At 49.5% G+C, this 71,525-nt stretch overlaps 1 protein-coding gene and 1 long non-coding RNA gene across 2 annotated transcripts; one reads left to right on the plus strand and one right to left on the minus strand.

The window, feature by feature from the left end:
* Positions 1-5,879: 5,879 nt before the first annotated feature.
* Positions 5,880-43,627, plus strand: Ube2ql1 (ubiquitin conjugating enzyme E2 QL1). The gene is made up of 2 exons (XM_050144733.1): positions 5,880-6,673; positions 42,238-43,627. Exons 1-2 carry the CDS (start codon positions 5,882-5,884, stop codon positions 42,367-42,369), a joined length of 924 nt encoding a protein of 307 aa, XP_050000690.1. The 5' UTR covers positions 5,880-5,881; the 3' UTR covers positions 42,370-43,627.
* On the minus strand, positions 42,343-54,835 carry LOC126503199 (uncharacterized). Its single transcript, XR_007592217.1, has 3 exons — positions 54,699-54,835; positions 51,446-51,572; positions 42,343-42,478 (listed from the first exon to the last, which is right to left on the minus strand). It is a non-coding gene; the product is annotated as an uncharacterized lncRNA (long non-coding RNA).
* Between the last annotated feature and the right edge of the window lie 16,690 nt (positions 54,836-71,525).

A 71,525-nucleotide genomic window follows, 5' to 3' on the forward strand; every position in this document is an offset into this window, starting at 1 on the left:
GAAGCTGGGAAATGATAGAGATGCCCCTCATGGGAAAGTAGCTCCAGAACAGCAGGATTTTCCTCCAACAGCCCCACAGTGATAGTATGCAGGGGGCCTAATGGAGCTGTGGGTGTGAGCATCACCCTGAACTAAATAGAGCTGGGGACTTAAATCCTGGCTCCCCTGGGACAGCTTGACGTCTTAGCATTTCAGTTCACCTGACTATAAAACCAGGGTGGACTCAGTGCCTACCAAGAATCATTCTTGTGGGAATTAAACAGGATCTGTACACAGTGCTTCGGGTGCTTAAGACACAGTGTAATGGTAACTAAATGCAGACTTTGCTGATGAAGTCATGAAGGAGGATTGGTCCTGTGACCTTGTAATACCACAGATCCATACAAAGAAGCATTTATGTCGGTGTTCACAGTGACCTTAATACATGTCCATGAGAACAAACGCGATGTGCAAATTTAGGGCAGGTATTTCTTGACGTGATTATTGTTAATGTCTTACTGACCTTGAGACTGGAGTTTGCATAACCAGAAGCACAAGAAGGCAGTCCTTTTTATTCTCTATTTATCCGCTCACTCACTGAGATAGGGTTAGCTTGTAGCTCAGGCTGATCAGGAACTCAAAATTCACCTGCCTCGGCTTCTCAAATCCTAGGATTACAGACACGCACCACCACACCTAGTTCTTGGAGGCCATCCTTGTAGGCAAAGAATAAACGCGCAAACCCTGCTCTGTCTCTTGTAAAAGCTTCCGCCAGAGAGATGACATCTGGGACCACTGATTAAAGGCTCACGAGACAAGCACTGGGCAGGTGCAGCTCAATTCTCAGATGCTCGGCCTGTAGGGAACCGTCTCGGTTCCCTCCCACGAACGTTTTCACCCTCAATTCTTCTGTGCTCTGGCTGTAGACTCCCTAGCCACCCTTTCTCTAGCTACCACTGGAGGGGAACAGTTCCCCTTTCATGTTATTATGTTCAACTAGATGCATTCCACTCAGCTCTTCTAAAGTCATAAGCTTAATCATTAACAGGATGGGTTTTAAGCTTCTATTTGTTTTCATTGTGAGTATGGAACGTCCTTTCTGAACGGCTGGAAATCAAGTAAACGGGGGCAATTTTAGCAAAATGAGTCTCGTCGCACATTTGGATGGAGTTTGAGCTCTTCATTCCTCCTATAAGGTAGAGCTTTCTAGAATCTACTAGATTAGGAGGAAGGCAATGATGAGCCCTGCAGGCTCCCCTTTGCCCCCCTTGACCAGCCTCCTGCAGCTCACATCCATTGGCTGGAGGAAACAAAGAAGCAATATCCACCCTCTAACATAGTAACTTCTGCTCAAGGGCCCTTTCTTTCTGGGCCTTTCTTCTCAGTATGTCATAGTGTGTCCCTGTAGCTACTGTGCAACACTACAGACCCAGATCTTCACTCTACTTGCCGCTTTAAGGTTCTGTGTGAGCAGAAAACACTTCCATCCCCTATATAATCCCTGTGACTATCATGACCCTGCTCTATGGAAAGTCCTCAAATACAATGTGTGTGTGACTCTCTTAAACATCTCCCCTTGCAAATTTTGGTTATTTCTATACTTTAACTAACATTTTAAATAACATTTGGCTTTAGAGATTTTGTTTAAGATTTTGTTTTCTTTTACAGTGTGTGCATGTGTGCATGCCTGTGGAGGCCAGAAGAGGGCGTCAGAATCTCTGTATCTGGAGTCACGGGTGGTTGTGAGTCCCCTGACCTGGATACTGGGAATCAAACTCAGGTCCTCTAGAAGAGCAGCATGTGCTCTTAATGGCTGAGCTGTCTCTCCAGCCCTGGCTTTAGACTTTTATACAGTTGATGGTCCTGGATTCTGCAAGTGAGGCAGATGACCCATGAGTTAAGTCTGTGAGTGTGCCAGTCCTGATTGGGCCTCTTGTCTCAGCATCAGCATTAGTCCTGATCATTTCTCTCTCTGACAGTGTCCACAACCAGACACCTTGTGCAAATGCTGTATCACTCTGCCTCCTGCTGCTAGAAGGAAACTCCTGGGCCATTTGCAAAGAAAAGAAGCTGTTTGGCGTACCACTGAGCAAGCTGAAAATCCAAACAGCAAGGCACAGCTCTTTCATTCAGCCAGACTTCCTCATCTTCTCTGCTGGCGCTAAGGCACAGCAGATCAGTGTCGGGCCAGCTGGTCAGCAGCAAGCCTGGGCACTGTGGATTCTTGTTATTTATCATTGGTAATTTTTTTTTAAAAAAAAAAAAGCTGATTGGATAATAGTTGGACAAGAAGAGTTTGAGCAGGAGAGAGAGCTAGAGGAGAATTCTGGGAAGAAGGGCAGAGTCAGAGAGTTGCTGGCAGGCACACAGAGAGCAAGATGGGCACACTGTACTGAGAAAAGGTGCCAAGCCATGTGGCAAAGCATAATAGAAATATGGACTAATTTACGTGTAACTTAAGTAAGCTAGTAATAAGCCTGAGCTATTGGCCAAGCATTTTCAATTTATATTAAGCCTCTGAATCAATTATTTGGGACACAACTGCCAGATAATTGGTAACAGGCAAATGGGAGAGAAACATCCAATTATACCTGAAGGTCTCAGGGCCTGGGGATCTGGGGGACTCAGGTAGAGGGCCACCATGATATGGGTCTCAGCTAGACCATCCCTCTTAGCATATGGCAGTGTGGAGCCAGCAACTAGAAGTATTTAGAATTCAGTTTTTTTGCCAATAAAATGTGTCTTTAAAAAAAAAACTTGGGAGGTCTTCCACAGCAGTTAAATCATGCAAAATCATGAGGCATAGACCTGTGGTAATTAATATTGATTATCAGCTTGATGTGATTTAAAATCACCATGGAAACATACTTCTGGGAATGTCAATAAGGGCATTTCCAGAAAACATTTACCTGAGCAAGGAAGAGCTACCCTGAATGTGGGCGGCATCATGCCATTAACCGAGTACATACGGGGGACAGCAGAAAGCAAGCTAAATTCGATCAGCATCCATTTCTGCTTCCCGACTGTGGATGCACTGTGACCACCTGCCTCTGGCTCCCATCCCCATGCCTTCCCCACCATGACTGACTGTGCCCTCAAACTACTAAAACAAACTTCTCCGTCTTTCTCAGTCAGGGTTACTGTTACTGTGATGAAGCACCATGACCAAAATCAAGTTAGGGAGGAAACGGTTGATTTCACTCACAGCTCCATGTAACAGTTCATCATCAAAGAGCAGTGAGTGCAAGGTCTCCCACAGGGCAGGAGCTGATGCAGAGGCCATGGAGGGGTGCTTCTTATCGACTTGCTCATCATGGCTTGCTCAGCCTACTTTTTTTTAGAGAACCCTGGACCACCAGCCCAGGGATGGCGCCACCCACCATGGGCTGGGCCCTCCCCATCAATCCCTAAAAAAATCACTCTAGGTCTTGCCTGCAGCCATATCTTACAAAGACATTTTCCTTAATCAACACTCCCTCTTTTTGGTGACTCTAGCTTGTGTCAAGTTGCCATAAACTAGCCAGCACACCTTTCCCGAGTTGCCTTACCAGACATTTTGTCAGAACAAGGAGGAAAGCAGTTGGTACTGATGCCTGCCCAGGCTCTTTCTGTGTCAGCTTTTCCGATTTGATGCAGTCTGCATGCTTGAAGGACTCTCGGGAAGTTGCAGGCAGATACTTCTACTCTCTTGCCCTTCCTTAGTGATGAGGATGACGACGACCACGATGATGATAGCGGTGGCGGTGCTGCTCCTGAAGAAGTTAAAAATCAAAGAATGGTATAGAATAAAGTCATAAACAAAAGCATCAGGAGACCAGGACAAACAGACCTTGGGTCGGCTTCGCTTTGATTTCACCAATAGTCGGAATTGTTCTTAGTACAAAACACTGTGTAAAAGCTGCTGAATCAAGACTCCCAGGGCCTCCCGGGAATCCTCCCTCTCCTAGTGCAATGCCAGGCGGGCATGAACCTTCTGCTCCTCTGTACCAGTTAGGCTGGCTCCCCCATTGCACATCTATCCCCAAATCTGACTCCCTTCGAGTCTGTGTCTTCACAGTGACCTCACCAGTTATTTTCCACGTTGAAAATTCAAAATTTGGTAAAAGATGTCAGAAGTAGATAGGCGGGGTGCTGGCATCCAGAAGGAACAAGAACTGAGCGGCCCCAGCTCCTCAGCATCCACAAACCGGCAACGGCAGTATAACCTAACGCCGGTTAGGACGGCATAGGGATATATTCTGCACTTGAGAGATTGGTTTCGCCTTCGCAACTGGGCCACGCTCGCAGCACACAGGAACCTTCACAGTTCAGACTAATCTGAAATATCTTTTAGTTGAAATTTTCACCGGATTTCAAGTGTGAGTTTCCAAGGCTGAAGGAAGGGCTGGGAATCTGCTGGTGGAAGGCTGATCCCTCCTTAATTCAAGCATTGGGAAGGTTCCTCACGGAGAAGAACTGTCATGGGGACGAGGGTGGTGCTGCTCAGAAGATCCTTTCCCGCCCTCGGCGCCGGTCAGCACCAGAGAAGGCATTTGATATGCTTCTCCGTAGCATTTTTTTCTTTTTTTTTTAATTTATTTATTAAAGATTTCTGTCTCTTCCCCACCGCCGCCTCCCCTTTCCCTCCCCCTCCCCCAATCAAGTCCCCCTCCCTCGTCAGCCCAAAGAGCAATCTGAAAAAGCCTGGGTTAAAACCGGTCTCTGTAGCATTTTGAAAAGCTTCCACTGCGCACAGCCTGGCCAGGGAGAGCGGAGAGTCTGTTGCCAGCAGGCAGGAGGGGAGTGGCCCAGTGAGGGCTGGGTGGGTTGGCTAAAAGGTTTGCTCCAAGTCGTGACTTGGAGGCTGTGCTTTTAGGTTTGGGGCTGGCCTGGCCTCTCATTCCGCTCTCGGATAGGACTCTGATCAGTCCTTAAGAAAGTGTCCCACCTGCCATCCTCCGCTCCCACCCGCCCCAGAACTGTTGCGTAGAAACATTGGGCTCGTCCGTCTGATTGGAAGCACTAATAAAGAGGTAGATTTCCGCCGTTCCCCTCTACGTTGTTCTAAGGAGGTTAAATGGGCTATGAGACCGGGACCCCAGACATAGCATCCAGAATTTGGGACAGAGAACAAACGCAGTGATTCTGAGACCCTATTCGCGTGCTCAGGACAACCCATCTCCGGCTCCCCAGCTCAGGCAGCTCGCGCGCAGCCCAGAGCCAACGGTGCGGGCACGCACCGCTGTCTCCCCCCAGCGGCCGCGCGTGTGTCGCCACAGGAACCCGGCGGCGGGGGTGGCACGGCGCAGTCAAACCCGCGGCTCCGCCCCGTGCCTCCCCCCTCCCGGACGGCAGTGCCGCCCCCTCCGCGCCGCGCTCGGCTCAGACGGAGCAGCCGCCTCTGCAATGTCAGCAGCCGCAGCGGCGGCGGCGACGAGAGCGGCAGTGGCCCGGGCCCCGCGGTAGCCGCCAGCGCCGCACGGCCCGGCACGCGCACAGCGCGACTCCGCGGCCACCTCGCGGCCTCCGGGGCGCCGCGGGCGATTCTGCGTTCCTCGGTACTGCTCTTGGACACCGGGCCAGCCGGACTGCGGCCACGCACAAAGGACCACGGACACCGGGCGTCCGAGAACTGCGCCCTGGGACCTGCCAGGGAAAGCGGCGGCTCCGCGTCTCCACGCCTTCCCTCCTTGAGCGGCCGGAGCCCTCGCCGGAGCGGGCCCGTCATATGACAGCGGCGACACAGCGGCCAGCGAGCGCCGGTGTTACCAGCTCCGCTGCGCCACGGCCGACCGCTCCTGGGGTGGCCCTCGCCGCGCCCCGCTGAGCGGTCGCCTGCCGCCGCCCCAAACCCCGCGCGTCCCACCTATCCAGCTCCGGTGTCAGGAGACCCGGGGAGCCCCCCGCCAGAACCGAGCCTAAGATGGCCACGCTGCTCCGTAAAATCGGGCTCATTCGCCTGCACAACCGGGACACGGAGGACCCCAAGCACCACCATAACCACCGCGGCGGAGGCGGAGGCCAGCAGAGCGTTTCGCTGCGCGGCAAAGGCGGCGGCAAGAGCGGCGGCCACAAGCAGCAACAGCAGCAGCAGCAGCAGCAACACCCCGGGGGCGCGGGCGACGCCAGCCCCGGGCCGGGCAAGGGCAAGAGCAAGCGCGCGGCGGAGCTGGCCGCGCGCGACAAGCAGCCGCAGCCGGCCGCGGGGGCGGCGGGGGCGGCGGGCGCCGGGGGGCCCCGGGAGCGGGCGGCGGGCGCCAGGGCGGGGCCGGGCCCCGCGGTGGCCGCGGCGGCGGCGGGCGGCAGCCTGGTGCCCGCGGCGCGCCAGCAGCACTGCACACAGGTGCGCAGCCGGCGGCTCATGAAGGAGCTACAGGACATCGCGCGCCTCAGCGACCGCTTCATCTCGGTGGAGCTGGTGAACGAGAGCCTCTTCGACTGGAACGTGAAGCTGCACCAGGTGGACAAGGACTCGGTGCTGTGGCAGGACATGAAGGAGACCAACACCGAGTTCATCCTGCTGAACCTCACCTTCCCGGATAACTTCCCCTTCTCGCCGCCCTTCATGCGGGTGCTCAGCCCGCGACTGGAGAACGGCTACGTGCTGGACGGCGGCGCCATCTGCATGGAGCTGCTCACGCCGCGCGGCTGGTCCAGCGCTTACACCGTGGAGGCCGTCATGCGCCAATTCGCTGCCAGCCTGGTCAAGGGCCAGGTAAGGTTGCGGAGCCAGGGGCCAGGGGCCAGGGGTAGGTGTGGGTGGGGGTTCGAGGCTAGGCCGGAGATGGGAAGCAATGTCTGACCCCTCCAGGGACAAGTAAGAGCTGGTCCATCTCATTCTGACCAAGTCTACATGGGGTCCCACCGCCTCTGCTTCTTTTCCCTAAGGGATTTATTTCTTCCTGTCCATTTCTGCAGCCCTGATCTCCGGCGCTTGTTGGTTCTCTTTCTTGCTTTCCATTTTCTGCTTACGTCTTGCTGCAGGATCCTCTCTCCTTTTCTCTACTTCTTCCCCTGGCTACACTTCACTCCCTCTTTCCCTTTCCCTTCTGATGGTCCTCCTTCCCTCCCCTCTTCCGTTTCCACAAATCCCTTTTCTGTTTTTTGCCCTCCTGAGTTTCCCACACTCTCCGCCCTTCTCCAGTTTTCCTCCTCTCCACTCTCTAAGTCTTTGGTCAGCGCGATTACCACAAAGGTGCGAACTTTTCCTGAAGCCTAGGATCTAAGCGTCCAGCCCAGCACATCATACACAGGCACGTGCGCGCGCACGCAGGCACGCAGGCACACACACACACACACATAGAGGTGTACACACATAAAAGCACACGTATACATTCACTCTCACACATGTACGTGAGCATACACACACATACATATACACGCCCTCGCACACACTGCACGAGCATACACACACACACACACACACATTTCTTCTTCAAACCTCTCAGGTGGACTCTATTCAGACCAGGCCAGCTGCCTGCTGATAAGCCCTCTCCCCTACTCCCTCCCTCCCTCCCAGCAGCCCACCCTTGTAAAGGTGAAAGTTCTCTGGGAAGCCTCTCTTCACACAGAAGTGTGGTCTTTCCTGGTGTTAGATCAGGCCGGACTCCATCCAAGAAAAGCCTCCCTGCCCAGCCCCCATCTCAGCCTGGTACTTGCCCCTTGGAGGAACACCTCTGGAGTATATGCTGGGCCCCAGTCTCTTTCAGACCTTGTCTCTTCTCTTTGTTTACTTGTGCTCCCCTCTACCCCCCCCCCCCGTGGGTGTCAAAGCTAAAGATTCAACCAAGCACAGAAAGGACTGCTAGGCAGATCTGAGCCTCTCACATATTTCATCATGGGGCCACTTTACAGAGAAACAACCCCTAAACTTACAGAGATGAATGGCTTTTCCAAGATAAGCCTCCCACCCAACTGCAGGAAGGACCTGCTGGGTCTGTTTTCTTACGTTCTGTGTTCTTGGCCACACTCAAATCCACGGTGGGCATTTTCTAACGTCGTATTGTCAAATCACATTTCCATCTGGCTTGGATATCTTCAGAATGTACAGAGAATTCTCATTTCCTTTAAAAGACCCCCGACGAACTCCACATGGTCCTTGTACAGCCAGCTTATCATAGTCAATCATTTCTTCCTCGGTGCCTGTCGTTGCCGTTTCGCTGCGGGTACACACACTAATCAAACACTAATCAAATGGGGCTTATTCTACCCATTTCCCTCAAGGCGGAACGCCTGGGGGTTAGAAAAGAAAAAGAAAGGCATCCCAAGGCCAGCGAAAAGGTCACTGCATCCTGAGCCATCCTGCCAGTCCACCTTTTCCAGGGGTCACAGTCCTGGTAGGAGTAGGCTGGGCATGAGGACCCCAGAGCAGGCGCTGTAGCAGAGCAGGCCAATGCTTTGACAGCCTGCTTCCTTCCCCTCACCATGAGACACTGGCCAGAATACAGTGTGTATGAGATTGAGCGCCTGCCCCTGGGAGATGAGGGCTAGCTCTGTTTCCCACTGAGGCTTTGAATGCGATGGGAGGGTGGTCCCCAGAAATGCCATGGTCATTTGTTTATCAGTCGCTTCTCCTCGGGGAAGATGATGTGGAAGGTCAGAGAAGAGGAATGAAATTTGCTTCATAGACTCAAGTCTGTGGCATTATGGACTTGGGGGTATTTAAGCTCCAATCTGCATTCTGAGGTTCAAAGAAATAATGATTTTGAATGAGGAAGTGCGATTTGTAAACAGAAATGTCTTGATAAATAGTTTTTACTTAATGCCGCAAACAATAGCAGCTCCTTCAGTGTCTGTCCACTTCCAGGGCTCTATGTGTATGTTCTGTTTCTTTATAGATAAACCGAGCGGCATTGCAGATGAGAGGGTTTCTCGCCGAAAACAAAGTTAGCCGCATTTTCTTCCTTAGTTTGATAAGCAATCAGACCCTGTTCCGTCCACCTAGCAGGTTGCCTCGTATTATCTGATGAGACATGGTATTTTTGAAGTGGTGGCCAAGACTTGCTGCTTTTTAAAATAGCCATTTACTCTCCCTGTATTTCCTATCCCCTGGTTTCAACACACAGTCCTCCAAAAGGGGCTGACAACGTGGTACACATGAAATATTCAAAGGCAATGAAAGAACTGAAGAGATGAATAGCCATTAAAGTTTTAAGGGCCTGGGTATGACGGGACAGCAGCATCTCTGGTAACCTGAGGACTGTGACATCTTGGTCCCTTTACAGAGCCGTGGCCAAGGGCTGCTCGCCGCACATGTGGTAGACGCCAACTATCTCCATAGTTACAGGGAACCTGCTTTGGACCCATCCAAAGACCTGATTATCTGTTCCCAGGAAACAGGACCGCTGTTGGCCCATAATCACCTAAAAGGACTGTTGCCCCTAGTGGCGCTGCGCCTCTCTTTGCATTTCAAATTTTTAGGGCTTGTGTCCTTAAGCTGCAGTTAGAAAAGGCTTGTTTGTCCCTTTCCTAGAGGGAAGTGCTCAGTGCTCACTTAACTTTCTGAATTGAGGAAACACCCTTCCAGTGTCTGCAGAAGCATCTCAAGACAGCTTTAAGAGTTTAACGTGTAACATTCAAAAGTATCTGGTTAATAATGTTGTCTACAAAGTCAAAACTCAGGTTTGTTCTGTGTGTGAAGAATTTAGGAACTTCATGAGGCTTTTCCTGTACCAAATGTGCGTCTTGTGTTTCCAACGTGACCTTCACGTTGCACTGTGCATGACTCTGAATTAAATGAACACATTTGTTTCTTATATGCTATACTCTGTGTATAGAGAGACGTAAGCCTCTTACCTGTTTATGGCTAAATCAAGGAATTCTCAACAGGGACTTTAAAAAAAAAAAAAAAAAAGATAATACTGGACCTCCAGGCAATCCTCCTGCATCAACCTCCCGAATGCTGGGGTTACAGGTGTGACCCTTCACACTCAGCAGGAGAGATTCTTGGCTAATGCTTAGTCCTCTGCAGTTGATGAACAATTTCTGAGCCTCTGAAATAATCCATGCAAACGTCAAAAGCTTTTAGAACAGCGTCTGTCTCCTCTGCTGTGCACAGAGCCATAGGAACACAGTTCGCAGCTCCACGGTTGGCAGTGTTAGCTTTGGATCGCTTTCAGAGTTTCGCTTGAAACTGAAGGAAGCTGCAGTGCCAGCACAGGGCTTGCACTAGCAGGCATCACCAACAGTTTGCACTAGCAGGCATCACCAATAGCTTTCACTAGCAGGCATCACAAACAGCTTGCACTAGCAGGCATCACCAACAGCTTGCACTAGCAGGCATCACAAACAGCTTGCACTAACAGGCATCACAAACAGTTTGCAGAAACAGGCATCACCTGTTTCTGTTCTGAGATCACTGGGAGCAGAACCTGCAAGCCTAGGCCCACTGGTTCCCCGAGTGAAGAGGAAAGCCTGGTCACAGCGTGCCTCCAAGCTCACCAGCATCTCCAGGTAAAGCACATTTCGTGGTCGCACGTGTGGCAGACAGCCCACCCATGGCTGCAGATAAAAGGCACTTGATTACGCCCTAACTCAGGGCTCTCTTCCGACACTTGCACACCTCCTGAGTGTCCCCGTTTTAATTAATTAGCTATGATTGTCCTCAGAGAACCAGATGGCCCTGAATGACTGTTCCTCTCCCTTCTCCTGTCCCCCTCAGAACTGAGAGTCTGCCTTACAAACAGTGGTGACAGCAACAGCTAACATTTCCTGTTTTCAGTGCCACAGTCTGACCAAGCTGAGCACAACAGCAGCCACCAAACCTTTCCGGGGCTACAGGTGTGGAAACCACAGCTCTTCAAAGTCAGGATGACTTAAGTCTCCATTTCAGCTTCTCCTAGCATCTCACCAGAGGTCAGACCCCTGAGTCAAAGGTGTAAGAAAACGCTGCTTGCAGGTGGCCATTTATTCATTGTCGCCCACGGAGAAACAGCAGTAGCCAGCTACCTGCAAAAGGTCCACAAACCCTCAGGACCCAACCATACTCCAGTCTAGTGTTTGGATAACAACTGATCAGCAGCTGAAAGAGTGCCACGTTTCTAAGACTGTATTGATGAGGGAACCCAGCAGAATCGTTGCTTGTCCGAATGTGATGCCTGAGGGAGGGCTGTGCATCCCAGCTGGCCCATCTGCAGCCCTGGAAGAGGTATAGCCCAGGAGCCACATTAGAGCTTGCAGTCTGCGGCCAGGCCTGTGCAACCTTCTTAGAAATTATATTTTATTAACTTTTTGAGTTAATGCATGCACCCAGTGTAACTCCTTCCAGATCCCTGCCCCATACCCCCATCTCTCCCAGCTTCATATAACTGGCTTTCTAGTTTGTGTCCTATATACTCAGGGATGTAAACCCATCCGTGGTGCCTGGATGACTTACCAGAGGTCTAAAATCAACTCTCCCTCCCACAGAAACTATCAGGTGCCAGTGGCTTCCCAGATAGATGTGCGAGCTCACAAACCTCCACCCCCACCGCCATTGCTGGGTTATTTACTGGTTAGCTCTGGTAACCAAAGTCACTGCAAGTTTATGAGACCAGGAGCCCTGTCATGTTTTGATCCAGACATCCCTGACCTCTGCACGCCCCCCCCCTCTCTCTCTCTCACACACACACCCTCTTTGATGGTCTCTGAGGATAGGGACCTCCTACCTTGTGGGGGTCATACAGGTGTCCCGTCTATAGCCGAACCCTCCACAGTCACTGACTCTCTGCTCTGACCAGTTGGAAATTTCCATTCTAAACGCCCTCTGTCCAATATTTTGACATTGTAAATACCATATTGTCATCTGCAATACTCACACTCAAGAATGGCACACTCGATCAAGTTACAAAAGCAGGTGGGCAGATTCGATGTTGTGTTGGGTCGTGCTCATAGCTGTCCTGGAACATGTATGACCTGTATGTAGACTTCAGGTTGGACTATGACACTGTGGCAGAGAGTCTAAGTTCAGGTGCACATGCAGGGTCAGAGGCAAGACCCTTGCTGAGACCTCTGTCCCGAGCAGCAGGCCAACCAACAGCATTTGCTTATGACCGCACAAATCCACACCATCATAATGAGCGACCCAGGCCACCAGCCACTGAGTTCCTCAGTATACAATACTGCAATATACAGTGTGTATCCAAGCTTTGTTATTTGCAAGAGTTGTCTCCCGGAAGTACCGTGGACCTGGTGGTTCGCATGACAGACCTTCATTGTCTTTCCCACGACTCTGAAGGTTAGACATCAAAAGTCAAGGTGTGACAGAGCCTGCTTCCCCTGAGGCCTCTGTCCTTGACTTATACATGGCGTCATCCCTTCTGATTCTCACCCCATTCTCCCTCCACGTGTGCCTCTCTTCTGGCCTCTTGGGATGACATAGTCTTAGTGAATTAGGGCCTATTGAGGACCTCAACTTAACCTGATAACCTCTTAAAGACCCTGTCTGCAGATCAGGTCATGTTCCCAGGGTCTGAGGACTGTGGGCTCGACATTTAAACTGGGATGAGGGAGACATACCCAAAGCCAGCCCCTATGTGGATTTATTAACTAGTTGGACAACTTGGTTCCAGAGAGCCTGTGGCTGGTTTGTAAGGCATCATGAGTGAAGCCATGCTGTGAGGGCACAGGATGGTGAAACTTGACTGCAGTGCTAAGCCGAGAAGTGCCAGCATGCTCCAAGGAAAGCCAGGAAGTCTACATCCTGCATAGTGTCAACTAGGGTTGGGGTAGCAAGTATGTCTGATTCACCCAGAGAGACAAGGGTTTTATTCTTATGAGTCACCGTGCCGTTTGGTCCTGTGCTGCAGGGAAGGGACAGAGATAATTACCAACGACAATGACTCTGCAGCTTGGAGTATCGATATGCCTGACTATTTGGAGAAAAAAATAGCTACTTGTTCTCCTATCAAGTAGGGCAGGAGGAGGACACAGACAGGACTCTGCATCCTAAAAATAGCCCAGCCCCACACCAACCCCAGTGCTCCGTCGAGAGCTCCCGCCCCCAGTACCTAGCACAGTTAATAATAGGAGCTACCAATCTCCTGCCTTGGGAGTCCAGAGAGTCAGAGTTTGCTAGGACAGGATGCTGGGATGAGTTTGCTCGCCTCTCTGATTTAACTGATGAGGGAGAGGCCTCTGTTTGAAGAGACACGCACGCACAGTTACTACTGTGTCATGAGATACTACATAGAAATTCTGACAGTAACACAGCCCGAAGACTCCATTGTCTCCTCTACATCTCTTCTTTTATGCCCAGGAGTGATTCCTCTAGATCATCGTTTAGAGGGAGAATGACCACCCTGCTACCCCAACCATATTGGGGACAGATAAGGAACCAGCCATAGTGGCTCTCACATGAAAATAGTCAAGATAATTTTTAATAACAATAGAATAAATGAGCCACTTATATGGATCCTCTGTGCCACATTTTAACTATCCCTATGGTAGATATCCCCAAGATATGCTGTTTGGTTGATAAGGAAAAAGAAGGGAGGCCATGTGACTGTGTTTTCTGTCTGCCCGCAGTTCTCACATGTGGGAACACGTATGTGCCTGACGATCTTGGCTCTTCCAGTGTCGAGGCCCAGTCCTCAGAGCTTAATGTCATGGTCTAGGTGCAGACCCTGACAGAGGCTGCTGGTAAGCCTCTCTCTGGCCACTGTGAAAGCAAACCTTTCCTTCCCTCTGACCGCTTACACAGCCCAAGGAGGAGAAGGCTGGAGAAGAGACAGTGTGCTCAGGTCAATCCACCCAGCATCCCCAGGCCCAGCTGGGCAGAGCTGGTATGGGGAGGGAACACCATCTGTGCACAATCCATTTGTGAGAGCATCCTCAAGGCTCTGTTGCTGGAGAAGTCACTCCTGACATTCCTATGGTGTCTTTTTCTACTCTGTGTAAGTCCCTGGCCCTCTCCTGGTTTGTTAATCCTGTGAGTCTAAGGAACTTCTGTGAGCAGGGGCACAAGGATACCAGACTGGGGAAGCCGGGGGGGAGTGGAGCAGATTTGGAACCACCCAGGATGTCAAGAGTATCAGACTAAGGAAGCCAAAGGGAACAGATTTAGGAACATCCAGGAGAAAAGGCTGACAAGTGGAAGGTGGGTGTGGCTATGAGAGCAGGGAAGGAGTTAGTGGGGTGTGCCCTTCTCCAAGTAGCAAGGCAGCTGTCTTCAGGGGACACACACAGGAAGGGACCGCCACGTGTGTTCTCCCAGTCTCCCAAGAGCTTCCCTCTACCCCACCTCTTACATGGTGTCTCGAAAGGCGGACCTCTTTTGTTCAGACTTCGCATTATGAACTTTCTAGAACACAGCCGAAGGTCACCAGTATCACTCAGCACAGTGGCAATCCTCCATGCTCCATGGCCCCATTGGGATCTCACCAGCCCCTCCTTCTGGAATGCCTTCTGGCCCTTTTCCCTGGAAAGGGCCCCTGTCCATCCTTCAGAGTTCTGCCAGCACGCCCTGCCTGGCTCCTGGGGTCCCAGCGGTGACTTCCTCCTCTGTTCCCGTCTGCGGTGACTATAAAACACTCCCTTCCTGCATGCCCGGTGAGGCACTGAGTTGGCGGTCATACTCTCCTTCTCTCTGTGGCGTCCCGCTCCTTGAGCAGGCGTCCACACCTTCACAGCCCCCTTTCTGCAGCATAACCTAAGAAGGAGAATATGCACCAGGTGTTTCTGCTGTCAGTGAAGGAGGACTGTGGGTAGGCAAAAGGAAGCTCAACCTTGGCCATCCTGGACTTTTCTGTTTCGAGGGTCCGGAGACTTACAGCTCCAGTCCCTGAGAGCTGAGGGCCTATGACTCCAAGCTTTGGAAGCCGGAGACTTACTGCTCTCTCCTCTCAGATCGGAGGCTCTCTCGCCATGCCTGGCAGTTTCCTGGTACTGGCCATGAACCTCACTCTCTAGCAGCAGGAGGCGGTGGCCACAGTCAGTGGTGAGCAGGGGCAGGCAGGGCATGCTTTCTCTTGTCCCAGCACAGTGGAGGCCTCAGATGCTGGGCCCCTCAGTGTTACGGTGACCAGCATTACAGCTCTGAGATCTAGGGTGTCAGGATGCTCAACCCTTGAGAGAGACTAGTATCGCAGCTCTCAGGCCCGAGGTGCCTGAGGCCTTTGGTCCTTGCGTGGCTTCACAGAGTTCTTCCCGAAACCGAGTCCTAGTTTCTTATCTTCACCTCTCCCCAGTCCTCTGCCATTTCTGTTCCCTTATTTCTACCCCGAGAAAAGCCACTCATTTGTGCCAGCTGGTCTCATCACTACACTGATGCGGCCAGCTCTGCGACCACCTTCCTTTCTGCTTGGTACCAGCTCAGCCCGCTGGACTAATGATAAAGATCACATGTAGGCAAGGGAAGGCTGCTGATAAATGCCTTTTATTGTCTAAGTGTTGCAACACCAGAGGAGGGCACAGGAGGCTTCTCCTTGCTAGTTCCAAGTGTGAGGAAGCAGCCTGCATTAATAACTACAAAGGGAGTCCGGTAAGGGCACCGCCCATGGTCCTGGATGCAAATGAAAGATTACGTTTGCACCAGTTCTTGTGGTCTCATGCAAATCAGCGACTGTGTGTACCAGCTACCAGCCTTCCACTGGGCCCCTTGAGAAGCGCTTAGCCTCTCGCCTAAGCAAAAATGGACTGCCGGGTCATCTAGAGGTCCCCACAGCTCGCAATAGCAAGAGGTCTGGCGCGAGCTGTTTGGAGACAGTCTTTGGCAGCAAGCAGCTGCGATTGCCATGTCGCTTCCTCAAGGTATCGCGGTGTGTTCAAAGCAGCCCGTGCTGGCATGAGGAGAGTCCAGCTGGCTGCTTGACTGATAATCCTTGGCTTCAGACACCTGCATCTGGGGCACAGATAAGTGTCTAACAGCTGTCAGTGGGAAATGAAACTGTCCCAGCATTTTAATTTATTTAAAGGAAAAATAAACATTAAGAGGCGTGCTTACAGTAAAGATGTCTCATCAACATTAGTGGTGTTTTGAGAGTGTTTGACGGTGCTCTGGCAATACCTACATAATTATCGTAGGGAGAGTGGGGTCCCTCTAACTGGTCCCCCTTCCTAGGAGCCAGCTGCTTGCACGGAGCTTCCACGGACCATTTCATCAAATCCTGGCAGCAGCCCGTGAGCTAGGTGTTGTTTCTATTCTCACACCACAGAGGAGGAAACTGAGAACGTGCAGGCGAGGACTCGTGTGCCAGAAGCCAAGGGAGATAAAGGGACGGGGCTGAGGCACCAGCAAATGCCCCAGGACCAGAGCCATCTGGATATTCTAGCATCAACCGAGTCAGCAGCCACCACCCAAGTGCCATACAGAGCTGGTTTGTTCACCGTGGGTGACTGTGGATGGTATAATGGCCTTCACACTCAGAGTGCCCATGTGGCTTCAGCTGTCAGGACTGAACCAGGCGAGGGACAGTGTGTCCATCAAATTAGGACCATGGCTCTGAAGTGTCAGCAAAACCCAGATTCCATGGAGCCTTGTTGAATCTATTGTGAGAACGGAAAGCATGCCTCAATTCTTTGAAACTGTAAGAGAAAGATAATTATCACCGTTTTATTTCTTCTCTATACAAAAGAGAAAGGAATTTTAAAGATTCTGAAAATAACTCAAGAATGAAGTGCTTTTTAAAGATAATTATCACATTGGCAAAATCAGTAAGATTGAAGAAATTACTACTTTAAATATAATTTCTGTAAAATAAATACCAATTTCCCGTCACAATATTTGGCAAGCATTCCCCTCCCCCTCAGAAAAATTGTTAGATTTTTGATGAGGGAGATAAGGAAAAGCTATCTCTATATTGATAAGATCAAACCTCAAGTTAAAATGTGCTCAGCCCATTCAGGGATTGCAGAGAAAACTCTCCAGATAAATGCCATTAAGGGTACTTTCTGCTTTTAATCTTAAAAGTCAGACTTCTCCAAAATTCAGAATCTGGAGTTACAGATTTTCCTTTATCATGGCAGTGGTAAACAACAGCTTTGGGGGGGGGGGGCGGGGACTCATATTGGACCTGATGGGAACAGTTCTGACAGCCCTTGTGACTTCTAAGAGTCAGGAGCGGCATGAGGTGACTTCACAGGAAGTGGGGTTTTGATGGGATTGCATCAAATACATAGCAATTGCTGCAAGCGTTCATTTGTTCAGGGATCCCTGGGGGTTAATGGCACACGTTATGCAATGTGCCTTCTTGGCAAGGGGACGTGGAGATGCTACAGGAGAAACCTACCAAGAATGGAGTTTGTTGCTAGTTTAACGAGTTGTATTTGGCTGGGTATCGCAGGCCTATGAAACCTAGCTTTTTGCCAGGCATCGGCATATCCCTTTTTAATACTGTGTGCTATTTCCCCTTCCTTGGAAGACAGCAGAACAGAGTATGAATCATAGTTGTGTTGTTGTTGGCTTCTGTTTTGTGTTTTGTGGGGGGGGGGCACATGCATTAGGCATTGGGGCACATTCCATCTAATAGGAGAGACATAGGACTGATTTCCAGTGTCCCCTTCACTGTCCACGTTTAGAAAGAAAACAAAACAGCCTCTCTTCTATGCCTGGAACACCAAATAGGCTAGACTGTCTGGCAAATGAGCCCCGGAGAACGGCCTGTCTCTTGCCGGGGTCTAGGGTTACAATGCAAGTCCTCAGGCTTGCAAGGCAAGGATGGTTCCAGCTTCTGTACCTGCTCACAGTCAGAAGCTCCTCCTGTGGCTCTTGCCTGCAGGGGTCTGAGGACTTGTCATGGAGCAAGGGTCTGCCACCCTGTCTTTTTGTCTTTGTTCCCTTCCTTCCAGGTTGGCCTGGAGAAGGGAGGGGGCCGAAAGGAGGTTTGTTGCCCACAGTAGCAAGGCTGAGTTCTCCAAGGACAGCCCCTGCATCCCACATGCAGGCAGGCCAGGCAGGCAGGCAAGCACAACACTAAGGGTTTTCTAGCCCAGCCCTGTGCTTGGTGCCCTTTGCTTGGCTTGATGATGGATGTTAAAAAACATGGCAATCTGAGAGAGCTTGGATAAGAGTTTTTGTTGACTGCATCAATCTATAAAACTACATAAAACTTTAAGGACATTATCTTAATTTATAAATAGGACTAACCTGATAAAAAAGTGAGCTTGAACTCTACTGAATTGAATTAGGCTGATGATTTTATTAGCAATTCTGTTTTAAAAGGATCCTGGCATCTGCCTTTTCATTAGCAGGAGTGATGGAGGCCTTGTGGTTCTTCCTGAGGAACTCACAAGGAGAAATAGATTCCTGGAGCCTCTCCCCCAAGCACGTGGCCCCCACAAGGTCACCTCCACAGAATGATGCTTTAGAAGCACGAAATAAAATGCATTAGAAGACTGTCATGGTTGGCCACAGTTGCTACATTTGTAATATGATGAGCTGAGCTGTAAGGTTAAATGACACTCTGCTAACACACTATCAGGACCAAGAGGCACCGGCAGTGACCCCCACATCCGCCAGTCATGAGCCTCTGCCGTGTTTACAAATGTGCACAGTTATGGTGTGACATGTTTTAATGCGGAATTCCTTTTGTGTTTGTTCTATTATTTGGGCCAGTGTCTCACTCTCAGCCCAAGCTAGCCTGGACCTCACTGTGTAACCCAAGCTGGCATGAAGCTCATGGCTATCTTCCGGCCTCAGCCTGACGAGTGCTGGGATTCCAGTGATGAAGTTGTGGGTTGTTATTGCGATTTAATTCAGAACAAGTTAGAGAAGGTAAAAAAAAAAAGCTTTGCCACTCAGTGTCCCAGCCCCGGGGAGCACTCGGGTCCCAGCCCCGGGGAGCACTCGGGTCACTGCCCTGGGGAGCACTCGGGTCTCAGCCCCAGGGAACACTCGGGTCCCAGCCCCTGGGAGCACTCAGGTCTCAGCCCCAGGGAGCACTCGGGTCACTGCCCCTGGGAGCACTTGAGTCACAGTCCCTGTGAGCATTTGGGGAAGGTAAGAAGCTTCAGGTGGCATCTACTTTGAGATAATGGCAGTCTTGGGAATGTCCCAAAACAAAGTTTATTCTACAGCCAGAACCCCTGGGAGAGAGGGTTACAACCCTCGTTTTGGTTCTGCCGTATTACTGTTGGGTCGGGTTAAGATAAAATCCTGGACCTGGAGGTAGACAGGGGTTCTAATCTCATTATTCTTCCTGACCACACTTCACTGCTAAGCTTAAGGTGCCTCCCCTAAAGATGAAAAGCACTCATCTCACCACACAGGGGAACCCACACTGAGGAAATGATGCGCATGGCGATTCCCAGAGAAGAGGCGATGAGGAGACCACCCTTCGTTGAAGGACTAGAACTTGCTAAAATACAACAAATGGTAACCACAGGCCCAGCCGTGAGTTTGCACGCAACGCCCACTACACAGAGTGGTCTGCCGTCGTACCAGAGTCTCCTGCCCACGCTGACAGCCAGTTGGCTGAAATTTCCCACACTAAGCCCCAGTTCAATGTGAGGAAGCTCAGGGTAGCCTTCTTTCTTGTTCTCTCACCCCTGCAGACTCTCAGGATGAGCCCTTGCCGTGGCTTCTGTGGACTTCATCTATCTCACTACTCATCAAAGCATTTCACACCATCATAAGTCATTGACTTCTGACAGTGGCCACCCGTGATGGACAGCTGAGGCCAGCAGTGCCCAGCTACCTCCCCTTGTACCATAGTGATTACACTTTGCTTTCTATTGGAAGCTGGGAGTTTTTGCCTGTATAAGTCTATTCAACTGTGCTCTCCTAAGAGTCCCGTCCAATGACTGGGAGATGGCCTAGTGGCTGAGAGGGCTTGTTGAACAAGCGTGAACCTGAATTCAGATCCAAATACCCATGTAAAAATCCAGGCACGGCCACTCATGCTGTAGTGGCAGAGGGCAGGGGGCAGGGGGAGTTGCAGGCTGCAGACATAGAAAGATCCCTGGGGTTTGCTGAATTCCAGGCTAGCCCTACAAAATGATTTCATCTTTTCACAGTAGAGGAGCCTACAGGAATAGCTTAGCCAATCTGGGGCCTAAGTGTGTGTTGTCATAACTACCGATATAGGCATGACGCGGTTTGAGTATCATGGTTGGCAAACGGAAACGGTTCTGCCCGGCAGCTCAGGCTGAGTCCTTGTATTCTTCACATTTATCCGTGTTTATCATTTCTTTCGCTAAACCTAATCTCACTTGAAAGTGGTTCAGTCGTCCTATCCTACATGAAATCTTGAGAGTCTTCCATTTCCACCTTTGCGCCGATCACGTCTGCAGCTCTGGGAGCATGCTCAAGTCTTAGCATCATGATGGGCTTTCCCAGCATCGTCAGATGTCCCTGAAGTCAGCCAGAGCCCTCCCCAGCCCTAAGGATCCACACTTGGCTCGAAGGGCAAACCCGGCAGGTTCTGCAGTAGCTTTGAGTCAATGCTGATGTTCTGTCCCTGGTGGGAGTCAGTGGCTTGGTGGACGTAAGCAAGGGTGACTGTCAAGTGACCCCTCTCAGGACTGTTGAAAGACCCCCTGCCATCTCTGTGATCAGAAGAAACGCAGAGCCTTCAGAACTAAATGCTTATTGCTGTAGTAGTTTGTGTGAGATTGGCCACCATAGGCTCATAGGTTTGAATGTTTGGTCCTTAGTTTGCAGAAGTGTTGTGGGAAGGATTGAGATGTGCAGATGTGCAGCCTTGTTGGAGGAGGTGTGTCACTTGAGTGTGGGCTTGAAAGCTTCAAAAGCCCGAGTCATTCCAGTTTGAGCTCGCTCCTCTCTCTCTCTCTCTCTCTCTCTCTCTCTCTCTCTCTCCCTCCCTCCCTCCCTCCCTCATCTCTAACTCGGGATAAGATCTAAGCTCTCGGCTATATCATACCCCAGCAACTGTACCTGTCTGCTGCCATGCTAACCCAAATGTGGGAGGAATTGCATGAAGGATACCAAACAAGTTGCCCTCGGAGGGGTCAGGAAAGGAGTGCGGGCTTTACTTACCCACAGGTGCTGGAGTTGTTAATTGAAGTGCTCAAGCCCAAGCCTCTGATTTGGGTTCAGCTTTAGAATAAACAGAACAACTGGGGGTTTCTGGAAGGGTTTGGCATAAGAAACAAGGAGCCGGCATTCTTGAGAGGCAAGACGAGCTCATTGATTTCATAGGCTCCTAAGGGTGACAGGAATGAACCACGATATACCAGGCTCTCAGTAATCACTGGGAACCCTGGCTCACTCTCCTCTCTGTGGAGCACAAAGCCAGGGTAATCTTCCCTCCATGTGGTCTCTTGTTGGAACATCATCTGACTGAACCAGTGAGCCCCTCAGAGGATTTGGGAACTACAAGACCACCCAACCCTCACTCCACTGCACCCAAAGCAGAACAAGTTCCTCCACAATTACGGACCCATGGATCTGAATCTGATGGGAATTCCTATACTTCACCATCAAGTTGGGATTCCCAGCAAGGCTCAGGGAAATGTTAAAGTTGCTTCTGTGGAGACGTGGCTGATATTTCCAGCTATGAAATCCACTGAAATGCTACTTTGTAAACATTGGGTGGATCTCAATAAAAATAACACATTGGTATCAACTGGTCCTCTAAAGTCAAGCCCAGTGGAATAATACGAAGAACACATAAGCCATCGTGTCTTCCAGAAGCATGCGTCTGCATACCATGCAATGGCATTTGCCTTAGCATGTTATTCTTTCTATACACTTATATATGAATGAGAATTGGTACAATCCTAATTTTGTACTCACTCTTAATTTTCTTCACTTTCCTTCAGTTTCTTTTATTTTTCTGCCTCCTGCTGTTCTTTAAATCAATAAGTCATAATATTCAGGTATGAATAGTGTTGTAGAAAACACTATTCAAGAAGGTTTAACTTTGAATCTGGTGAGTAAATCCTTCACACATAACTTTTGCACACCGCCTCTTAAGTGTGGCACATATGTAGGGGAAGATTATGAGTTTGGGGAGCAGAAACTACTGGAAGAAAATGAGCCACATGAGTAGATATAGGGGTGCATAATGTGTTCTCAGAACAGATGTGGAGGGAGAGCACAAAACATGTGACATCCCCCCCATTGGCCAATGGTACAGTGATACAGATTTGTGATCTCTACGAGAGTTTCGTTCTAGAATATTCTTAGGACTTTTAAAAACAAATGCCTTAAGTCTCACACTAAGCAAAGTTAGAAAAGTAGGTTTGTGTAAAGCTGAGAGGAGTTTGGCACCATCTCTTCATTCTGTGAAGATTCTCATCTTGTTCAGTGTTGAGTATTGCATGAATGACAAGTTCCACCTATCTCACCCAAGGTGATGAGATGCTGTCTCTAGACAAAGAGCTCAGAAGCAGTGCCTGTCGCTTCCCTCGGACGACCACGCACACCTCCTGGGTGTTTCTCCGCTTGTCTGTTTTGTATTCCCAAGCCTCATCAGAAGTGACTGCTTCCCTGATGTGACAGGCTGCTCACCCACTCCTGGCTGCATTGCCCAGCTAGAGAAGGCCTTGGGCAGAATATGGAGGTCACCTATAGGAGGACAAGATAACTCTGGGATCTGAGCTGCTGACAGTTGGCAGCAGGTGATTGGATTCTGGAAGGCACAGCAGGAGAGGCTGCCATGACCCTGGAGACTTCATTGGTTGTATGAAAAACGTCCCAGAGAACTCCAGTGTCAAGCTAAACACACTAATGGCCTTTTGAGAATGGATTCACCCTGACTCACTGCGGGCGGGGGCGGATCTTTTGCCCTCTGGGTGTTTTAATTCTTCAGAGATGAGCATTTAGGACTCTTAGGGGTCAGTGTCTTGCTGCCCAGAGAGTAGTTACAGCTTTGAGTGATAGCTAACATCACCCTTACAAAGGACTTTTGAATCCTCGTCACCAGAATCAGGACACTTCTTAAATATAACAACCAGTTTTCATCTTGTAGATTTTCCAGATTTGAGAGCTGAGGGGAGTGTCTGACGTCTCTCTATAAGAGGGAGTATTTTAATTTCATTACAGGAAGTCAGGAGGGAAGGGAAAGTTGGTTGTCACCAAGTCACTTGTGCCAGGCTCCCTTTGGTTAGTTTGGTTAGTGCCTTCTAGTCCCTAGGGATCTCTGCATGTCAGGACGGGCTCCTTTCCAGCATGCCTCTTTTGCTTGCCTACACTGAGACTTTTTGCAGAGACCCAAATTCAAACAACACATACAGCTGGCTTGGTGTTAAGTCTTAGTGAATCTTCACCTTCCTGCTTCCGTTTTGAAAATCAGAGCAAGGTCTACCTCCAGCCTTCCTTAGGCCCCAGTCATCTGTTATGGGAAGTTTTTTGCATGTTGCTCAGTGTATATGACTAGGTCACGGTCCTCTCTCAGAGGACCTGTAATGTCCCACCCATCCACCCAGGCTACCTCACTGTTCCGTTCTCCAAGAAGCCTCATCCCTCCTCCTTCCAGGCTCCCGTGAAGTGGGTGCTTGCCTTCCATCCCCAGAGCGTTCCCTTGCAGCCTCCTTGAATAGCCGAGACGTGTGTCCCCACACCCAGGAGGAAGCAAGCCCTTAATGCGTCTGCATGAGACTCACGAGTTGCTGCGAGCTGTGTCTGTGAAAGCGCTGTCGCTCTGCCATCTGTGTTTGGGTTCCGTTCTCATGCGTCAAATGTGGAGAAATGCATGAAAATACTCCCCAGGGGGGAAAGACTGGCAGGATCATGGGACTCCTTGGGCAAACCCAGAAGACAGCCAGGCAATGTCACCAAATGAAGCAGAGCAGGTGTCCGTGGGGGTACAGCGAGGTATGAGTCACTAGAGAAAGCCGGAGGGTAATGGCAGTGTGGGAAGAGTGGGCATTTTTAGCAACGCAGCCACACTCCGTGCAAGGACACTCTGTGGTTGACACCAAGGACAACCGTTTCACTCCTAGCACCGTGAGCATTCCAAGCGATCTGAAGTTCCTGCTTCTCCCCAGGCATCGCACCTGCCAGCCACAGTGTTTTTGTGAGTGTGAAGTGGCTCTGCGGGGTTTTGTTGGTGTCTGGTAGCGTTGGAAGTGTTCTGCTTTACTGTTTGCCTGGACATCAGCCGATGGCCACTGGAGAAGTGAATGAGGACTCACTGTCCTCACCTTGCCAGGCAGCGTGTTCAGTGTGAAATTTAGTCGTGTTTGAAGATCTTTCTAATCGTCCTTTGTTTCTTCTTTAAATGATCTGATTTTTCTTACCTGGTTATAGTCACATCCGAGAACAATCAGGAACTGGTAGCTTTAACAGTATGGTTGAGGAAGACACCTAACTGCCCCGAGGGAGACCCCAGACCAATGCAAGGAGCATCAGGAAGGACACCTTTGTTTATTGGTGTGCTCCTGTGTCTGTTCTGACTTTACTAAAAAGTAGAGATGTTTGCTAGAATAATCCCCAAATGTCAACACCAGTCTGCCCCCAAGGCCCATGAACAGCCTACGATCACCCTTCCTTCTTGCTCCCAGCAGACACCATTAAGAGTTCATTAAGAGTCGGAATTCATTCAGCTGATGCTTTTGAAGTCTTGACTCTTTGGGCGTGGTCTGAGGTGCTACATGTGCACCAAGAGCAGAGAAGAAGTGTGCTTGCTTTCTTGGGAGGTCGGAGCAGAAGCAAGCTGGTTCACACCTCCCCGGAGCTGCGGGACACTGCTGTTTCCACCCTGTCTGGTTTTCAGTGAGTCTGTGTGTTCCCTTTGGATCCCTACAATAAAGACAGATTTGTAACTCTCACATTATCTGGTAACCAACGTGGGGCACGAACCCACGACCCTGAGATTAAGAGTCTCCTGCTTTAGTTCATGCCTCCAGCCACCCCACACTGCCTCTGCCTCCTGAATGCCGGGATTAAAGGTGTGGGCCACCACCACCCAACTGGTATGTGCCTATTCTTATTGTGGAGTAATATGTCATGTTTGGTTAATATTTCTATTTCCTTGGGAGGCCTATCAAAAAAATAAAAGGATAGCTAAGATTTGGTTCTCTGTATGGGCATGCATGCATATTTGTATGTAAGTGTAGATATTTGTAAAGTTAAAATGGATATTTAAAATGCATAAATTTTTATTCAAATAGGATGCATATATTTACATCTTAACTTCAGAGAAATATCCCCAATGTTTGCAATATGACAATGAGAATTATCTTTAAATTTTTTCTTCTTCTAAATGTACCTTCCTCTAAAAGGCAATTAAATGACAAGTGACAGGTATGGATTTTGTCTTTTGCTGCTGACTTCAGCCATCTGCCCTCAGGATGGTAACTGTTTAACAGAGAAATAGATGGCTCTCCAATTCCATCTTCCAGAGATGCTTCATGAGTAAGCTGGAGTCAAACCCCACCTCCGTCTAGCAAGTCAGGCGTGGTAGCCCATACCTTTAATCCTCCCATTTGGGAGGAAGATGCAAGCAGATTTCTGTGAGTTCCAGGCCAGTCAGGGATGCATAGCAAAGCACTGTATTTTTTATTTTTTTATTGAGCTATATATTTTTCCCACTTCCTTCCTCCTTCTCTCTTTCCACCCTCTCCCTTACTCCCCCACCACCACCACCACCACACACACTCCCAATTCTCTGGAGCTGTGGACTGATATCTGGTTATCCTTTGTTTTGCTTTATCCACTTATCTTTTATCCACTTATCAGTGAGTACATACCGTGTTTGTCTTTCTGAGTCTGGGTTACTGCACTCAGGATGTTTTTTTTTTTTTTTTTTTCCTAGTTCCATCTATTTGCCTGCAAATGCCATGATGTCATTATTTTTTACAGCTAGATAATACTCCATTGTGTAAATTAGCACATTTTCTTTATCCATTCCTCAGTTGAGGGGCATCTAGGTTGTTTCCAGGTTCTGGCTATTACAAATAATGCTGCTATTAACATATTTGATTGAGCAAGTATCCTTGTGATGTGATTGAGCATCCTTTGGGCGTATGCCCACGAATGATATCGCTGGGTCTTGAGGTAGATTGATTCCCAGTTTTCTGAGAAACTGCCATACTGATTTCCAGAATGACTGTACAAGATTGAACTCCCACCAGCAGTGGAGGAGTGTTCCCCCGACTCCACATCCTCTCCAACATAAGCTGTCATCGGTATTTTTGATCTTGGCCATTGTGACTCATAAGATGGTATCTCAGAGTTATTTTGATTTGTATTTCTCTAATGATTAAGGATGCTGAGCAATTCCTTAAATGTCTTTTGGCCATTTGAGCCTCTTTTGCTGAGAATTCTCTGTTTAGCTCTGCAGCCCCTTTTTTAATGTCATTATTTGGTATTTTGTTGCCTATTTTCTTGAGTTCTTTATATATTTTGGAGACCAGCCCTCTGTCAGATGCTGTAGAGGTGGATGTTCTCAGATTCCGCTTCTCAGGGATCGTGCACTTTCTCAGCATTCCCATGTGCTCACATGACTTACACGGGACCCGGAGCCACGCCTGCGCAGTGGTCTGAAGCTCACACATTGCTCTGCCCATATCCACCAGGCTTCTTTCTGGTAAGTTACCTCTGTAGAAACTGCTGGCCCCACCACATCCCACTGGAAGAAGGCCAGGCAGACAGTCAGGGTCCCGTAGCCCTCCCCTGTTGTCAGCAGTACATACAGTCCATAGATTCCTCCTGTGCTCTCGCTACCATAAACAAAGTCTCCCAAGTGGGGTGCCGGATGGGGTATATTGAAAAGTGGCGATGTGTGTACCAACAGTAATGTGAGGGTTACAGTTCAGGTAATAGGGGGCGATTCTACAACAGTCAACATGTGTTGCGCCACAAACTTGCCTAAGCACCGGCCAGATGCTGGGCATAGAGCTGTGCAGGGCATGCAGAACTCAGTGTCTGAGCAATGCATGCAGATGTCAGGGTCAGAGCCTTTGCTGCAACAGAGAGGAAGACATGAAGAGAACCATAAACTACAACTCAGTGTTGCACAGTCTATAGATGGCTGTGTGACTCTGTGCTCCTTAAACCTTGCCTCAGTTTCCCCCTTCCCAGGAGAAACTATGGAGTTCTCACCTGGACGAAGACTGGGAAGTGTACATACGTCCTCAGAGCAGCGTCTGGCATAAGCTTTACCTATGCCAGATTAGAGTAGGCCTTGTTTGAAGGTTTCCAGGGATGCTCATAAAGCAGGTGGGATTCTTTCCATTAGTATAATTCTTGCTCAGAAAGCAAAGGCTACATTGCCAGAAATTCATACAAAACAAGGAACCATCAGGACATACCCTCAGAGAGGACTGGGAAATACAACCATCCCAGTTACTTATAGAAAATGCCTTTTCTCATTTTATTTAGTCAGAGAAAAATCAGCTCCTCAGTTTTCTAAGCTTTTCAAAAGAGACTGGAAACTGGAATTTAGAACTAGCTTCCTCCCTTGATGGCAATCTTTAGTCTGTTTTATTGTAATAGAACACTATGTTTTAGACTGAGGTCCCCAACTTGTTTTGGTAACACACACTAAGCTGTTTCCTGCCATATCTCTGTCCTATTTCACTGGCAACATTAAAAAAAAAAAGTGTCAGAACTCATTTGCTCTGGAGCCAGCCCCAGCTGCTCGGAGCACCTGTATAATGCCAGCAGGCTTGAAAGAGTTCTGAAGGACTTAGTGCTCCCTCAAGTCATATGGCAGCTTCTCCTCCTCCAGCTGGTCACAGCACACTGTGGGGTTGGTATTTTCTTTGTCCTCAGGGCTCTGAATTTGAACAAGACATCATGTTAGTAGACAGTGGGGAGTAGGAAGACAATGTGGGTGGCAGTGGAGGTAGAAATGAAGGAATCATTTGAGGAGGCTGGGGATGGAGGGAGCTTTACTCAGGCCGTAAAATAGAATGTTCTGGTCATTGCCAGCTGGGACCTGGAACCCCCAGCCTTACAGGAGATACTTGCCCTGAAGGTGTGGAGAGAGCAGGTGGAATAATCTAGAATCACTGAGGTTCCAACAGGAAGGTACTCAAGCCTCCGGGGACTAGCCTCTGCTGGTGGCTGCCGGCTTGCTCAGCCAGACCTGCCGTGGAGCAGGCTTTTGGAAATAGAGTGCTTCTGTAAAGTGTATTGGGATGACCTGTGTGAAGGGTCCTGCACCCACTTAAATGACTCCAAACAACACTTTGTGGCTTTTGAAATCAGGGTGGCAAGAAGTCTGCAGAAGCACCTGGGATCCTAGGGATGGGAGACTCTGGGCTCCCCTCCCCCTTGCAGCCCTGAGTCCCAGCAGGGAGGGGAGGAGTCCTCATGCTTGATAAGAGGATGCTTGCTCCTGCACCTCCAGCCTGCCACCTCATTAGCGCCTCATTAGCAGACACCGCACAAAACAATCCAGAGGCTGTTCTCAGGGCAAAGTGTATCCAGTGGTTACAGCTTCTTATAGGGAGTTTGGTCATTAAAAGTTTTTCAGGGCCTGAAGGTCCAATTTTCCACAGGCAGAGGCATCCGTTTTTAAGACGGTGTTTGGAGCTTGCCCGCTGGGTCACAGAGCACCTGCCCCAGATAGGACACCCACTGCTGTCGCTGAGCTTGCTCGTTAGGGAAATGGGCTGAGGAACAGGGTGTTCTAAGGGCGAGGTTCAAGGCCAAGGGCAAAGGCCTCGGACAAGTGTGCTCCTGAGCTCAGCTTGTACCTGTGAAGGCACAACGTGTTTGTAGCAACATTCATCAGTCCCTTTGGGGTATGTACGGCCTTCAACCTACTTGCTATGACAGTTTCCTCAGCAGGAAGGCATAGCTGGGCTTGGTAATAGTTACCTTCCTTGTCCTTGATCCCCACCAACTCCAAGAATTACAAACCCCCACCTCCACCAGAGTCCACCTAAGGTAGCCACACAGGTAAGCACTTAGACCAGTGGGCAGCACTGACACTTGAGCTTCTAGGTCCTTGACGACTTAGGCCTTTCTGGGGCATCGGAGCACTGAGATGGACAGACATGGCATGCCCACACATCCCTCTAGAGAGGCAGTTACAACCACCATGCTGCCCGAGACTGTCCACCTTCCCGTACCTGCTTAGACTCACTAAACCCCACTGCCTGACTCAGCTCCGACCACGATGTCCTCTGGGTCATACTGATGTAGAAGCTGACCCTGCAAATTCAGCCACAGCAAGAATTCCCAACACTCGCCCTGAAGCCCAGCGGTTCTTGTTAAAGTCGACCCGGAGCAACAGGCTATCCTTGCGAGGGACAGAAGTGAATGCGGATGGAAGTCACCTGTGTCCCTCACCCAGGATAGCTATGGCTGCACGGGGTGTGTCCTCTTGCCCAGAAGGTGGGCATCTTGGTGATGCTGCAGACTTCAGAGAGACAGCTCCCTGGGAGTTGCTTGAGCTTTCTTCACAATGAGGCATTAAAAGGGGACACTTAGGGAAGATGGCTGATCATTTGGATCTTTAAGACGTCCACTCTGAGACAGGGAGTGTCACCGGGCAACATGGTCTGGAAGGAGTGAAAGCGGCAGTTGGTGATGACTGAGCTGTAAGTGTCCCTGATGTAGGGTAAATGACGGGGACTCTGGGTAGAGTGGGCAGCTCTGGAGAGACCTTCACATTCACTGTTCTTCCCGGAGGCTCAGCCCTTCCCCCCAGCATAACTTTGGTCGTCACCTGACACTGTATGAGAAAGTCACACCAGGGGCACTGTGCTCTGTCCCCAGAAACTCTGCCACAGAACCTGGTGGGCGTCTGCCCAGCAAGTGTGTGGATATGTGTAGCAGCTGAAATCCAACTTCCTGTCCTCATGGACACATTTGGTAAAACAGATGAAGGAAATGGCCATATAGTCTTGTTGCTGTGCTTTTATACTAAGAGCAAACTATTCTAAAAAGAAGTGTGTATTTTATGTAGTGTGTGCCCAAACCATAACGTTTTTCTTACTTGAATTGTCCACAAAACATGTCTGAAGTTAGCTCTATTTGTTTAATGCCATCATGCTCTCCCCATCTGCAAATGCTGGGGCTGTCATATGCAAGGTGAACTTTCTCTGCCGTTACAAGTTCTGCTGCGTAAAGAACAGACTGCAGCCATGAAATGTCTCAGCAAGTGCATAGGCAGACCTGCACCTCAAGGTTAAAAACCATCTGCAGAGTGAATGCCAGGCTCGCCGCCCTGGCTGCCTGAGAAATCCTGTTTGCCTTCCTGATGCATTTTTTCCGGAACAAACAGTTTTCTCCCAAATCATGACGTTCTGCATGCAGGGGCAGACATCAGTGTGGCTGCCCTCTCTTCTGGCACACCAATCCCCTGGCACTCTCCGCTGTCACGTTATCTAGTGCTGTCTTGGCCCCCTCATTTGGGAGGGGTTTCTCTTCAAAGGCATTGCTTATTATCTGTGCCAAGGGAACTGAATAACAGGAGGGAGCTCTGAAATAAAGAAAAGTTCTGATTGCTCCATGGTGGACAGTGATGAAGCCAATGGCATCTGACAGGGGAGGGTTTCGGGTCACAGACAAACGTGATCATACGTGGGGGAGAGTGGGCCATGTCAGTGTCAGACTTTCAATAGGGAGAGGGTAGAAGGCAGGAAGTGTGAAGGGTGTGTAACTTTTGTCACATCATGTCTCCCTGGAAACCATCTGCTCGGCTGTGTATTTCACTCAGGGGTGTGTCCTCCCTGGCGACAAAGACAGTGCAGCCTCTTCCACAGTGTAGCTACCCATGGGCCTATCCATTTTTATAGGACACACTAGGAAAGCCCCTGGGTGAGACAAGGATTGCAAGAACAGATAAAGACATCCATGACATCGTGGGCTTGTAGCGGGTAGGTGGCCACAGCCTGGAATGAGCAGAGTTGTCCCCAAACAGGAGAACAGGAGTGAGAACAGATGGGAACAGACCTGTGTAGTTCTGGGCAATGGGAACGTGCTTCCATTTTCTCGGTGTGTCCCAAGGAGATGGAAAATGCTGATAACCTAAGAAAAACCCCAAGGAAAATCTACAGGTAGGGAAGAAAGTGGGCCAAGATGTGAAACAAGGGGCCATACTGGCTGGGAGAATATCATTGTTCCTTGAAAGTCACTCTCAGAGTATGCAATCACACCGAGTCATCTTTGACAAGGGGGCCAGAAGCACTGCTGAGGGCGGTGACAACATGGATGTACACTCCTGGAGCTAAGACCTAGCGTAAGATGTTTCAGCAAATGCAGAAATACAAATGTAGCGTAAACTATAGGTCTGCCCATGAAAATGAGCTGGGCATAGATATTCCCATAACTTCTCATGCAGACTCTAGAACTATAAAAGAGGAAGCACAGCAGTGACTGTGCATCCCAGCTTGGCCCATGTAAAGCAGTCTCTAAAGAATGAAGAGAGGGGGGACTGGGAATGTTGCCCAGTTGGTGGAGTGCTTGCCTGTCATACACAAGGTCCTGGGTCTAATCTCCAGAATCCATAAACCAGGGTTGGTAGTGCATGCCTGTAGTCCCAGCACTTGGGAGGTGGGGGCAGGAAGGTCACTATGGGGCTAGATTAAGATACATGGAGCCCAATCAATCAACCCATGGATAGGGACACAGCTCAGTAGTAGAGTGCTTGCCCGGCATGCATGAGGCCCTAGTTTCAATTCCTTGCATAGCACAAAAATAAAGATCCAAAACTCTGCCAGTCACTCCTTATCTTGGAGTAAGACTGCCCTAGCCCAGTGTTAACTGTCAACTCGGTGCAGCCAGCCGCGAGTCACCTGAAAAGTCCTCTGCCAGGCTTGTCAGTGGGCGTGTCTGTGGAGACACAGCTTGTGAGGTGACACAGCAGAGTCCCGCCCACTGTGGCACCATCCTTGCTGGGTGAGCAGTACTGGCCTGTATGAAAGAGCTGGCTAAGCGTGAGCCTGAGAGCAGCTCCTCGTGATTTCTGCTTCAGATTCTTGCCTGTGTTCCTGCCCTCAGTCCCTCAGTGATGGAGTGTGACCTGGAAGTGTGAGCCAGATAGGCCATTTCCTCCCCTAAACTGCTTTTGAACAGTGTTCCATCACAGCGGCAGGAAAAAAGCTAGAGCAGGTACCATAAATTGACCAGATCTCTGGGAAGATGGGAAGCAGTAGCAATAAAGACAGGGCCGATGCCCGGGCAAACTGGCAAAATGCATAGTGGTCATAATGAGGTTCAAGCTCCAGAACAAAAAGGAAGTAACCAATGACGAGAGAGCGCTCCCTGGGGATGAAGTCACAGAGAGGCCAAAAAAGGAAGTATTTGGAGAGCAGGTGTCAGTGCCTTGATTGTCCTCTGTTCTCTGGATCACCCTAGCTGCACAGTCAAAGATCCATTGTGAGGATCTGGCCGGGGTGTTCTGAGTTTAAACACCTCACTGATCTTTCTGTGTCTCAGTTACTTCACATGTACAGAAGGTCCCTGAGCCCAATTGCTAGGGTGCCCTGGCATAGCTCATGTGAGGACTGTTCCTTCCTGGAGACGGTGTCTGGCACATGGTGACCCGTGTCTACCTTCGCCAAAGTCTTGCTGCCTCTCCACCGTGCTGAGACAAACACTGCTGGACCCCACCCCACCCTGAGGACCTGACTGCTCAATCAGAAGCTTGCTAGTGAGGCTCACAGTGGCACCTTTAAAATGATCATCTCATAGCACGCACTTTTTTTTTTTTAGCAGAAATGTTGCTTTTTCTATGCTTGATTCTTCCAACAAAATACCATCTGTTCCAATGCAGACTCAACAATCGCTAGAACTTTCTTCAGGCTGGAGAGGAAAATGATGTTCTGGATGTTCTGTGTTTGTGAGAATTCGTGAAGTATGCCTTTGGCATTGCCAGTGGCTGGGGAAATTTTATGGCATTGTTAAATAAAAGACTTTCACTTTGAAAGATTCCCAGTGAACACCATCAAAATGTACACAAAACCAATGGTGTGTTTGCCCTTCCAAGAAGCTTCACAAAGCTGAGCGTCTACCTGAATCCATACTCTGCTGAAGAACCGGGAGAGTATTTGGGACTGGGTTAGACAATGTGTCAGCACATAAGATTTCTCCATGGGGTTATAATAAGGAAACATTTCCTGTTGAGTGATGTGACTTTGCATTGAGATCCCAAAATGCTCAGAACATGAACTGCTTCAGATTTCAAACCGTCTGGAGCATCATGCCAGAGAGGGGTTTAAGTGAATCTGTTACGGGGTGTCTGAACCATGAAAGGGATCCTGAGCCACACTTGGCAGAGACCATTTGATATAATCCCATCTGAGAACACAGGAACCTGAAGCCCAGGTGCTGGAGACTGGAGCTGGGCAGATGGGCTGATGAGGATCAGGGCTCACTGGAACACTCTGGGTCCCTGAAGGTGGCCCATCACGCTCAGTAAATCTCCCTCCAGCCTTCCCAAGAAGCCCTTCTTCCTGGTGTGTCCTGGGCCTCTTCAGAGGGCCCGACCAGCATGTTCTTCCCCAGGTCTTGCCATGGTCTCCTGGAGCACGGGGCCTCCAGTCTCAGCAGCCCTGGCTCCTCTGTAACCTTTAGTGAGCCGAGGAATAGCATATCTGGCTCCATACACGTCCTGGGGGTTAAGATGAAGTTGCTGAGACAGCCCGTGTGAAAACAGCCAGACAGCAGCTGTTATCCAGTGACTGTGTGTCTGTGACCACCCCTACAAAGGCATGAGGCAAGTTAGCAACCTGGGATTTTCACTTCAGACAACCCCCGCTGGCATTCCCAAGCAGAGCATCTGCACCAAGAACATGTTCCCATGGTCTTAGGTCTCTCGGTCTTTGTCTTCCTGGCCCGCAGTGTTGCAGGTGGAAAGAGCGACTTAGCCTCTGCCTGGGCACGGAACTGACTGGCATCCTGGCTGATCCATACGGCCTAGGGCTATTGATGGAAGTTTTTGTCCCTCCCAGTCCCACAGCCATTCAGTCCTAAATAAGCACACAGAGGTTTGTATTAATTATAAACTGTTTGGCCTGTTGCTCAGCCTTATTATTAACTAGCTCTTACAACTTAAACTAACCCATAATAGTTGTCTATGTTTAACCATATGATTTGGTACCTTTTCTCAGTAAGGCATTCTCTTCTTGCTTCCTCTGTATCTGGCTGGTGACTGCATCTCTGCCTTTCCTCTTCCCAGAATTATCCTACTCTGGTTGCTCCACCTATACTTCCTGCCTGGCTACTGGACGATCAGTGTTTTGTTAAACCAATATGAGTGGCAGATCTTTACAGTGTCCAAGAGTGTTATCCCACCACATGGGGCTCACTTTGGACAGCACAACGCTGGCCTTGAGGTCACTGTGGAATTCTCTCTGGTTGGTTGTTGCGAGCAGTGAGACCCCAGATTTTTGAGCAGGCTGTAGGCAAGTGCTGCACCTTTGAGCCAACTTCCTGTCAAGAGGGTACACCAACAACTAGATAGTCATATGCAAGCAGATAATGCTTTGTGATACAGATACTCCTATGGGTACAATATCTCCTAGGAAAGAGCAGAAGGTGATCAAGAGGGGATGGACTTTTTAAATCGGTCTAAGATGTCTTTAACAGCTTTTAGCTACATCAAAACCCAAATTTGTCTTATTAAACGTATCAAATCTAAGGACTTTCCATGTCAAATTTCTCTCAGACAAGTTATAATCTTTTTCTAATCAGTGACGTCATCGTAGTTAACTAAAGCAGCTGTGAGCATTGACAGCTCAGTACCATAATTCTAGTACGGAAATTAACAATAAACACACAATTTGTCAAATCACATTCCTCTAAAATCCAGTCTAATCAAAAGACAAAAGGAGGTGTCTGTGATGAGTGAGCTATGAGTCTTTTTCTCTCTGCTATAGTTCAGCGGCATTGCTGCTCTGACCTTTCAGAGGTAAGTTCAAACTATCCCCGTCTCTGAGGAGCAGCAAAGATTTTCACGCCACTCCTCCTCACCTCTGGAGAGGGCTTCGGTCACTCTTCGCTTCCATAATGGAGTTCCATTGCTTTCACAAGTCTCTTTCCCCTGGATGGGAAATTTTCTGAGGTCTCAGCTCTTAGTCCTTTTATTTCAACAGCAGATTGAACACCAAACTGGCAAAAATGAGTTCTGTGTCCCAAGATACAGTATGGATAAGCTGACAAATATTCAGTCAGCATTCTTGGGCCTATTTGCAGTGAGATGTAACAAGTTCTCTGAGGAAGCTATGTCATCAAAATTTACAGTATCTGTTTCTTTGGAATTTCTGACTATGAAAGCATCAAAGTCTACTGATTTTGACCTGACTGGCATACACACAAACAGAGAGACAGAGACAACCGCCACTCTGCCCCCACCTCACCTCCACCTTCCAGCTCCATGGGGAGGTGGAGCCTCCGCCTCTCCCCATTGCCATGACCCGCGTCCGAGTCCGTCCGAGTGTAACTTGAAAATGGCGGTAAATTGCAGTAAATACACCTAAGAATGCAGCGTCCCCGCTCAGCAGGAAGCAGCCAGATTGACAATGCCCAAATTCCCTAAAAGATAATTTAAGTGGGGCCCCTTCAGTGGTTCCAGAACAGCAAGCCTGTTTTCCTGAGTTCTGCTCTACCCTTCAGTAGTTGCAAAGCAGCAAGCCTGCTTTCCTGAGTTCCGCTCTACTCCATGCGCCAGTTTGGACCCAGAACGAATGCAGCTGGGGCTAGAAGGCAGCTGGAGCAGAGCTTTGCTAGGTGGCTGTGGTGGAAGGCACACTGCCTCAGCCCAGTCGGTGCCTAGCCTGGCGGATGCCACAGCAGTGCCAAGAGTATCAGCAAACGCAACAACAAGTGCTGGAGCTGAGACAAGCTGGAGCACAGACCCCACTGGGCTGCCTGAGAACGTAGCAGTGGGACAAGGAGAAGGCAGTGGCAGTTTCAGGCTCTGCACACGGGAAGAATCTGCAGCAGAGTGAATTTAAATCAAGAGACTTCCCTATTGTAGGACTTATGGCTAGTACAACAAATGTCTTGTTCATTATTTCATTTGTATGACATCTGTTAATATTGCTAATGCCTCCTATGTGATGAAACAACTCAATGTTACTTGAATAACCCTTGAAATGTTACAATTAGCACACCAGATTGTAACTGTTTTAGCCAAAGGGTTCCTTAGCAAAAAGCAGGATCAGCTGGGCTGCTAGGGAAGCCAAAGAGGTGCACGAGCAAGAAGGTGTCTTCCATACACTCAGCTGACAAGAATGAACGTGCCACGGGGGTATGGCAGCTGGGGTATGTTATTTAGGGCACTGCTGAAGGAGCAGTGGTTTCTGACTGCTCCTGGGGTCATGGCAAAGCCACTCCTAAAAGTCCTGAGTCTGATAAGGTCACACACCTCTGTTCACTTGAGGGGAAGAGGGTGTGTGGGAAATAGTAGTATGAGGAACCAAGCCTCTGGGATACTTGAATCTGCCTGTCTTACAGGCTTAAGTTGCTCTCTTGTGTTCCCTAAAAGCCAGTATTCTCCTGAGGAGATGTGGTCACTCTCTCCTGAGTACAGGTTCAGTAGAGTGCTGGCCAAAATGAATCTAGGTGCAGTAGAGACCAAAAGGCTGTATGGACAGAGGGTCTTCTGTTTTATAAAAAATTTTGGGGGGAGATGTTGGGAGCAGTGAAACCCCAGATCCTGAATTTCTTGTAAACAACTTGTTTTCCCCTGATCTGAGTGCCTACAGCTGCTCTGAGCACGAGACCTTCAGGAGTTCCTGATGGCAGGAGAGTGGTTTCTGGTGGGTTTGGCTGCGGCGTGGCTATCTCTATATGATCTATCCCTGAACACAATGAAGGGGGCATTCTTTGGGAATTCAAGGATGACCTGTGTCGCTGTCTCTGTGTGTGTGTCTGTGTATTTTAACCTCCAGCCCCCTTGCCCGAAGCTCGCGAACTGGGTGCCAGCGCACAGAGCGCAGACACAGGGTGCGGTGCGTGGCAGTCGGTAGTCACATTCCTTCAAGAAACTTATTTGTCCCCACAGTTTGAATGCCACCACTGTGGGGGTCACACTTGCTCAGGCTCACATTATGACAATCTATGTGGCTGTGCACATTGACACTTGTGTGCATTTACAGGTACATACTCACGTATATGAATTACATGCGCTCACACACACATGCACACATACTCAGGTCATGCTAAAGACTGTGGTGCTCCAGGCCCTTTCATCTGATGCCATTATCCAGAAAGAGACCTTTCTTTCCTAAGGCTTAAATGTCCTTGGCTGTGACGGGGCAGCTGGTTTCTTTGCAGCCATCTTGTCCCGGTTGTGTCTTACCTGTCCTCTCGGAAATGTACAAATGGATTTTGCTTAGGCCTTGTTTGAATTTCCAACCTTAGAAGAAAGTGTACCAGTCAGGGGTGGGGGCGCCCTTTCAAGTTTCCAGGCGCCGGATGTCTGTTTCCTTCAAGCACGGAGCCTCTGGGGTTTGGGTGTCTCCCCAGGGAGTCGTGTGACAGAAAGCAAGGCTGGGGAACCTGCGCTGCAGGACAAGGTTTCAGGGTGCCTTAAATCAGCAATTACACTTCCATAAGTTTTGAAAATAGGGCTTGTCTCTGGAATTAGGGCTCAGAAGAATGTTCAGGAGCCCGGAAAGTCTACGGGAGGACCCTGGAAACATTAGTAGACCCTCGAAACTCACAGGGAAAAGGCGCACAAATACCAAACAGGGTTATTTATAAATAAAAACCCACGGAAGTGAGCGATGCGGAACTGGGGTGTTAATGTCCCACAGCTACAGTGGACACGAGAAGTCTGAGGAATTAGATAACGAGATGCATCCTGCTCACCTGGAGGCAGCTTTAAAACAAACAACCTAAGTCATAATACCCACTTTCAAAGGCAGTATTTCCGTGACTTTTTTTAAAAGAAGGCAAACTGGCATTACCTTAAAGCACATGGACGACATGATTACAACAGTAGCAACCCGGTCACTGCTTTGCGAGTCCAATCCTTTCGGGAGCCCGGCCGTGCGTCTTTACCAGCAGTGAAACCGAGAACCAGCAGCTTGCCCACAGCCACACACACACAGGGAGTGTGGGAATGAGGATTTAAAAGCAAATCAGTTGAATTCTGCTCCTCCCCCACACAGTGCACGTACACGTGCGTAAGTACACACACGTGTGCGTGCGTGCATGCACCACACAGCCTAAAAATTCCCTGTGTGAGCCCACAGAGCATCTGGCCGTGGCTCCCAGAGTGCAGCAGTCTATTTTAAGCTTTTACTTGGGGCTACATTTCAAAACTGGTCCCAGCACCACCAAGAAAACACTCTGAGGACACAGGCACCACCCATCACACCCTTCCTCTTGTGTTTTCGGTTGCCAGCCTAGCCTTCACCGCTGAGCTGTCTCCCCAGCCCCACGCCTTTCCTTCCCTCTCCTTTGACAAAGCTGGGCTGGGAGACCTTTAGGATCTGATTCACCCCAGCAGCCAGCACTGCTCCCACTCCAGGGGCAGGCCAGGCATATCTGCTGAATGGCAAGGATAGGCCCAGCCCCTTTGCTTGACCCCAAGTCGCATATCAGTTGGTAGTGACTGTTTTTCCAAGACATTTGACATTGCCTGGACAAGTACACTGTCATACCGAGCACCTAATGGAATGAGGCCAGACACAACACGTATACATACTCTGTACAGGGTAACCTACAAGCAGACATACCCAAGCCGAGTGTCACTACTGCCAACAAAGCCACAACACACTTGTACCCTTATCGTGTCCACATGATGGTCCCACAGCTCCCAAAGGCAGCATCACTGGTGTTTCCTGAGCCAGTGCCCAACACACGGAATGAATGAAGTCACAAAGCAGCTGAGGGTGCCTCTGACAACGGAAGGTCAGCGAGTAGGTGGATACAGTGGAAACTGTACAGAGTCAGAGAGGACCGCTCTTCAGATCGCCTGTTAGCTGCTAAGACATCGGGATGTCTTCATGGTTAATCACACGACTCTCTCTCTCTCTTCCTCTCTCTCTCTCTCACACACACTCACACACATACATTTATATGTTTTTAAAGCCTCTGGCAAAGCAAGATCAAGCCAAAGACCCCCCTGAGGGTTTTGTGTCACAGGTGCAGGCCCAGCTCCTGTGTTCTTATTAATCCTCTTTCTCATCTCTGTTGGGCTGAACCCTTAACCACTATGTTTCCCTGGTGCCCCCTTAACAACTTGCAGCTCTAGAGATGGAAAGGGCACCAAGAAAGTTGTCGTAAACTCTGGAGAATGACCCTAAGCTCTCATCAAGAAGGAGGGAGTGTCACCTCCGAGTCTTCTCTCGTGAGATATAAGTAAGGATAGTCGAGGAGAAATGAGAATCATTCAGAGGAGTATCTGAGACTAGACTCTGGTTACTATACGGAAACAGACAGGGAAGATGGATGCTCTGAGAATAAGGCAGCCGGACCTTAGTTGTATCTCCTACACAATCCTCAGTGCTTCCGGTTCATTTCTTGTCTCCGTGAATCTGGAACAAGTGCTTAGTTAACTTTCTTGTTGCTGCTACTGAAGTCCTGACAAAGGTGATGTAAGGGGAGGCGGGTTATCTGAGCTCACAGATCTGGGCTCCGGCCTATCACCACAGGGAATGAGGCCAATAGGAGCGTTGGGCAGTACCACATCCGGAGCTCCATGAAGAAGCAGGGGAGATGAATGCTGGGTGCTCGGCTGGCCTTCTCCTCTTAGTCAGGGACCCCAGCTCATGGAATGTTGCCAGCCACATTCACTGTGAGTCTCTCGCCACTCGGCCAGTGCAATCTAGAAACTCCCTTATGGGCTCGGCAGTGGCCACAGGACGTGTGGGCGAGGGGTGTCCTCTCCCTGCCTCGTGGCACTGCAGGGCAGACACATCAGTGAGAACAACTCGGCCCCCTGGCAGGACTGGGGAAAGAAATGCCCCTGCAAAAGCTAGCGTTGACCTGTGTGAGCCGAAGCGGCCCATCTGAAGCGGGCCGGTGGTGTGTGCTCACTGCAGGGCTGAGGGCCTCTCGCTGGCTAGCTCAGTGGGGAGGAGGCACCGAGCTGCTGGCTCCTGGCAGCCTCCCCCTGCTATCAAATTGACTTCGCACTGGACTCTATGTTCATGATCCTCCCGGGAAGAAGAGGAAAAAAAAGCAACAAAGGGCCACTTGTCCCAGTAGGGGTTTGTTGGTTGGATCTCGTAACAGTAGGGACTTGGACAAAGAATAGGCGAAGCTTATGTTCCTGACAAAGCCACTGAATATTCCAGAGTCGTTGCGAGCCTGTTTGTCTGGCTCCCTTAATTTCGAATTCTCAGCCACAGCAGCAGTCATCAGTACGGTACAAAGGAATAAAACACACACATTATCTAAAACTGCCTGCTCTCGTGGACGTGTAAGCCAACATCCCTACACAGACACCTTCCTCTACATCTGATGCCAAAGCTTTGGGCTGTGACCTCAGCAGCGGCTGTGCAAGTTCTAAATCTTGGTGGCCCCTTGTTATAAGGTATAACCACCCATCATACGGTATGGAAGTAAATAATTGAAGATGGGGCTCGTGCCCTGGCGAGACTTGGGGACATCATTACAGTCATCAGGAGCTGCTGCCTCCCCTCAGGTCCTCTTTCTCCCTTTGAAAGATCGCTTGTTCTGACTGGGAGCCTCTATAAAGGGTGTCAGGTGTCCCGGAGAGCAGGGAGGTAGCAGAGAGGCAGAGGGCCACGGGACGTGTAGAGCAACCCTCCCTGGGTTTCTGCCTTGTGGATAAAAAGGCCCCCGTGGACTGGAAGTGTGAGTTCTGAGTTCACACCTGCGAGCTGTTCTTCCATAATCAGGTTTCTGGGATCCAGCATCACCGGCCAAGGATTCAGGAGCCAGTCCAGCGTCTCTCACTTGGTTTATCGGAGAGAGCTAGGGTTGCAGCAAGCTTGCAGCCTCTGGTCCCATAGCCTGGGTAGATCCCACCCTCAGTGTGTAGGTGGTAGTGGACCCTGGAGACCTGACTCCAGTTTAAGGTCCAGTATATACACACAGTTGTGCTGTGACATCCGTGTGAAGCGTACCAGAATGCAGAGAACCTGCTCAATAACCATGAAGCGGTGGGCGACCAGATGCAGATGCTTGCTGGCTGATTGAAGGCAACTGTGTCTCTGGGTGTCTGGGCCGCATCTGTGTACGACATGTACGTGGTTGTACTTGGTTGTACATGGTTGTACAGGGTTGCACAGGGTTACTCAAAGAGAGCTAAACTCCAGGAAAGCATGACCCTGGTTAGGAGTGAGTAAGTAAGTCCACAACGCCAAAGGGGCCAATTCAGGTGAGCAGGCACGTACAAGGCTAGATGGCTAAGAACCACAGCCCGCTATCCAGTAAGGGCCCACTGCCATCCCACCTTCTGGGGACAAGCCACAGGCTCTCAGATATACTCTGTTTCCATTGTGATACTTCTTCTCTCGCCTCTGAAGGTCTAGCAGGCATGTCCACCCCTCTGCCTTCGGGTTGCATGTGGCTGAGGGCAGCTATGAATTTGGCCCAACACCAAAGTATAAACTTACTGAAAACATGATGGGATTTGGGGGCTGGAGAGGAGACTCAGCAGTTTAGAGCACTGACTGTTCTTCAACAGGTCCTGAGTTCAATTCCTTGCAACCACGTGGTGGCTCACAACCATCTATAGTGATATCTGGTGCCCTCTTCTGGCCCGCAGGCAGACATACAGGCAGAACTCCATATACATCATAAATAAATCTTTTTTTAAAAAAAATAATGAAGACTTTAAAAAAACATGAATTTTTTTGCATTCTTTTTGTTACTCAGTTATGTGGTTTTCAAAAATGAACTCTGTAGATGAGAACATGTTGTCACATACCAAACAGCCAAACACGCCCAACTTGTCCTCAGAGTCTTCTCAGCCACCCAAATCCTCTGGTCCACTGCACGACCCAGTCTTCAGCTTCAGCACACGCGTGGTTCTGACCTCTGACCTCTACCTGCCTCCCAAGCTGTATGAACGGCCGGGAGTGCCGTAACAGCTCCCAAGCTTGGATTTTAAAATTCGGTCTTTAATTGCACTGGGAACACATAATACAAACATCTATTATAAATTTATTTATTTCCGCGCCCATCAAAGTAAACCCAGAAATTAGACTTGAAGCATTCGGGCGAGAAGGCTCCTCTCCTAAGGGATCCTTCAGCTGTGTCTCAGGAATGCAGGGAAGCTGCCTTCCAGGCTCACAGATTGAACCAGTTTGGATAAAGCTGGGGCTGTGGTTTGGGGGAAAGTGCCTGCACCCCAAAATGTTTACAGTACGTGGTTCCCCGGTGTGCTCCTTCTCAAAGTTGTAACCCTCCATGTCTGCTCTGACGAGAGTGTCCCATCATCCTTGCTGGTGGCCAACACATCTCCTAGATTCAGACATCAGAACTCCGCCCACCTCCGTACGTCCCTTTAACAACCCTGTGAGGAGCGGGGTCCTCGGCTGAGCCTCTAACCTGGTGTCTCTTTCCATCTCACGCAGGGACGGATCTGCAGGAAAGCTGGCAAGTCAAAAAAGTCCTTCAGCCGCAAGGAAGCCGAAGCAACCTTCAAGAGTTTGGTGAAGACTCATGAGAAATACGGCTGGGTCACCCCTCCCGTGTCTGATGGCTGACGCCCGCACGCACCCTAGACGCTTGAGCCGCCCGTCCACACTCCATCCTGCCATCTTCTCCCACCGCTGCGCGTCTTCTGTCCTTTTCTACTCCAGCCAGAACTGTGTCCTGAATGCAGAGGACACGCTTAAGTTATTTATGAACTGATGTGTTTACGGAGAGAAAGAGCAAACTGTTGGGGATTATGTTTCCATAAGAAATGACCGGCTCTAAGTCACTTTAGAACGAAGGTCGACTTGGTGATGTTTCCCAGCCCCACCCCCGCCCCTCCACCCCCCTACCCACCTGTCGCGTTGCCCTTAGCTTCTTTCCGCGACAGCAGCTTTGAGCAGCGGGCCGGAATCTCAAAGCCCCGCCCACTTCATTTCCATGTCCAAGGCTCTGTTCCCAAGTCAGGAGCACCGCACACCACCACCACCGGGCCCCTGCCGGCCCCGTTCGCTGTAACTCTGTATCTGTTTCTCTTCCTGGCAGGTCGACATAACTTGAAGACATATCTTTCTTTCTGTGGCCTGTGGTCTGCTGTGATGATATTTAGACCTCATTCATGCTATGACCTTTGGCTCATGAAAACACAAATCTAACATTGCCAGGCTCTAGCGCTGACTTAAAACGACAACTGCCCTCTCGATTAAAATGTGCTCCCATGCTTATCTTGTGCTGTGCTGCTGTTCACAGATAAACCAGTGCCATTTGATGAGAGGCAGGGGCTGCTGCGGCCACCAGGGAGGTTCAGGACGTAAGGTGCACGCACCCCCCCCCCCCCCCCCCCCCCCCCCCGGGGCTCAGAGCAGCAGACGGGCCAGAGGGAACATTCTCTTCAGACGTTAGGGAATGCTCGACGACGGGGCATCTGTGTCCATCTCCTCTCAGCCACCACAAGACAATTGCCCATTTGCTGAGGTCATCGGACTCATTTCGTCTTCCGTGCTAGTGACAGGAGACGCCAGAACTGCCAAAGGACACCAAGTGACTCGAGGAGGACTTGCATGACCCGGTCTGTTACTTCACCCGCTCGCTCTTCACTTGTGCGTCCCTGAGGTTGAGGCAGGAGCACCCTCACCGCGGTGTGAACCTCCTGTGATTTAATCTCCCCACACTTTCATTCTGCTCCTCTGTTAAATTACCTAGAAATTCCTAAGAAACTCCATGAAACGAGGAGGTAATGTTTATGAGAACATGCAGAAAGAGGTAAAATGTTCATTCCAAGTGGAAAATCCTATTGGACACATTTTAAATAAAACCATGCATACCTGATAGCCGGCCTCAGGATCAATCATTGTGAGCTAACCTACTGGAAGTCTTTCTTCTTTTCTTTCTTTTCCTTTCTTTCTTTCTTTCTTCCTTTCTTTCTTCCTTCCCTCCTTCCTTCCTTTCTGCCTGTCTGTCTTTCTCTTTTCATGATTATAGATATTTTTTGCCTCTGTGAATGTCTGTGCACCACATGCATGCCTGGTGCCTTCAGAAATCATTACAGGGCATCTAGTCCCTGGGAACTGAACTCACAGATAGTTGTGAGCTGCCATGAAGGTGCTGAGAATCGAGTCCAGGTCCTCTGGAAGGGTAGTCAGTACCTTTAACCATGAAGCCGGCTCTCCAGCCCCACTGGAAGCTTTTCTTCTGCATGAAATCGCGTGTCAGGGGCAACATTTTACAAGATGGAGGCATAGGAGCCCAGTATTGTAAACACCTGGTTGACAGTTCCAGGGAGCTGTCTAGAACATACCAGAAAGCATGGCTGTGTGCCTAGCCACCCTCAAATGTTGCCACTTTGGTTTTCCAACTATGAAGGAAGTACCAGTTTCTAGGCTGATTCCATGCAATTACTTGGACTGTTTGGGCTTCTTGTTGTTCAAAGATGCGTGGGGGCGGGGGGGGGGAGGGAACCAGGAAAACTCATCTCAAAGGCAAGAGGGCCAACCAAATAGAGCCAGTATTGTCATTTTGCTTCTTATCAATTCTTCTTTTGAGACAGGGTCTCACGTATTCCCAGCGGGCCTTAGCCTCACTACATAGGTGAGACAAGCTTTGAACTCCTAATCTTCATGCCTCCAGCTTCCAAGTGCTAGAACTACAGACACATATCACTTTGGCCTGTGTATTCAGAACTGGGGCTTGGACACAGCTTCATGTATACCAGGCAAGCACGCTACCAACTCAGCTACCTCCCAGCCTTCTCACCACTTTTCTTACTCTCCCCGCATACACAAAGCAGCGGCTGGGTTAAAAGGATGAGTGATTTGCTTGCTAATATAGCGATATTTTATTTATGTCTTAATAAATTTTGCTTAAAGATCAGAAGGGCAAACGTAAGTCCCGACCTAGAGGTCAGACAGTGGTGGCACACACCTTTAATCCCAGGATTTGGGAGACAAGGGCAAATGGATCTTCGTAAATTCAAGATCACCCTGGGCTAAGATCCCTGCAGAAACAAATCCAAGAGGCCTACACCTTTAATCACAGCACTAGAGGGAATATCAAATGAGAGGAGAGGCTTAGGATGCTTGGTCTGTGTCACCCAGCATTGGTAGAGATAAAACTTCTATAGTGGCTTGGCTGCTTTGGTTTTTCTGGTTTTCAGGTTGAACCCCAATATCTGACTCTGGGTTTTTATTATTCGTGCTACATGAAAAATAAAAGTTCCTCCAAAGCAGCCATGATGAGTAGATACTAGGTGGCAGTAAGCGTGTGGACATCCCCACCTGTGGGGATGTCTTTGCACCTGTGGCTGTTGGTGCGGATCTCGAAGACTCAGGACACAACTGTTCCTCGGATACTGAGGGGGACAATCTCTAGACAAGCTCCTCTTCCAACCTGTGCCTTCAGGAGAAAAGGATGCAGATGCAAAGCTGGGTCACTTGCTTTAGTTTATTGGCTAAATGAAAAATGTTCCCTGCATTGTTCTAGGATGGGATATTCCAGAGGTGCACAGAGGTGCATTCAGGAGACTTGGAGGCATCCTCAGTGGCCCTGTGACTTCCAGCCACCAAGTGGGAAGGTGTCACGCTCTACTTTACTTCTTTCTGGCACCTGGAGTTGAATTTATTTTGCATGGCATTATGTTGGCAGTGGCTGCTCGTTTGTTTCCCGGCTGCCCTGACCTGAAATAACCACATAGAAACTGTATTAATTAAATCACTGCCTGACCAATATCTTAGGTATCTTTCTAGCTAGCTTTTATATCTTCAATTATCCCATTTCCATTATTTTATATTTTAGCACTAGCCTCGTGGTTTACCAACAAGGCTCCAGTGAGTCTGTTTCTGTGACAGCTACATGGTATCCCCCCTGACTCCGCCCACTCTCTCCTCCTCTGTCTGCTTGGAATTCCTGCCTTGCACTACTCTGCACTGCAATAGGCCCAATGCAGCTTCTTTATTAACCAATGGTATTCACAGCATACAAAGGGGAATCCCACATCACCGTTAGTGTTATTTTTGTATCAATCTATGGAATAAATCAATTGTTTGCTTTCAAAATGCCATTTTCAGGTAGGGAGATGTTTCAGAGAGGTGCCTGCCATGCAAGCTTGAAGAACCCATGTTAGAAGCCATGCACAGTAGCGTGGGCATATAACTATAGCCTAGGAGGGAGTGGGGGCAAAACAGATCCCCAAAAGCTTGTTGACCAGCCAGTGTAGGCGGTTAATCATTGAGCCTCAGGTTCACTGAGAGACCTGGTCGCAAAGCAATCAGGTGAACAGCAATCAAGGACAGACACCAAACATCAGTCTCTGGACTCTGCATGAGTATGCAATACCACACACAGCAAAACAAGTTTTTAATTAAAGTTTTAAAAAGACTGAAATGGGTAAATTTTCCAATTTTAAAAGTGCTCAGAGATCATTTAAGGTCCAAATATTGCTATGAGTCTGCCTACCAGAAGCCACCTTCCCCATGGTCTGTGCCATGGAAGGACAGTGTAGATGCACCATGTCCGTTCCACACTGACCATAACTGTTGCGTCCTGGTGGGCTTCACTGTGCCCCTCTTAAGGCCATGCCTGTTGTGGAGTCCCGTGTGAGAAGGAAGCTCACTCCAGGCCTATCCACTGCTTGGAATCTCACTTCCACAAAGCTAACAGCTTCATCCTCTACAGGGAAAAAAGGGTGACTGGACAGTGTGCGAAGACACTCGTATCCCAACATCTCCCCGTAGCAGCTAGAGGTCACAAAGCCTCAAGAACTAAAACGCACACAGTTGGGCTTCCTCTCAGTGCAAAACCCTTTCCCCAGCATCCTGGGCACCCGCCACAGCCTGCAGACGTCACGCTGGCACCTCACATGGTCCACCAGGTGACTCTAGAAGATGAAGAGTTGCTGGCATCTTAGGAAGCCTTGCATGAGCCCCTCTGCTGCTACACCCACCGCCCTGGTGATACACGCTACTCCTGTAAGAGTCATTCATAAAAATTCAGTATTTTATGATTCAACAGTTAGCTCTCCCAACTTTTCAGCTCCCAGGATTGTGCCACCTACCAAAATTGGACCTCATTGCTTTTAGAGAAGCAAATCTAAACCAGGAAAAAAGACCCTGGGTTGCCAGATATAGATAGGTAGATAGATAGATAGATAGATAGATAGATAGATAGATAGATAGTCAAACAGTTCTGATGTGTCTGTTCACCTGCCTGGATTTCTTCAGATGCAATCTCTTAGCTAGATACATGTCACATTGACACAGAGCTTGGAAGGAAAGCCCTTTTGAGACCAAAGACTAGCATGTGAGTTTGACAGATTCAACTCACAGCATTGGCAAGTTATAGTGCGGTGACAGGCTCTAAACATGATTGAAGCACAGTAATGAAAACAAAACTATCCTGTAGTTTCATCCCTGCATTTACACATCAGCCCGACACAGTGCCTCTCCATGCTCCAGTGTTCTTCTCTCACACCAAGGACAAGTGCCAGTGTGAGAGGCAGCCACGAGGGTAACTCCTAGGAGCAGGGGAGGCCAACGCAAATTACATCACTCACATTCTAGCCATTTCTACAAGTCAGACCCTTCCTCAGCAGGAGGCTATCATTGCACAGTGGGGTTTATCCATGGCTGAGAGAAAGAGAGAAGGGTCTCTAGTAGATACAGAAGAGGCTGTGCCATCCCTGTCGAGGCTGTGCCCATTCCCGTTGAGGCTCTGATCCTCACTGCCCTCCTGGCGGGTGCTAACTCCCTGTTGTTCCCATCTTCAAGACTTTGTTCATTGGCCTCATCTCAGCGGAAGGACACAGCCCAAGCAGACTGTCCAGCATGGCCCGGGGAGCTGCCCTGTTGTAGAAATTGCATGTCTGTGTTTCATCAGAGCCCTCCAACAGCATGAGGGATTTCAGTGGAATTAGCTTGGTGAGGAAGCAGAACTTGTGTCTCAGCTGTGTGAAGACAGTCGTTGCTTCTCATGAGACCACTCACTAGTTCATGTGGGCGCACGCAAGCACATACCTTTATCCTAACATGAGATCAGGGCAGCCACCAGTCTTCCATGGTGTCTGGGAAACATCCGGGTTAATCTATTCCACGCTAAAGCAGGAGGGCGCATGAGTGGAGCTTCTACTGCTGCGGCTTTGGGAAGCTGCTGTGAGGGGCTTCTCGGTACAGTCCTGTGTTTGGTTGTTTGTTTGTTTATCTATTTATCTGTGTTTTACTACATTATGCCTCAGTATTTCTCCAGCCTTTGGCTCTCACAACATTAAGTATCATTAAACCCTAGGACCCATCTAATCCACAGCATGTGGCCAATGAACTAGAAAAACAGGAAAGTGTTGACACTTGGGGAAAGCTATGAGTGAGGTTAGCTTAGTTCTTGAGCAAACACAGGAGCTAAGTGTGCTGGCCAAACAGATGAAATCAGAGTTTTCAAAGACAGGGCAGATCCAAGAGGAAACAAGATTGCAGTCAAGATTATAGCAGTCTAGACAAAAGCAGAATGGACTGAGGGGGTGTGCTGGATGGGTTTATGTCAACTTGACACAAGCTAAAGTCATCTGAGAGGAGGAAAACTCAATTTAAAAAAAAAAAGTCTTTATAAAATCTGGCTGCAGGCAAGCCTGCGGGGCATTTTCTTAATTAGTAAAGGATAGAGGAGAGCCTGGTCCATCGTGGGTGATGTTCTGGTGGTCTTGTGTTCCGTAACAAAGCCATGGGGACCAAGCCAGGAAGCAACACTCCTCCATGGCCTCCGCATCAGGATCTGGGTTCCAGGTTCCTGCCCCATTTGAGTTCCTGTCCTGACTTCCTTCTGTGATGAACAGTGATACGGAGGTGTCAGCTCCATAAACCTTCTCCTCCCCAACTTGTGCTTTGGTCTTGGTGTTGCCTCACAGCCGCATTCGCCCTAACTAGGAGAGGGTCTCTGGGCACACACAGTGAGATGGGGAGCCCTTAGCCACTTCCCTGCAGACATGGGATGTTCCTGCTCGGTAGACCTGCAGCCAGTGTCAGTAGATCTCGGGCGATGGCTGTGACATGAGATTGGCTGAGAGAGTCGCCCTAATCTTGCTGCTGGGTTTGACACTCTGTGAACAGAGTTGCCATCACGGCCATGGTGGAATGGGGGGCTGGCTAGATGTCACGGGTTCCTGTGAACTTTTAAACCAGCCCCATAATTCACTCTGACATTCCAGTGATTGCTCTTTTCAAATGCATTCTGTATGCTGCAGTCCTCGGGAAAGAAAACGCATGAAGCCCTAGACTACAGAAGAAAAGGTTTGTCACCGAAAAACGGCGAGTATGCGAGTGTCCAGAACTACCCCACTCTCCTGGGGAGAGTAATGATTTTTGGAAAGCAGGCTTTTGAAATCAATAAACGAAATGTCTCTGCCCAGAACATCTGCTGCGCCCCTGGTGCTCTCTGCCTGGCAGTCAGTGAGTGTTGTTGGGATTTCTTTGGGCTTCCCTGCCTGTCCTCCTCTGAGATGCGCTGGGGCGACTTCCTGCTGTGTCATGCCCTTGGGTTTTCTGTGCTTTGGCTTCCTTGTGATTTGCTAAATGGAAAAACTCTGAAGCACATAGGGGTCCGCTCCCTACAAATTGGTGAAATACAACCGAACGGAATCTAACCGTGCCTCCACAGGAGGCAGGAGGATCTTTCTTCCGCCATACTCTCACTGTGGAGATGTGCAGACGTGTGTTCTGAAGAGCCGGGTACAGTTTCTCAACATAACTGAACTGTTGTGCTCAGCGCCAGACACAGCCTACCCCAGCAATGAATTACAGAGACGACGCTTCGGGTAACGGAGGGAACACAGTTCCGAAGTGGCAGTTTTAAAATACCTTAAGCATAATTTATTTGAAAGTCATTTTGGCTCATTTTTACATTGGTATATAAGTCAAGTCAGGGTTTATTTTAAACTCCTTAATGGAGGGGTTTCTCAATCCTTGACAAAATTCATAGTAGGTTGGAGGGTTTTTTTTTTTTCCTAATAATGAGCTTTTTTTTTCTTTTAGGCTCTGAACGCGTGGTTTTTGGATCTACCGAGCACACCCTGTGGAGTCAAACACTATCTCTATAGCGATACTGGGGAACGGAGCCCCTGACTCAGGTTCATGCTTTCCCAACTGAAAACTTGGCGTGAGCGTCTGTCCTCCATGACAAACAGGCGTGCTGTGGGGAGCAGGAAGCTCACAGCCTGGTATGTAACTCCGATGACCTGGTGCCGCCAAGAAGGTGCCCAGGGACATCATTTTCTTAAGGCAGAAAGGATGGACTCTGAACCCCAACAACAATTGCAAGTGTGTTCAGTGACATTTTGGTGCAGCAAAGTGTTGTAAGATAAATGTTCTAGACCCTTCCTTGAGTGCCCTTTGTATGCTGTATAAATGAAGTCTGTTTCCTCGTCAGAGCGCCTGCCATATCTTATTAATAACAGGAACAATAGAGGAAGAGTCGAGGCCGGGCTACATACAAACTGTTCACCGTGTGCAGTTAAAGTGGTGGCTCTGTTTGTTTGGGGAACAGGTTATTGATGTGACCTGCAGCCATGGCCTGAGCAGAGGCCACAGGGTGGCGACCTAGACAGTGCTGAAACAATGTCTAGTTTGGAGACAGGCCTCAGTCCGCATCTCGGACTGCCTGACTGTAGCCCAGACTGGCCTTCACCTCGCTGCAGTCCTATCTCAGGCTCCTGGGGAAAGAATAACTTTTTTTTTTTAAATATGCAGCTGTTTTCTTTCTTTTTTTATTAAGATTTTATTTATTACATATACAATACAGTGTTTTGCCTCCATGTATGCCTGCATGCCAGAAGAGGGCACCAGATTTCATTTTAGATGGTTGTGAGCCACCATGTGGTTGCTGGGAATTGAACTCAGGACCTCTGGAAGAACAGTCAGTGTCCTTAACCTCTGAGCCATCTCTCCAGCCCAAGAATAACTTTTAAATCCTGTTTCTGGTCGCATACAAACAGCTTTTCGGGTGATTGCTTCCTATAATTTTGAGTGTCAAACCCAAGTATTCTGAGCAGCGTGCGTGCGTGAACATTTCCGTAATAAGCATTTCTTTTTGTTTTCTTTTCCTCCATTTGCTACGACCCATTTCCCACTTCCGCAGACAGCGCGGTGAGGGAGCTGTGGTCTCAGTGGCTCGCAGCCTTGCAGGAACAGACGTTAAGTGTAATTGATTTTTCTAATCTGATTTTCCTTAAACATGGTCAATTACTTTCCCTTGTCACTGAAACATCACATGATGACAATCCGAAAGCCAGGCGGTCTGAGTCTAACTTCAGGGACACGTCAAGCTAAAACTTTCCAAAGTCTTGTTCCCTTTCAAATGGCACTAGCAATTTGCCACCAGTGGTTCTTACTTTGGCCATAGCCTATGTGATACACGGGTGCACACATGGCTTGTGTGGTTTTCCATAATATTTCCAGTTAGCAGACAAGCCAAGGGCTCCTTGCACCATTTGCATTACGTATATCCTGATATGTCGTTCCTCCGGGTCATTCCCATTCCAGAGCCTGTTTTGGGCTTTTGCTCCTGCACTGTACAGCATTGTTTTTCCACAAAACATTCCTTTCCAACAAAACACGCACTTGCTGTTCCTTCTCCTCCTCGGCTATGTCTTCTGGGAACCCTGGAACTTACCTGCTGGGGGTCTGGAGACCTCTGCCACGTGTCTGCAGAGCCCTGGACATTTTGATTTTTAAGAACCACATATCTCCACATCCAGATGACAGGAACAGAGACTGCGTTTGTCAAAGCTGATTCCATCCTAGGAAACAAAGAAAGTGCTTATAGTAAATGAAGCACCTGGAAGAGCCTGGGAGGTCACTGGGAATGGCGTGGCCATCGGTCGCTGATCATTTTGTCTGCTCTCTCTCAGCTGAGGCCTCAGCTTCCAGCTAACTCACACTCATTTCCATTCTGGATCAGGGAGACTTTCAATATTTTTTTATGTTTTTTGACATTATTTTATTTATTTTTCTCTCATACATTGCAGCCCGACTGCAGTTTCCCTTTCCTCCTCTCTTCCCAGCCCTCCCCACTTCTCACCTCACTTCTCCCCAGATCCAGTGCTCTTATTTCCCTTCAGAGAAGAGCAGGCCTCTCAGGGATATCAGCCAAACATGACATAACAAGTTACTAGAAGACCAGTCACCTCCCTCATATTAAGGCTGGACGAGGCAACCCAGTAGGAGGAAAAGCAGAGTCAGAGATTCAGCTGGGGTTCCACTGTTGGGGTGCCCAATAACACCAAGCTTCACAGTGGTAACATATACGCAGAGGACCCAGGTCAGACCCGTAAGGCTTCCAGAGAAGCTGAATCTGACAACCTCTTCCTGGGAAAGGAGACTCTGTGACAAAGGAAGGGAAGCCCAGGAGTCCAAGCTTTCAGAGGGTAGTTAAACAGCAGAGAAGGTTAAATTCAGACCCTATGGTCCTCACTGCAAAGCTGGGAACAGATATAAAGCCTGCTGGTTCTGGTCATGCCAGCTCAGAATATGCAAACATCCATGCTAATGCATACATGGGTTGCAGCTATAAGGGAGGTGCAATTTTAGAACATGAAGGAAATTATACATGCATGTATAATATGGCATGCTACATGCATAATATATAGGCTGTACATGTGCCTATATGGAAAATCTATATATACTAAATAGTGGTCCCTGGGGAGACATGTCCAAGTCCTAACTCCCACAACATATAAATTAATATCTGATTCACCGTTATAGACACATTACGTAATTTGAGGTGAGATCATGCTCGGTGTAGGCTGGACCCACAGTCCAGTGACTGGTGTCTTTCCAAGAGCAAGCCAAGGTGAGGTTTGACTTGCTTCTCTGAACACACAGAGAAGCCCACAGACACTAAAGAGTTGAATCTACAAGCCAAGGGCAATAAGGAGGGCTGAGCAAGGGGAAGCCGGCAAAGCGGCACGGATGACCACGCCCTTAGCGCATCCAGGAGGGACTGGCTCTGGTGAGCCCTCAGCTTTGGCCTCTGGCACTGAGAACGCAGAGAACAAAAGTCCATTATTTTAGACCACGAAGTCCATATTAATGTGTTACATGGTGAAAAGTGCCTCTTCCCTCGGTGAGTGGGGAGGAAGAGAATTTCTTCTGTCCCAGAGGAAGGAATTCCGTCTGGGTCTCTCTGCACTACCGCCAGGATCTTGTCCGACAGCGTTGATTCCCACAGGCCTGAGTGCTGACTTTCAGAGGCTGTCAAAGGACCCACTTCACCAAGAAGGAATGAGAGTTGTGAGAAAATAGGGATTGTTATCCCATCGCTTGGTCAGAGTTAGCACTGCACCCCCAGGTTTTTGTGCTAGCTTTTGGGGGCTGCCCTAACAATTGCCACTAATTGAACAAATTAGCAAACACCAGCTTGGGATGCGGTTCAGTAGCACAGACTATGCCTCGCACAGACAAGACCTGAGTCAAATCCTCAACACGTCCCTTTCTCCTCAAAAAACGAACAAACAAACAAACAAAAATTGGAGGGCTGGGGAGATGGTTTAGTAGATAAGGTGTCTGCTGCCATTGGATACAGACAAGAGTTCACAACCCCAGCACCATGTAAAAAGCCAGCTACACCAGTGCACCTGAAACCCCAATGCTGGAATGGGGGGACAAGGAGGATCCAAGGGCTTGCTGGCCAGCCAATCAGAGGGGTGAGCTCCAGGTTTAAGTGGAGACCCTGTCTCAGAAAATAAGGCAGGGATTGGTAGAAGCAGACACACAGTGTTGAGAGGAAATATCTAGATCTGGTTAGTCTCTGGGGAATTGTTTTGATTGATAACTGATGTAGAAGATTCAGTCCGCCGTGGGCAGCAACACTCCCTAAGCAGAGTCCTGAACAGTATAAGAGAAGAGGAAGCTGGCTAAGAGCAGCGAGGATATGCTTGTTCTCTCTTTGCTCTCAGCGGAGGGTGAGCCATGACTAACTGTTTGACTCCCCTGCAGCAACAACTTGGAATTCAAGACAAATAAGTGCCTTCCTCCCTGTGCTGATTTTTATCACAGCAACAGAAGTGAAGCCGGAACACTTGGATTGGAGACGCGTCGCTTCCAAACCTGCCTGTCTTCACACGGCCTCCCCTCCCATCTTCCTCAGTCCATCAGACCACACCAGGCCTTGCTGTGGGCATGGACATTAGCTCCCGTTCCCACATCCTGCCTCCATCGGCAGGGCAATGCCCTCCCCTGCCCTGAGATGTGCTGATCACCATGGATCAGAGTCCTGTCCACGCTCAGGGCTCCACCAGCCTCTCAGCTGCACCCCAAGAGCCTATCAGGCTCCATCCTCCGGGCAGGTCTGTGCTGGGAGGGGGTGCTGGAGGCAACCCCTGGGACAGCATCCCTGGTGGTACCAGTTTCCCAGGACAGAAGCCCAGCAACAGGTTGGGTTAGTTGACAGGAGAGAAAAAGAGGAAGCGGGACCACCAGGCTCCCTGTTGCTCTGAGGCACCCCACAGGTGCCCAGCCTTTCCCTAGAAAACCAGCTGACGCTTTGGGGGGGGAATGGTTCCCAGCTTCTAAAGAGCATCTTTCTCTGTTAATTGGCTCTCCCTCCATCTTGTTTGCTCTAAGTAATTAAATGTTTTCCAAGTCACCAGCTGATGACCCCAAGTCTGCCACTCGGTACTGATACTCCCAAGCCCCCCACTCATCTGCCTGTTGTGTGCTGTCCCCTCCCAGCTGGGAGCATCATCTTGTTGTGGTTTCAACGTCGGGAGGAAAAGGAACCGGAAATGAAGCTAATCTGGGTGTAAAAAGATCAACGTTTCTCCATAAAGGAAGTGATCCCGGGAACATGTACCCAAACCCCAAGGGGTGGTGCTGTGTTTGGGGGGCCACCCCCCCTGTTGCCCCACTCTGGCTCTGGAACTTACACACTGACACTCTGAAAGTCCTGGAGGAAAAGACTCCCAGCAAAGATCACCACTGTGGGCAGCACATACAGGATTTGCCGGAGGCCGACAGCTCCAGATCCATTGTTCTCCCGCCTACCTGCCGGAATCGAGCAGGCACACAGCTCACAGCTCGGCTGCATCTTTTGAATAATTGGCAGATCCAGTAAGGCTTGCTGAAGGGTTAGGCAGAAAGGCAAGGGGGCAATTTACCTGCAGGAAGCAGGTAACAGTCACCAGGGGAGTGGATCTGAGAAGCCAGACACCGCCCCCTTGTGGCCACACATCTCTGACTGCCTAAGCATTCCTGAGACTGTTGATGGACCATGGTGACCAGACACCGTTTCCCAAGTCCTTACACACCAAGGAAAAAGAGACACGGGCCAAATGTTGAATAATGAAATGCAGTGTTGCCAATTCTCTCCTGATACAGATAATTCCTGGCCTTTCTGCCAGAGAACCCCTGCTTGGAGATCCAGGTGAGGTGACACTTGGTTGGTCTTTGGGAGCCAAGGCTTCACTGTCAGACAAACCTACTGCCGCCTTCCATCCCTGGGCCCAAAGAGAAGACCCAGAGTTCTCAACCGCAGACAGCACTCAGATTAGTCACAGAAGCAAGACCTGGGTAAAAATACCCATCTAGGAGCCACTTATAATTTATTTCCTTTCTTGGTTCTTTGTGTCTTTTCCACGCTCCCTTTCTTTCTAGCCTTCATGAACGGTGGGTTGAAATAGTGCATGCATCAATAAAAGACGTCTGATCCTGCTTTAAGGTCACTCGGTCTCTATCTGCATTTCTCGTGGGGCCCAGCAGGGACCCTGGCAATAAAGACGCCCTGGCAGGGAGTGGGTTGTGTGGGCCCAGAAATGAGTGAGTTCACACTAAACCCAAATTGCCCGCTTGAGCTTCCTAACATCTTATTTGTGTGGGTTCTTTTTTCCCACTTCAGTAGGAGGAGAGCGGTATATTCGCTGTATTCTTTCTTTTTTACTTAAAAAGAGAAGGGTGAAAGGGACCAAGAGAAAACAGAAATGGAAAGGAGAGAGGTGGTCAAGTGACAGGGCTTAAAATATCCAAGGAGCTGGTGCGTCCAGAGAATAAAGCGCTGGAGGGGCGGGGTGACCTGCTTTCCACAGGGCTGGTCTTGGTGTGAGGAGAAAGGATGGAAGCAGGTGCCTTCAGGGTGGGCTGAGGGGCTGCCAGCATGAGATGTGAGGTATGTAGGAATCAGCTGGATGGCTCACATCAGCGACTCAGGGCCTGTCTGGGCACTGCCAGCACCAGGCACTATTTATCAGTGAGAGATTTTAGGAAGATGTATCCCTTCCAGGTGACCAAGGACCAATCCAAAAGATATCTTACAAACTCCACTTGAGACTAATAGCAATGAGTAGGTCAATCCTGTACACTATGACTGTCCCGTGTGAAGGCCTAGATACATACACCTGTCTGGTGCCCCTGAGGGTTTCCTAGGAGATGCCATCCCCTCCCCCTCACTGGTGAAGGAAGTTTACAGGTTTGGTGAAATCTGGGACCTTGAAATGGAGCTTTGTACCGGACTGTTCGATTGTCATCTTGGGGTCCTAAGAAGATGGAGAGAGCAGAATTGAGGTGATGTGTGAACCTACAACAGGTTAAAAAAAATGATTTATTTAAGGGGTACAAAGAAAAGGACAAACTCAGAAATCCAGAGTAGGGCTGAAGCCGCATCTGGTTCCATCTGTCCGCTGCTTGGTTCTCTAAGCACGCAAGCACCAGCCAGCCCAAGAAAGAGAGCACACTCTTCTCCAGCTTAGCAGTCCTGACGCAGAACACAAGGCCAAGCCTAAGGCTGGTACCCCAAAGCTACTGGCGAAGTGAATTCCCACAGCATCAAGAAAAACGTGAAGACAGAGACTGGCATCCTGTTCCAGGACATGAGGGATGTCCAAGATCTAAAAGAGAGACTGTGCCTTCCCATCTTTTCTGCCTTTCTTGTTCCGTCCAGAATACTAGGAAGATTAGACCATTTGCCCACACTCAGGGTGGGCCTTCTACACTCATTCGGCCAATGGTGATCCTCCAACTCTGAGTCCCAGATCCCAGGACTGGGAAGGATATATGTCTGCTGTGTGAGCCACCATCTGTGACACATGCCACGGAAGCTGGGGTGACTGTACAGACGGAAAGGTAGCCCCAGCCCTCAGCAAACATACTGGACACGTGTCCTCATGCTACCCTCTGACAAGTACCATCACAGGGGAGGAACCTGTCCTGAAATCCCCTGCCAGGCACAGCTCAGAGCCTCCTGCTCGACCCGGAAGGAAGTACAGGCTGGGGACTCCCATCCACAAAAGTGAGAAGCTGCCTGGGTCCTCCTGGGACTCTATCCTGTGTGAATTTATGTCAGCCATCCGGAGGCCGGCCCTGAAGGCAAGTGCACCAGTAAGCCACACAGCCCTGCTTTACAGAATCAGTGAGCTTCCTAAAGGACAGAGGACAGATGCACATGACTTTGGGGACCACCCAAAGCCTGTTACTGCTCAGCAGAAATGGCATCCTCCCTCCTCTGCCAGGTGTCTATCCTGCTATGTGGGCGGGTTGGGGAGGGGTATCAACGTACTCCAAGGGCTGGTATCCATCTCCAAAGTGGTCAAGGTGAGCTGTATACACTGTCTTTTCAGGCATATACCAACAAAGGAGCCCTGCCTGCCATGGTGTGGAGTGCCTGCCATTGTGCTGGGTACATTTGTCCTGAGGTTTGGTACCTGTGAGTCAGTGGGCACCGTTTATCCTACAGCACAGTGGCCTCGGTGAGAAGAATGCTGACTGAAAGCCAAGCCCTGTTTCATACCCCTGGTTTTGTTTCCCTATGGGGGCCCCAACTGCACCTAGAGCAGGGCTTCCCAGCACGGTCTCTGCTGATGGAAAGGCTCTGTCTGCTGGCCCAATTTGGCCGCCCAAGGCATGAGGCAAAGAGCAAAAGAAACCAAGGTTCTCGGGAGCCAGACCCCTGAGCCTCACTCCTGGTACTCAGTGCTGCAACCACCAAGCCTTGAGCCTTTCCCCTCCCTCCACTCCCTGCAGGAGGTCACAGCTCCAACAGGTACAGGCTCTTCTCTTACCCACGCCAAGCCAATGGGCGCACCACCCATCCAGCCTCCGACAGATTGGGGTCCCAAGGACACCGGTTCTCTCTAGTCCAATAGGGCATCACCAGGAATCCAATGCTTCCCTCATTCTCCCTGAGCTGTCAAGGCTCAGTTTCTTCTCTCTGCCCTCAATGCCTGAGACCCAAGAGGGGATCCAAGGCTCTCAGCTGCCTCAGGGAACAAAGGCCCATTTCTCAGGCACGTAAGCCTGCCTGCACCCAACCTTGGTGCTCCGGTGCTCTGGGAGTGCTCCTTCCCACGCTTGCTGCTGTGCCAGCAGGACCATGTCCTGACAATGTTCTTCATTTTGCATCCTCGTTCCCATACTCCCTACCCCAGCCCCCCAAAACCATCTCCATGATGAAAAGCCTTGTGTTTCTTTTTGCTCAGGTCTACCATTTGTGTATCTGATGTTCTCGTTCCTATGTATCTGTGGCTTCCTCTCTTGGGTCTCCATCCTGGGTTGTGCTGATCATTTGCAGACATATTAAGAAAAGGGGAGAGATGCCCTGGGAAGGCAGAAGCGCCCAGCAGAGGCAGCAAGAGGGCATGGTTCAGACAGACGCATCACCAGAGTGTTCTCTTTCACCGGTCCATGCTTGTGGCGTGCTTCGCCAGGAATCTAACCCAGACTGTTGGTCAGCAATCCTAAATGTCCCGAAACCTCCCTGCCTTGCCTAATTTACAGAATTACACCTCTCCTCTGTCTGTATCGTCAAGTATCGCATTGGGAATCGATATGGAAGATGGCCCGCGGCAAGGCCTGGGCAAACATCACCTGCCCAACCTCAAAGGAGCCTGTCTCTTAACTGGCTTTGCTGTTTTCCGGTCTCTCTGGGCACCAAGGGGTGGGGACGCACCTATTGATCCAGGCCTCGACATAAAAAGGGTGGGAAGAGAGCAGCTCAGATCTGAAGCAGCTTTTCCCGGAGGAAAGATCGTCACGTGACAGACAGCGCCTCACCACCACGGGAACACTTGCAAAGTAGGAAACATGGGGTAGTGGTGTCCCCTCGAGTGCCCTCTTCTGTTAACACTTTCTTCTACTGTAGGTGTCTCCTGAGGGAGGAGGCTGTGTGGCCTCGGCAGGGCTGTTTCCTCAGCATTCAGCATTTTCCAAAGGCTTGACAGGCATGCTGGCTTTACAGTAAGTCTTGCTGTTGTTGCTTTCTGAGCACAAATGTTTCTAGAGAGATTTACACTGCTGGTGACCTCTCATGTGCTGCTGAGCTATAAGCAATAGACGGAGCTGCCGTCCCAAGGCAGACATGCTGGACTGAGCTGTTCCTTTTGGCTCTCTAATCTGCTGCTGCTTTCAAAGCATGAACCCGCCCAGATGCCCAGAGCCGAGCCAGACCACATCTCCCCGACCTCAGAAGTCACTGGGCAGGAAGGAATCCGCTTCTGATCCGCTTTCAAATGATGCACAGATGCCTCTCCCCATCGCCAGTCCTGGGCTGTGCCCTCAGGCCAGTCCTCCTGCTGTGCCCCTTCTGGAGCAGAACAGTGTGGTTTCTGCACCCACAAGCCTGCAGCAACAACCCAGCAGCTTCCGCCTCCCTTTCCGTCTCCCATCCCCAGGCTTGCGCTTTTGAAATAGCCTTTCCTAAACAGCCTGAGCTCTTACCTCTCAAGCACACACTCTGCCCTTTGGAAGTGTATAATTCTGTGGGTTTTTTTAAATACGTTCAGATAATGTGCAGCCACAAACAGTTTTAAGAGCACCTCACTATTTCCACAAGGGAACCCCGTGTCTCCCGCCAACTCCCTCATGTCCCCCAGTCCATTAACAACACCCCCTCCAGTATTCTAGAATCTGCTTTCGTTCCCACAGAGAGCCCCCTCTGGGGATTCATTCCCTGCTAATGAATCACACATCTGCCCCTCGTGCGTGGTTTTTCCGGGGAGTGTCACAATCCCGGTTCACCTTTGCTGGAGCATGTATGAGCGCATCGTTCCTTCCCATGGCCAAGTGACGGTCCCTGTGAGGACATTCTGCTTTGGTTAATCCGCCCTTCCTCAGTTGACAGACATCTGGAGTGTCCCCAGTTTTTGCTGATGGTGAATGATGCCCCTGCAAACATTCGTGGACAGTTTTGAGTGGGCATAATTTTCATTTCTCCTGAGCCATGGAGTGGTTGGGTGAGATGATACGCTTGTATGTAGCTGTCTGGGCAGTTATAAAAAGGCTTTGCACACTGTTGGCACATTGCTCGGTGCCATCAGCAAGGAAGGTCTGGTTTACTATCACCATCACATGGCTTTCCCGTTGCCACCACTGAAGTCTAAGTCATTTGGAGCCATGAGCTCTGTGATGGCTCTGCTTCCTGAATGCTGAATCACTTCCCCTAAGAACCCATGCCACCCTGTGCCTTCCTGTCCTCGGGGACTTTATCACTCCCTTACCAGCCCTTGTTGGAACTCTAAAAGGCAGAACGATGCCCTGTCAGTCATGAGCCACCATGACCCAAACTAGGACTCAGCAACGTCAATATTCTCCACACCTACCCCTCTTTACGTCCTTCTTTCCCAGCATGCACCTTTAGGGCTCAGCCATTACAGGCTCAACAGAGACCACCCAGGCACCACCCAGGAGCAGACCATGCAAGGGTACCTAATGTTTCAAAGGAAATACCTAACCATTGTATGGTTCCAACCATCGTACATAGGATCACCTGGTGTCCCTTAGCCCAGCACACACCTCACCAGGACACTGTTAGACAAATGTCAATCAGTCAGGGATCCTGAACCTTAAAAATTCCTCATCCCAAACTCTGCTATTATAAAAACCCCACCCCAACTGAGCTCAAGAGTCTCTGATTGTGCCAATGTGTTGGGAGCAGTGAGACCCCAGATCCTGAATTTCTTGTAATCAACTTGTTTTCCCCTGATCTGAGTGCCTACAGCTGCTCTGAGCACGAGACCTTCAGGAGTTCCTGATGGCAGGAGAGTGGTTTCTGGTGGGTTTGACTAGGGCATGGCTATCTCTATATAATCTGCCCCTGAACACACTAAAGGGGGCATTCTTGGGGAATTCAAGGATGACCTGTGTCGCTGTGTGTGTGTGTGTGTCTGTGTACTTTAACCCCCAGCCCCTTGCCCGAAGCTCGCGAACTGGGTAATAGCGCACCGAGTGCAGACACGGGGGTGAGGTGTATGGCACCAATGCATTGAATACACAAAGAGTCCGAGTTTGGACTTAAAGAAAGTCTCTTTGCTTTTATATATGGGACTCAGTCTCCTTGTTGGTTTTCAGGGGACTCCGCGATCTGGGCATAACACACCTTCACCTCCAGCCAACACCTGGGCTCCACACTGTGCCCCCAGACACAGAACCCTAAGGAGCTCCTGCTCTGCTTCGCTGTGCCAACCACCCTGCTCCCCAGAGTTAGCATTGGCTTCTCTCATGCTGCTGCGGACTGTTGGTGAGGACACACAGGTAGGTGTGCTCTTCAGGTCACCGTGCTTCATGGTGTGCTCAGACCTAGGGTGCCCCAGGAGACAAAGGCAATTCCCTTCTGTGTCCCCACTCTCTCCTTCCCTCATTTATGAGGCTTCACAAAACCACCCACCAACGACCCTCTCCCTGTTCTCAAATGTCTCATAACCTTTTCCACTCTGGCAACTGCCGTGATGTTGAATACTGTTCCTTGCAGCCATCGTAGCTCAGTTGACATGCCGGGAGCGGCCGGTTCAGTCTCCAGCACTGGAAAAACTGGGCTCAGGTGTGCACAGCTATACCAGCCCTGAGAGGTAGGAGCAGGATGATGAAAAGCTCAGCTTATCCTCTGTACAGCAAGTCCCAGACCCGACTGGGAGGCGTGAGAACACATCTCAGCAACAAACTGTCTTATGGAAGCTTCTCTCCTCCCATGGGTCAGCGTGACAGATCATCTTCTGGGTGGGACTCCATCTCAGGCCCAAGGCAGGTCTGACAGGGACACAAGAATAGTGGAGTGGGAACAGTTGCAGAGTAGTGAGGAAATGGGTCTTATATCTTACCTAAGCTTCTTCTCACATCATGGGCTAGGTTACCGAGGTCCGCCTGGGCACAGGCTTAGCATGGTTACAAAACTGGTAACTCATGGCCCACTCTCCTGCAGGCCCCTCAGAAGACAATGCTACCCACGGCCCTAGCCTGACTTTCACCCAGCTTTGAGTCCCACTACCTCCTTGATTCCAGGCAGTTTTCTTCCTGGTGAGTCACTAGTGTGCCGCATTGACAGTTTGCATGGCTGTGCTCTGCCTGAGTGGACTTGAGAATGCTCCACCTGAGAGTGCTCCACCTGGGTGTGCTCCACCTGGGTGTGCTCCGCCTGAGTGTGTTCTGTATAGGTGTGCTTCCCTGGGTGTGTTCTGCCTGAGTGTGCTCTGTCCAGGTGTGCTCCACCTGAGTGTGCTCCATCTGAGTGTGCTCCGCCTGGGTGTGCTCCGCCTGGGCGTGCTCCGCCTAGGTGTGCTCCGCCTGGGTGCACTCTGTCTGGTCTTGCAGAGGGCCCATCCATCCTCCTTACCATCAGGGTCACCTCTTCAGAGGATTCCCCGAATCCCAGCTGGGCACCACCCACTGGCCTGGCAGGCCCTCCTCCACCAGGCTCTTATCTGACCCTTTGTTTATTCTTTCAGTTCCTCCTCTCCCTCCACAATATGTCCCCTTCTCTCCACTTGTCAGATACCTGCCTCTCCCTTGTGAAATCAATGAAGACATAAAAAAGCTGTTTTTTAAATACTCATGAACCCATCCTGACTTTCCTGTTGGTCCCTGGCAACATCGTTCAATTGCATACCGAGAATTCTGGATCTTTCTCCAGCTCTGGAACCGACACTCTTAAGAACCGACATGCTGCAGTTTGGTCTAATGGAAGCCAGCCTGACAGCCACCTCCTTTATCTGACATGATGGCCTTGCTCTGGCACCTGTTGTCCCAAGCCACCACAGGCTTGGACCTTACACGCTGCCCTCTCTGCTGGCAGCTCCCGTGCAGAAATTCAGTCAGCCTTGCCAATGCAGCCTGTCACCAGCACCTGGGCCCCGGTGCCCTTCCAACTCTGAGCTTCTCTGCATTTTCTGCCCAGAAAAATAAACACATTCCCTAAATAGTAGGTCTTATCTGGCAAGGAGAAAGACTAAGGCACTAATTTACTGCACAAATGTCCCTGAGCCAGGTACTTTATCAGAGCCCCGTGCTGGGCCCTGGGTAAGAAGATGAAGCTTGAGCCAAGCCAGAGCCCTCATGCCCGGCACAATGCCTGGCCTTCAGTGTGAGCCCCTCTAACTTCCTGCCATCCCTGATGAGGGAAACCGGGACTCATCTTCAATGCTCAGAAATCACATCTCTACCAGCAAGACTGTGAGATGGGGGTAATCCTGATTCAATGAACAGCGTAGAAGGCAGGAGGACTTCAGGAAAGGGAGAAGAATGGGCATGGCAGCAGGAAGGTCTCACAGTGACAAGACAGGCCCAGAGAGTGACAGGTTCATGACTCAGCAGTGGGGTGGGGATCAGAGGTGAATAAACAGTACAATGGGGGGCACAGGGTGTCCATGCATTGGCGAGTTTTAAGATTAACCTCGCTCTGCTTTACAGCACTGGTAGGCACAGGCACCAAGGATTCCTTACTCAATATGAGCACTCTACTGTTGCTGTTTACCGTAACGATGATGGTGATGGTGATACAATACGATGATAATAAAGATGATGTAATAGATGATGTTATGATGATCAAGATACTGATGCTGCTACTGATGACGATGATGACATAATGATGATGATGATGATGATGATGATGATGATGATGATGATGATGCCACAGCTAGAGATGCTAATGAGGAGACAGCCACTGCTTGGTGATGACAATGAAGATGAGTATAAGGGTGTGGTGCTGTTGAGGTGGTGATGATCAGATGATAAAGATGTTGCTGATGTGGTAATGTAGATGATGATGACAACGACGATGATGATGACGATGATGATAATGGTGATGATGATGATGGTGACGATGATGACGATGATGATAACAATGATGATGATGATGGTGACGACGACGACGATGACGATGATGATGATGACGACGATGATGATGGTGATGACGATGATGACGATGATGATAATGACAACGATGATGATAGCCAACATTCATGGAGGATGTTCAGAAGGTTCTATCATAACTTCATTTTGCAGATGAGTTTACTAAACATGAGGCTTAAGCAGCAGAACTCAAAGACTCTGGACTCTGTCTCTGGAGAGGTTCTTTATCTGGAAGTATCTCAGGATGGAGTCTCCATTGCTTCTCTTCCTGTCTTACGACAGGAAGTAAAGCATAGCCACAGAGGATTGGACGGCAAGGACCAGGGACTCAAAGACGTGGGTCCCATCACAATGGCCGACTTCTCCGGGGGGTTGTGCAGCCAGTCTTTCACCTACATGTTTCCGTCATGGCTTCAACCATTAACCCCACACTGTGGACACGGCTGTGCTGACTGCCAGGTATAGAAATAACACAGCCTCCTGAAAAGGCCTTCCCAAACCACGTGTGACTGTGAGCCAATACTGAGCCAGTGGTGTGGCCCGGGAACCACATTCCTTCCAGAGAAGTTGGGCAGGAGACTTGTACAGATGACATTTGGGGGGAAATGCAGAGGATGACTCTATCTGTGTACACATCTGTGTGTGTACTCTGTGAGGGTGCAAGCATGCACGATGTGTGTATGTGCCTGTAAGAGTAATGTGAATGTGCATACTTGCACACACATGTGAGTGTGTTCCTCACACAGGTACGTGTACATGCCCACATGCCTCACTGGGAGAAAGGTGAAGTTTTCTGTTTCTCTCGAAGATCAGGAGTTGTAAAGGCACTGGGTCCTGAAGGGACAGTGTCCATCTGTCAACTGTAAGCTGTCCAAGACTGTGAGGGACAGGACAGAAAGGAGGTCAGGGTCACAGAGCCCTCTATGCTGGGATGCGGATTCTGCACCTGACTGAACACAATCACCAAACAGCGCCTTTCTCCATCACAGTGAAAAGACTCTATTTCCCCCGGTTCAGTCATTGTAAAGACTTCAAACATTATAGAGAATTAGCCCTAGTTAGCTGCCATTAGCACATTGAGTGGCCTTTGCTGGATCAACACACTGCAGACAGGTAGGTACCAGTGGGGATGCTCATGACTGGACTGCATTGCTCACAGTACCATTCGCACATCCACAGACAAGCAGAGGTAAACATTTCATGGATAGGTTGATATTCTGTGTACCTGATTCCCCAGCCTCATCCTGACATGAAATCATCTCCATCCCCGATTCCCCAGCTCTGCCATCTGCCCTCTTCGCTGTGGACATTTCTGAGGTCCTTCCTCCACACTGGCTACAGGCGCCCTCTCCTTCTCTCTGGGAGACAAGAGCCCATGATTCTCCTGAACTGTGAGATAAAGGCCTGTCTGCATCTTCCCTGGCACTGCTCCATGAGGAGAAAGCGTCACCCTGGGAGCCAGGGCCTACAAGAGCAAGTGCCTGAAGGACAGACAGTTATTTCCAGTCTGCCTCATGCCCTAAAACCAGCTCCACCTTGATTGCTCTAGCGTCCTCATCTGTAAGTACAGTCTGGAAGCCTGTGACCTCCTTTGGGAGTGAAAGAAAGACAGCTGGAAAGAAATCACTAGCAACCAGCTTCAAAGGAGGCAGGCATATTGCAGCAAATCTCCTCCAGGCAGAACCTCAACAAAGCCTTCCAACCAACCCCCCAAGGCCAGCCTGCTGGAGGCTCTGCTGCTAGCCTCACCTGTGTGGCGCAGTTTTACGCTTGCTGGCAGCCAGCGTGTCTTTCTTCTCCACACTCGAGCAGATGAGAGCCAGGCGGCCCAGCTTTGTATTAAATCATGCGCCCATAAGGACTGCACCTGTGTTTTAGTTGTATTTTCTATTGCTGTGATAAAATACCGTGACCAAAATCCACTCGGGGAAGAAAGGGTTCATGCCGCTTGCCATTCCCCATAGCAGTTGATCCCTGAAGGATGTCGGGGGCAGGAACTCCAGCAGGGCAGGAATGCAGGGCCAGGAACTGAAGCAGAAGCCACAGGGGAGTCTGCTCACTGGTTTGCTGCTCAGCCCACTTTCTTACAACTCTTAGGACAGCCATCAGGTGTGTCACTGCCACAGTGAGCTGGGTGCTCCAGCACCAATCACCAAGCAAGAAAATGCCCCCACCGACTTTTCTGCAAAGCAATCCTGTGGAGGCGTTTTCTCAATTAAGATTTCTTCTTCCCAGATAGCCCAAGCAGAATTCTGTCCATGCTGACACAAAAATTATCTAGCACAATATGTATCTATGGTAAACTCGCCGAGTGGGTGAAGGAACGGATGAGCGGATTGTACTATGAGTTCTGAGGTCTTGTAGAGACAGGATTCCCCATTACATCTGAGGATTCCATAGAGGGGAGAACTAGTGCCTGGCTGCTCTGCTTCCTTGACCTTTCCACTTTCACCCCTCCCCCCCCCCATGATATGTGACACCATTGATATGTGAGACCATTGTATTATTAAGACCAATTCGTGCTACATTGGATTGATGAAGCCTTCAGGTCTCCAAAAACACAAGGCATCACCGACTGCTACACTGCTGGTCTTCCTCAGTCCAGGCACCGTACGAAGTTGCTCAGCTAATAGAAACAGAATTATTTCCATCTTCGCTCCCATATCCAGACCCAGGGAAATGTCTCCTTCCCTCTGAGCTTGTGTTGTGCCCCTGGATCACAGCAGACCTTGAGAAGGAAGCTCCAGCGTCCAGTCTCTTAAGTCTTGTTCTCACTCAGCTGCCATGCTTCAGAGACCCATAAACCACAGGGATTGGGTCCTATCCAAATCCCAGACAAGCTTCTGGCTGGCACTAGCATCGCCAAGGAGGCGTGTGAGAGAGGCCACCACCCTCGCCATTGGGCGGCAAGGGCTGCAAGAGACCCCAAGCCAAAACCATCCAGCTGAGCCCAGCAGATACCTACAGGAGTAGGAGATGGAGACTGAGAAATAATGTGTGGGGTTTTTTTAAGATCATTATTTTTGCCTTACGTTGCTAAGTTTTGGAGTGAATAGATACTCGCAAAAGTAAAGGAACAGGCAGAGGAGTAATACGTGTTGCCGAAACAGAGACAACAGCTGGGCGCCTGTCAGCCTCCCCCTCCATCCTACTTTAGCACAAATGAGCCTCTGCTAAGCAGGGCCACACCACTCCTTCACGTCACTTCGAGTCCTTTGAGAGACAGGCGTCAGGAGGCATCGTCAGCATCCTATGCCAGAGAGAGAAGAGGCGGTGTCATTTAGAGAGTCTAAAATGTCCACTTGCAAGGCACATCCCTGGGGTGATTCATTTCAGCTGCCGACTTGATGAGCTCTAGAAGCTCTGGGAAGATGGGCATGCCTGTTGGGGATTATCTTCACCAGGCTGAGTTCAGAAGACTTGCCCACTGTAGGTGGCACGGCTCCCCGGACTGAGATCTGGACGCATCCTGTAGAAAAGATGAGCTGAGCGCTGACCCTCATCTCCCTTGGCCTGTTGACCATGTGTGCGATGTGACCGACTGCCCTGAACTCCTACTGTAGGATAGAAAGCTATGAGCACATAAACCTTCCTTCCTGGGCTGATCATCAGAGAGTTCTATCACAGCAACAGAAGAAGTCAGACAGTCCCCAAGGCCACTCCCACTTCAGCCTGAGCCCATGCAGTTTGCTCACTAATGTAGCATTTTCTCCCAGGCTCTTCCTTTGTGGATGTAAAACTGTTTGCCCAAAGACCCAATATTTGAGCATGAGCAAGGTTGTTTAATAATTGATCGTTAAATAGCTTCCACGTAGCCTATAAGTCAAAGTGAAACCCAAGATGAGCATATGAATAAATATGGCTGGGGCAATAGCATCACTATGGTAAAGCCCTAATGTCAAACAAGCTAATGCTTGTGTGACGAGAATTTCAGTCACCTCAAAACTTGTTAAAGAGAGTCAGCATGGGGGGAGAGCGTGGTGGCATACATCGGGAATACCAGTTCTCAGACCATAGAAGCAGCTGTGTGAGTGAGGACACAGAGGAGCTCGAGGGCAAGACCAGCCTAGGTTGCAGACACCCATCTCCATAAAGGGTCAGAACATTACAGCCAAGACCCGAGGGCAAACACGAAGGCGTCTCGCTGTGTGGAGTGAAAGCTCTTTGCTGTCAACATGTTCCTCCAGCAGAGTTTTGAGAGAGCGTGTAGACTCTGGACCTTGGGGAGGCTAGCGTCCTTCCTGCTCTGAGGAGGACATTAAACAGGCACAGCCTGTTTTGTGGAAGTTTTCACAGCTACATTAAGGCTCCGTGCGGACCGAGTTCAGCAGTGGCAGAGAACACAGGCACCCCACGGTGGAGAGGAGTAATCAAGACCCTCCGAAGGAGCTCAGAGTATTCCAACTCCTCACATTTACAAAATCAGCCTCAGAAGATCCCACTTGCTCCTTCTCATGTGCGGAATCTAGCCAGCAATGTGTGTGTATACAGACAAACGCACGTGTGGGTACGGTCGAACATGAAGAAGGAAACAAGAGAGGCTAGTTATAAGAGATGGCGGAGGACGTGGTAGCAGACATGGAAGGTGATCCCCCAGCACTTGACCAACTTCCCAGCCACGCAGGACAGCAGACAGTGCTGAAGCAGAACATTGAAGTGTCGACCACTGGCCCATTTCATGGAATGTTTCATGTGTTTGTCCTGATCCAGTGATCAGTATAGGTGTCGATGAAGATGTGTGTGCCTGTTTAACTTGGACTAGCAGTCATTCTGAAAGTCTTCTCAGCACCACTTTCTATTTGAAAACTCTATAAATACCAAAGAATATTAGGCAATTGTGGTACTTTGAAAGAAAATGGTCCCATAGGCTCATAGGGAGTGGCATTTTTCAAAAAGATTAGGATTTGTGGCTTTGTTGAAGTAGTTGTAACCTTATTGGAAGAAGTGTGTCACTGGGGGTGGGTGGGTTTTGAGTTTCAGAAGCTCAAGCCACGCCCGGTGCCTGTGGATCCAGAGGTGGAACCCTTGGCTCCTTCTCCAGCACCATGTCTGCCTGCACACCACCATGCTTTCTGCAGTGACGACAATGGACTAAACCTCTGCACTGTGAGCCAGCCCCAGTTAAATGTTTTCCTTGATAAGAGTTGTTGTGGTCACGGTGTCTCTTCACAGCGATGAACCCCTAACTAAGACGGTGACGCACACTGATGTAATCTGCTGGAGGGAATCCTAAAACAGCGACTCACACTGACGTCATCTGTTGGAGGGAACCCTAAGACAGCGACGCACACTGACGTAATCTGCTAGAGGACTGCAGGTTTCACGAAGCCTCTCGCTGTACTCTGGTAATATTATCCAATCTAAGTGGTTTCTGATACATTTTTTTGATGAACTTAATTTTGAAGAAATTTATATAAACATCATTAAAAGATGGGAGAAAAGGTGGCAAAGGATGCAAAGATGTCCTAGGTGGATCTACAAGATGATGGTAAAGTAGACATCATGTCTGGAAAGTAGCGGAATTGCTGCAGCCATTGAAGCAGAAGATAAAAGACGGGTCTACCACAGACATGGCCCAGCGCGGCCATGGTTCTGGTGAACAAGGCGGCTGCAACAGTTCATCCGCAGCTAAGGATCCGCGGGGAAGAGAAGCGCTCCCTCGGAAAAATAAAAGGGCAGACTTAAGGCAGGGGGAGTCCCCTTGATTGTCTCACCTCTTGTCACCTCTGCTCCATGCTTGTCTAGTCCAAATGCCACTCACCCTAAAGAGAGACAACCTTCTGTGGCTGATAATCAGATGTCCCTCTCAAAGGTGACACACAATGACAGCTCTCAGTCCTCTGCTCTCCACGTGCAAGAAGTCTGTTCCCTGCTGAGACAATGTAGCTGCTCACTCACAGGCAGCTTTTCTTTGATACTTACCTTCAGTTGACTCGGAATTGCCCAAAGCTTGACCAAGTTGTTTCTGGTATGGATGTTAGTGATGGAATGGAATCAGTGCCAATGTCTTTCTGTAAATAAAGCGAAAGTAGGAGACTTCCACGTGTAAGCATAGAAGGATCAGATGGCCCCGAGCACTTTATCTAAACCTCTCCAGCTTGCTCTCTGGTTCATATGACTGTTCTGAGGGCTGCATAGCCATAAAAGAAAAAAAAAAGTGCATGTCTCCAACTGAAAGCAAAGAATGCAAGCAGGCCCCTTGTCAAGAAATGGCGTATGTACTTGATATAAAAGAAGGCGGAAATTAATACCTACTGGCATTTATGAATGCAACCTGCTGCAAAAGTGTAGCCAACAGATGTATCAAATCCACTATGGTCCTCTGGTGAGGCTGCAGGTGTTTAAAAACGAGGAGAAGGCCCGGGGGAGTACACTGCTGGGGTGACATTGACAGGGGACACTGTGAGTGCTTACTCAGGAAGATTACTAAGCAGAACTACGCCCCCCCCCAAAAAAAAACTAACAATATCAGTGAAAATGGAAAATAACAAAACACAATGAAAACCCATTTTCAAACATGAGGAACATAGAACTTGGATGTTCTGATTGTAAAAAACATCCTCCAAGGGGCTGGAGAGATGGCTCAGTGGTTAAGAGCATTGCCTGCTCTTCCAAAGGTCCTGAGTTCAATTCCCAGCAACCACACGGTGGCTCGCAACCATCTGAAATGAGGTCTGGTGCCCTCTTCTGGCCTTCAGGCATGCACACAGACAAAACATTGTATACATAATAAATAAATAAATATCTAAAAAAAAATCCTCCAAGTCCCCAAACAGAAACGTCCACCTAAGATGATTCAAAGGACCCTGCCATGGAAGCAAACTGTAAAAATATTTCAATATTAGCCTCACTCCATTGTTAGAAGTCCTGCACCCAAGACAGCTGTTTTCTGTTACAAGCAGAAGAACGTGAGATGGATTTCCTCAGAGTCTTGACACCTGAGAAGATGAAGATGGCTTTGAACCCACTCCAGGACACCTGAACTCTCTCCATCCTGGAGAGACCACGAAGACCTAGGTTCAAAGCAAGATGGAGATTCTGAAAACAAACAGGTGGATGATAGGATGTGATCGATAGAACTAAAAGACACTTCACCATAGAGGTCACCCAGCAGCTACACTGGACCAGGAGAATACCAAACAGGTGCTTGAAGTTCCAGCTGAACTCCCCCAAGAGGAAACACTTCCAGCATCTCAGAATCAGCAGGGGTTTGTTGATGAAGAGTTGCCAGGAAACGCCAAGGACACTGTACCAGATTCCCCACCAATGCTTCAAAAATGAATCCCTCGGTACAGGTCGTGTTTTCTAGAAACACAAGGATTTTCCAGCCATGGCCTTCCTCACCAACAAGCGTGTGAGAGTGAGAACAGAACAGAACTAACGTGGGATTGTGGTTATGACCCTGGGACACGCCTGATGGGGAAATCCTCTGCAAATGTGGGTTAATAAGTGACGGGAAAAAGTAACATAAGTCCACGCTAACGCCTGCCTACTCATGAGATCAGCGGAGCCGGCCTACATTACAGCCTTCAGGAGCCAGTGGAGTATACCAGCTAGTTCCAATGTCTCCCTTGCTCTTGGAATTCATATTTTATTTCGGATTTTATGTAACTTAGGCTAGAAAGAAAATAAGACTATTTCCATATGCA

This window comes from Alexandromys fortis, unplaced genomic scaffold (assembly GCF_014885135.2).
Source record: "Alexandromys fortis isolate MF-2015 unplaced genomic scaffold, M_Fortis_MF-2015_v1.1 scaffold_52, whole genome shotgun sequence".
In the NCBI taxonomy this organism is placed as follows: Eukaryota; Metazoa; Chordata; class Mammalia; order Rodentia; family Cricetidae; genus Alexandromys; species Alexandromys fortis.

Excerpts from the sequence above, each read along its gene's own strand:
- Ube2ql1 (XM_050144733.1), top strand. The coding sequence starts at position 5,882 with ATGGCCACGCTGCTCCGTAAAATCGGGCTCATTCGCCTGCACAACCGG. Across the intron at positions 6,674-42,237 it reads CCAGCCTGGTCAAGGGCCAG|GGACGGATCTGCAGGAAAGC; the intron begins GTAAGGTTGCGG and ends CATCTCACGCAG.